This window comes from Phoenix dactylifera, unplaced genomic scaffold, assembly GCF_009389715.1.
Source record: "Phoenix dactylifera cultivar Barhee BC4 unplaced genomic scaffold, palm_55x_up_171113_PBpolish2nd_filt_p 000852F, whole genome shotgun sequence".
Taxonomy (NCBI): Eukaryota; Viridiplantae; Streptophyta; class Magnoliopsida; order Arecales; family Arecaceae; genus Phoenix; species Phoenix dactylifera.
In genome coordinates this window covers 12,535-84,623 of record NW_024068216.1, presented here as the reverse complement: position 1 = coordinate 84,623, position 72,089 = coordinate 12,535, and the positions used below count along the sequence as shown (strand labels likewise).

The following is a 72,089-nucleotide window of genomic DNA, read 5'->3' as shown; positions in this document are numbered from 1 at the left end:
GCATTTGATTTAATACATTGTGACATATGGAGTCTTTATTCTCAAGCATCCATTCAAGGTCATCACTATTTCTTAACTATAGTTGATGATTATAGCCGAGTAACCTGGGTATACCTTATGAAATTTAAATTTAAAGTTAGATACCTTCTGCAACCCTTCATTCACTTAGTTCAAACTCAATTCAATGCCAAAGTGAAACAAATTAGAACTGATAATGGCATGGAATTCCATATGCCCGAGTTCTATAGTTCCAAAGGGATTATACATCAAAGAACTTGTGTTTATACTCCACAACAAAATGAGATAGTGGAAGAAAACATCAGCATCTTCTTACTGTTGCTAGAGCCCTTCTTTTTCAAGCATCACTTCCGACTAAATTTTGGAGAGATGCTGTCTTAACAGCTACCTATCTAATTAACGAGATACCCACTCCTACACTTAAAAACAAGTCTCCCTATGAAGTCATTTTTTGTAAACCCCGGACCAGATGGACCGGCATGGACCAAAGCTGACGGTCCATCTGGAAATTTTGGAAGGAAGGAGGTGGAGGGCGGCAACTGTTGAGGCAGTTATAACCACCTAACAGCCGCGGTCCCTCACCCCTCTGAGGTTGATGGAGGGTTATAAAAACCCATGGAGTCCTGAGTACAGGACCCCATCGACTACACTCTCCCTACTCCTCACCTTCTTCCTTCTGTGCAAGGAGCCAGATAGCAGTGGCACCGGAGGAGGGGGGACTGATAGCTCGTCGTCGCACTGCGCCACCGGAGCAGACACAGCAGCTCGCCGGATATACTTCACGGCTTATCGGAGCTAGGTAAACCCTAACCCTTCTCCCCATTCATGATTTACATGTTAATAGCTTAGATCCAATCTAGCTAGAAGAGGATTAACAGAGAAAGATGGGTAGGGAGATGATGTAGAGGGGAAGATCTTATCATGGGCGGCATTCATCCGGCACTGGGTCTATTGACTGAAAACCATTGACGGCCCATGTTGAAGAACCTTCCCCTCCACTCAACGGTGACTTCCCCTTCCTATTAAAACCCTAGATCTAAAAAATCCAAAAAATGAACCTACCTCTCGATTCATGGGGATGGTTCTCGGCTTGTACAAATCCGGTTCCCATGGAGGGAACCAATTAGATTGTGGCTGGAGGGAATCAGAGAAGATGGACTGAAGGGCGATTTCCGATGGCCATGGACGTCGTCGGCTCGGGCCACCGTAGATGCCATCGGGCCAACCACGGGTGTCGGCCGTGCGTTTAGCGAGCATCACCGGCTTCGGCCGGTCTTGTCGCTCCCTGACGGGTGGCTGTGACCCATCTCCTCCACCAGAGGCGGAGGAGTAGAGCTGCCAGTCGGGCCGCGGCTGCCGCAGGTGGGACCTCGGCCGCCGTCGGTGCCGCCGGTTGGCTGCAGCGCCGTCGGCTTCGGGCCGGCCTCATCCCGAGCACCCTTCCGAGCTCATTCCCCAGTTTCGTGGGAGAAGAGGAGAAAATGGGAGGAGATCGGGATGGAACGAAGAAGGAAGAAAGAGAAGGTTCGGGAAGGGAGAAGAAGAAAGAAAAGAAAAAGAAGAAAAGAAAGGAAAAGAAAAGAAAAAAAAATGTTGTGGGCTAAAATGGGCTTGATTTCCGGAGTGGGCTTCAAATAAACTTGGCTTTAGAAGCCCTGGCCAGGCTGGGCCCTGATTCGAGGCCAGTGTTCTTAAAACCAAAACTAACTGGGCCTGAAAAGCTCAAATTTTAATATAGGGACTAAATTGAATATAGTTTGAGGCTAGGTTCCCTTTAAATTAATTAGAACTGATAAGGTTTAATTATAAATTAACTAATGGTGTTTTTGGGCCTGAATACAAATGGGCCCAGTAGTTGAATCAGGCCAAGGGTCTGACCCAGAACCTAATTAAACGTCGGGCCTGAATGCAAATGGGTCCAGACCTGAACCAAAGGGCAATTGGGTGGAATTGGCTCAGACCTGAACCAGAAGCTGGATCAGACCTGAATCAGAGGTTGAATCAGGTTTGAACCAGAAGTTGAATCAGACTTGAACCAGTAATTGGATCAAATCTGAGCCAGAAAATAGATTAGACCAGAACCAGAAATTGAATTGGGCCATGGGCCCGAACCAGAAATTGAATTAGGCTACAAACCTGAAAATAAAATTGAGTCCTATGGATGGGCTGTAAATGACTTTAAGATTATAAATAAATAGAAATTAAATGTGCAAGTGATATGTAATTTAATGATCTTGCTAGGTATTGGAGAATTGGCATTTGGTGAGCAAATTAAGGTAAGTAACCTGTCTTAATCTTATTATGGATCATGTATCACGTTTTATATGATGAAAAAGTATTATTTATAGAATGGAAATTGTGTATATGAATTGTGGAAAATGTAAGTAACCCGGATATAATCTTATGTTTTATCAAATACTTGTGACTATTTAATTATAAAATTGTATATGATTATTTATATTTTCATAAAATTAAGATCCAACATGTGTTAGCAAATGATTACATGATTTTGGATAAATAGCATCCATCATGATTATTTTATTATTTACACATGATTATGATGATGTAGAAAGATGCATGGAAAGAAAAATAAAGTTTTCAGTATGATCATGAATTTTATTCAGCATGATGCCATTATTCACTTTCCAATGTACCGATGAGAAAAGATTTATGAAAAGCATGATATGTTTTTAAGAACTCTCAGATCGCTATGCACGACCCCCGCCAATGGATAACAGTAACTAGGCATACGATCCCAGCCAGTGGGTAAAAGTAACTTGGCTTTACGACCCCCGCCAGTGGGTAATAGTAACTAGAAGAAGACCCTGTCAACGGGGAACAATAGTTGGCAAAGATTATGGCCCTCGCCAGCGGGTTACAGTAGCTCGGCATACGGTCCTCGCCAGCGGGTTATAGTAGCTTGGTTTAGACCCTGCCAACAGGGAACAATAGTTGGCAAAGATTATGGCCCTCGCCAGCGGGTTACAGTAGCTCGGCATACGACCCTCACCAGCGGGTTATAGTAGCTTGGTTTAGACCCTGCCAACGGGGAACAATAATTGGCAAAGATCATGGCCCTCGCCAGCGAGTTACAGTAGCTCGGCATACGGTCCTCGCCAGCGGGTTATAGTAGCTTGGTTTAGACCCTGCCAACGGAAAATAATAGTTGGCAAATATTATGGCCCTTGCCAGCGGGTTATAGTAGCTCGGCATACGGCCCTCGCCAGCAGGTTATAATAGCTTGGCTTAGACTCTGCCAATGGGGAATAATAGTTGGTAAAGATTATGGCCCTGTCACGGGTAATAATAGTGACCATAGCTACACTATCATCTGAAAGCACGAATTTCAAAGCATGAATAATGACGAGTACGGATTTCAAAGCATGGAATAATGACAAAAGTTTTATGATGCATAGCCATATTTATGAAGTTGCATAAATGGACATGCATAGTTTTATGACTGGTTTGTTATATGAAATGCTTACTTTGTAACAATTGTTAGTTTCTTAAATTAATGCACTAGTATGAGAAAATATTATGCTTGATCAGATAAGATTATGCACGGTTACTTACTGAGCTTTATAGCTCATACCCATTTATTTATGTTCTTACAGATGAATAGGAGATGCTAGGAACGAGGAGCGTGACATGCTTCAGGATTATGGGGATAAGAAAATGACACATTAAATGTTGCTATTTTTAGATGCTTTGTAATCAATCTTTTATTGACGAAACATTTGAAGTTTTAAAGTGGCTGCGTGTTATTGCGGGCAAAGGTTTGCAATAGCACGGCCGTGTCATGATCCGAATTCGGGGCGTGACATTTAGTGGTATCAGAGCCGAGGACGGCTCTTGTCCGATGGTGGAAAGGGTGTGAGGCCCAATAGTTTCACATCGGAAAGACTCGTTCCAGAGCCTGGGCATATAAGGCGGGTGTCTCCAAATCCTGCAGACGCGTTTTGGGTGAAAAACAAAACCAGGGAGGGGTGAAGGACGCTTGCGTAAAGCTCCGGAACCGGACAATATATGGTAGGGGAGCCCCGTGTTCCCCCTCATGTGGCCCCCACGTGGGCACTGGGTGCCTCACGTGCCCCGCGCAGGTGGGGGCGTGACATTTTTACTTCCATTCCTTCTTACACTCATCTAAGAGTATTTGGTTGTTTATGTTTTATTTTCACTCTCAAACACAATAGAACTAAGCTTGATCCTAGAGCTAGGAAATGTGTTTTTCTTGGGTATCCAGCGGGGGTTAAGGGATACAAAGTTTATGACCTAGAAATTCAGTCAAATATTATTTCCAAAGATGTAGTCTTCCATGAATCCACATTCCCTTTTCAGAGTTCTAGTACAAAAGAACTTGTACTTTCTCCAACTTCATTAGAACTAGTCCTACCTCCGGCTTTACCAGATATACACTTACCAGTCTATCAAACAAAAATGGACAATTCATATCATTCCCCAGCACTTAGTTCTGCATATTTAAATGTGTCAAATGAGTCACCTCCACAAAATGAACACCCTGGCAAGAACATTCCTCTCAGAAGATCAAGCAGAATTAGAGTTCCACCGAACTATTTGAAGGACTACAATTACAAATTAGTCACAAATACATCTACTGAACATCCAAGTTCATATTCCACCATCCACTCCTTACACAAGCATTTATCCTATAACTACCATTCATCATCCCACAAAGCCTATACACACACTCTCTCTAATCAAAGATCCTAAAACCTATACTGAAGCCACTACAAGAATATAGGGCATTAGCGACGTGTTTTTTGGCCTTTAGCGACGCTTTTAAGCATCGCTAAAAACCATCCCGACGCTTTCCTAAGCATCGGTAAAGCGTCGCCTATGCTACAGTGGAGAAAATATTTTCCGACGCTTCCAAAAGCATCGAAAATTAGTGACGCTTTACCGACGCTTTTTAGCATAAAACTTGTTCTAACGATGCTTTAAAGCGTCGTTAGAATTATTTTTTAAAAAAATAAAAAAAATTGAATTATTATCTGCGGCATAATAATTCCTCTCCTCCGCCGGCGGCGGCGGAGGCGGCGGCTTCCCTTCCGACTCCCCCGACGCCTTCGTCGCCAGCTCCTTCGAGCTCAAATTCTCTGCCCGATTCCCCTCCGCCGCCGCCTTCGCCACCGGATCCATGACCTCCGCCGACGAGCTCTCCCTTAACGGCCAGATTCGCCCCATGAAGCTCTGCTCCCACCTCCAGCGGCCCCAGATCCTCGCCCCCCTCCTCGATCTCAACAAAGAAGAAGACGACGACGACGAATCCGAGCGTCACCCGCCGGAAATGGCCGTGAGGGGGCGGGATCTGAAGCTCCGGAGCCGATCGATTCGCCGGAGGGCCAGATCTCATTCCCCGCATCGGAACGCGCCACTCCATTGGCAAATGGAGGTCGAAGAACGAGAGGATAGAGCGAAAGATGTAGAACCGGTTCCAGATCCGAAGCAGATCGAGGCGGAGGCGGCCACTCTATCCATCTCGGCTTCGTCCTCCCGGTCCTCCTCCACATCCTCCTCCTCCTCCTCCTCCTCCTCGGGAAGAACCTCCAAGAAGTGGATCTTCCTCAAAGATCTCCTCTATAGAAGCAAGAGCGAGGGAAGAGAGAGAGGAAACACCAAAGAGAAGTTCTGGCACTCGATCTCTTTCTCCCAATCCAAATCCAAGTCCAAACCTCCGCCGCTGATTCCTCCTCCCTCCGCCTCGGCCGCCGCTGCTGCCGACTCCTCTTCTTCCGCCAATCCTCCGCCTGCCGCCGCGATCTCGGGGGCGGAGAAGGCGAAATCGAAGGATCCATCGCCACCGGTTGGCTGGTCTTCAAAGAGAACGGTGGCGAAGCCGGTGAACTGGGTGGGGCGGCGGAGGGCGCCGGCGCCGTCTCCGCACGAGCGGCACTACACGGCAAACCGGGCGCAGGTGGAGGAGATGCGGCGGAAGACGTTCTTGCCTTACCACCAGGGCCTGCTCGGCTGCCTGGGCTTCACTTCCCGCAGCTATGGCGCCATTAACGGCATCACCTGTACCCTTCACCCTGTCTCTTCCAAGTAAGCCACAGATTCATGCCGCAGATTGGGGAGAAAGGGTTCTACGGAATTGTTGTTCTCCGCGAGAGAGAGAGAGAGAGAGAGAGAGAGAAGGAGTTGGGACTTGGGATCGGGAAGGAAGAAAAAAATAGAGGGGCGCCTGTTTTACGACCACGCTTTGTAAAGCATCGTGGAAAAAAAAAATTAGGTGACTGGGTTGTAAGGCTTCCGACGATGCTTTTGAGCGTCGTAGCATTCTGACGACGTTCAAAAGCGTCGTCTAATCTAATTTTTTCCGCCCCTACTATAACGCGTCGGCAACCTTGCACGGGGTGCCCAATTTTCTGACGCTTTTTTCTTACATCGGTGGGTAAGAGTCGGCGAAACCCCCCGTGGCGTGCCGTGCCCGGCCCGGCCCACCAATAGAGGGGCCTGGGGCCGGGCCGGGCTGGCCTTCCGTGCTGGACGGGCCGTGCCAGGCACGGCCCGTTTAGTCTTTAGGCCCGGGGGGCCTGGGCCGGGCCGGCCCAGCACGGCCCGTTGCCCACCTCTAGAGCCATGGCTTCTCAGCATTGGAAAGATGCAATGAGAGCTGAAATAAGAGCTCTGGAGAAAAATGGAACTTGGACTATTACCACTTTACCTCTGGGAAAGAAAGCTGTAGGTTACAAGTACATTTACAAAACTAAGCTCAATCCAGATGAAAAAATTGAAAGATATAAAGCAAAATTGGTAGCTAAAGGCTATACACAAAGAGAAGGTTTTGATTATCAAGAGACTTTTAGTCCGGTAGCAAAACTCACAACCATTAGAGTGTTCCTTGCCTTGGCGGCAATTCATAATTGGCATTTGTGCCAATTGGATGTCCACAATGCATTCCTTCATGAGGAGTTAGATGAAGAAATATATATGGAATTACCATCAGATTTTCAGATTAAGGGAGAGTCATCCAACAAGAAATTGGTTTGTAAACTACACAAATCCATCTATGGCCTCAAGCAAGCTTCTCAGTAATGGTACTCAAAATTCTCCTCTTTCCTTAGTGCTATTGGTTTTCAGCAATCAAAGTCTGATTATTCCTTATTCACAAGAAGTGATGAGCATGGATTCATTGCTCTTATAGTCTATGTGGATGATATCGTTATGGGAAGCAATAGTTTGATAGCAATTGAGTCAATCAAGGCATATTTACATACCCAATTCAAGATCAAAGACTTGAGTACTCTAAAATCTTTTTTGGGGCTAGAAATTGCAAGATCAACTGCTGGTATTCACTTATATCAAAGGAAGTATACTCTTGAAATCCTTGAAGATACTGGACTTCTCGGCAGCAAACCAGTCACAACTCCAATGAAAATCAATCATAAACTATCACATTCATCCGAAGATTTATTGGTTGATGTTGCAAGTTATAGAAGATTAGTTGGCAAACTCATTTATCTAACAATTACCAGACCAGACATAATGTATGCAGTAAATGTTCCTAGCCAATTTATGGATAAACCAACACAGATCCATCTACATGTAGCTCACAGGGTTCTGAAATACTTGAAGGGTTCTATAGGCCAAGGTATATAGTTTTCCTCCCATTCTCCTCTTCACCTTAAAGCCTATAGTGATTCAGATTGGGCAGCATGTCCAAAAACAAGAAGATCTATCTCAGGCTTTTGCATCTTCATTGGAGATTTATTGGTTAGCTGGAAAACCAAGAAATAAGCCATTGTTTCATGATCCTCAGCAGAAGCAGAGTACCAGTCTTTAGCTCGCACCAGTTGTGAGATCGTCTGGTTAATTGCACTGTTAAAATTTTTTAAGATAGATCATCCACAGTCGACATTTGTGTATTGTGATAATCAAGCGACACGTCACATCACCAAGAACCCAATCTTCAATGAGAGAACTAAACACATAGAACTGGATTGCCACTTTGTTAGGACAAAAGGTTCTAGCAGGAGTTCTTAATCCAATGCATATTGCTTCAAAGTTTCAATTGGCAGATATATTTACAAAAGCATTGCCTGCTGCCGCCTTTCATTTCCTATTATCCAAGATGGGCACATTAAACATCCATGCCCATCTTGAGGGGGAGTCTCAAAATAACAAAGTCACTGAGTTACAACCACTTCCAGCAAACCGGCAAGCAACGGCTCCACCAGTTCTTTCCAGCAGCACAACTGGTTCCCATGAAAGCTTCAACGGTCAAATTTAAACTCTCATAACATTTCACAATAGTCATAACATTTCATAACAGTGACTGTTGAAACGGGTTGAAACAGTGAACCGGTTGAAACAAACTCAGTGTTCTGGAAGCTCCTTCAATTTGAATTTTTAGATTAGTTACATTTAGTTATAATTTGCATTTCTTAAAAGCTATAATTACACTTTAATCAAGCTCGAATATGTATAAATACCTCCAATCTGTACAAAGATTAAACAAGAAAATTGGAAATGAATTCAGCCTTTTCCTTCTCCCCTGTTTTCAGTTTCCACTCTTCATTTTCTAACATACTTCCATAAATACTAAGCTTAACTACAGTATAACCCTGGTTAATTAATTTGAAATCGATAGGCTACTCATTCGTGACCTCTTCAATCTCTTAGAACTATTGATATTATTTGATTGCTGCTAGATGCGCATGCTCATAAACATAGCAAACTCGGGTTTTTTAAGCACATTTATAGACCACAAACCAGTGTCTCAGAAAATCTGGACATAGCTAATTTGAGTTTGCTATCTTAACCACTGTTGAAATTAGGGACCTCTTAACTTTGAAGTTAAAATCACAAAACAATGAAAGGAGAGTTGGAAAGCGATTGCTAAAGTTCAGCAAAAGAACAACTGAGAGAGTGCTGGAAATAGCTAAGCAGCCGATGTGCAGAAACACGTAATTGCACGACCTAAAGGCACATGAAGACGACAAATCATGGCCCTCAGATGACCATGAGAATTTTTGATTGGTTGATCGGTTGCCACTTCGTTGAGTGGATGTAATATAGAAATTTATGTTTACTCTAAGTCAAAGAGATGCGACTTTCGATTGAAAGGAGCATTCAAGTGCTGAAAGATTACAAGAAAAAGAGCATTTAGAAATTCTAGAAATTCTAGAAATTCTTCCTTGATGTCGACATTCCACTTTGATCTCCCATGTTGCTATGTCGATTCCATCCTTGGAAACAAATGTGTATTTACGAGAACGAATCTCCTATCCTTGGTGGAGGTGAAATATTAGCAGTCATCTTTTAGTCTAACTGAAAATTATAGTACAAGTTATTAGCCATAGTACCACTACAAGAAAATGGGGCTTTAGCGATGTTTTTTTAGGTGATTACCAACGCTTTTATGCATCGGTAAAATGCTTTCCGATGCTTTCCAACGCATCTGCAAAGCGTCGCCTATGTAAGAGTAGAAAAAATAATTTTCAATGCTTTTAAAAGCGTCGGGATGTAGCGACGCTTTACCGACGCTTTTGAGCGTCGATAATTACTAGCAATTTTAGCGACGCTTTTTAAAAGCGTCGCCAATTAACGACTACATAGCAATGCTTTAAATCATCGCTAATTGTGGAGATTTAGCGATGGTTTAAAGCGTCGTTAATTATAATTTACCGATGCTTTAACGCATTGCTAATTGGGACCTATTCGTGATTTTAACGACGCCTTAAAGCATCGTTAGGATTTTTTTAACAAAATTTTAAAAAAAATTTAGAACTCTATTTACAAAATCAAACACATACACAATAAACGTGATATACACATGTCACAATCAAACATATTTATCTAAATATTCATATTGTCAAATATATTTAACCTTTTTTTTTGGATCAATAATCAGATGCTTGTTTGTGATCAGTGATTAACTGATCAACAATTGAAAGATCAACGATTAGAAATTTAATGGGTTATTTGGTTTGCCTCACTTATTTGATCACAAAGGATGCAGCCATAACACTAGTCTTAAGTTGTTTCTTAAGGTCTTCCATGATTTAATCCATAATCTATTACCTTCTTTTCATACATTCTTTCATATAATTGTGGAGTGATTGATTAAAACCCCATTTGATTTTGATGAGCTCAAAGCATTTGAGTATATCTTGTGATTACTAATGAATTCAATTGAGTGTTTCAGTGAAAATCCTGTCCAAGTGTCTCTAGATTTGGTTCATAGTATTTTGGATAAGGTAAGAAGTCTGCTGAACCAAAGTCTGAGACTCGAGTCGACTCCCGAGTATCACGAGTCGACTCCAAGCGTATCAAGTTCACTGGCACGAGCTCGAGTCGACTCTAGATCAGTACGAGTCGACTCCGACTGAGAACAGACAGAAGGACAGAAAGCTTCAACTCAGAAACTGTCAACGAGTCGACTCCCGAAGTGCGCGAGTCGACTCCAATGTTCAACGAGTCGACTCCAGGGTAGTAAGAGTCGACTCCAAGAGAAACACAAAGAAAAGTCAGAGAGCAGTTTTCGGGTCTGAAATTCGAGTCGACTCCAGTGGAACGCGAGTCGACTCCGATGGTTGGCAGGTCGACTCCAAAGAAGGTAAGAGTCGACTCTCAGAGGAATACAAGGAAAAAGTCAGAGAACGATTTTCGGACTCTGAGATTCGAGTCGACTCCCGCAGTACGCGAGTCGACTCCGAGACTGAGCGACCATCAACAGACAGAAGACCATGTTACTGCCTCTGAGATTCGAGTCGACTCCGAGACAAGCTTCACGTCAAAAGGCAGAAGACCAACTTTCGGAAACTGAGAGCCGAGTCGACTCCAAGGAAGTTCGAGTCGACTCCAAAACTGGATGAGCCAAAAGACAGAGAATCGGAAGTTCGGGCTCTGAGATTCGAGTCGACTCCCAGGACAGTCGAGTCGACTCGAGTGGACAAAATTCAAAATTGGATCCACGGACTTCAGTGGATAAGCCGACTCCAAAATTGCCAGGTCAGCTCCAGAAGTTGGCGAGTCGACTCCAGGTCAAGACGAGTCGACTCCCAGTCAAGACGGCAACTTTAATTCAAATTTGGAACAGTTGCCGAGTCGACTCCGGAAAAGCGTGAGTCGACTCCTGCTACAGCCGAGTCGACTCCTGATTGCGCGAGTCGACTCCAACCCACCAACGGTCATATTGTCAGGCTGCGCAGAGTGTGCAGAACGGCCAGAAAAAGCAGAGTAACGGCTAGTTTCCGTGGGGGTTGGCTTAAATAGCCACAGAGGACTGTAGCAAGGCAGAGAACAGATATTCCACTCCAAGCATTCAAGTTTTCAAGCTCTCCAAGTGCTCTTAAACGAAAAAGGGAAGATCTGCATTTACTGCTCCAACAACTTCTTTCCAACAATCAAAGCTTCCTCCTCCTGCATTCAAGTCGACCACTCTTTCAAGAGGAGACCGGAGTTCCAGAAGCCATACCTCTTCACCAGCTTAAAAGCGTTTGAGGGCTTCTAACTCCTTTACGATTATATTGGTTTAAATCTGCTTTTTGAGAAGCTATTTTCTGTTTTCTTCTATCTCTTGTATTTACTTGATTCAATCGGGGGATTGAATCAAGGGGTTTAAGGTTGGTTGGTGAGCCAAGTTAAAACCAACGTGTGTAAGGGTTTGATTGTGAGCCCGGAAAAACAATCGGGGTTGGTTCTAGTCGGTGAGCCTGGAAAAACCGACCGAGTTCGTTGTGAGCTCGTAAAACAACAAGTTTGGTTGTGAGCTTGCAAAACAACCGGCTATAATCCAAGGGGGTTATAGTGAAATTCCCAAGTGAGACTTGGGGAGTGGACGTAGGAGCAAGGGTTAGCTCCGAACCACTATAAAACTTTGTGTTTGTAGTGCATTGTCTCTCATCTTCTTCCCCGCACATTACTCACAGCACTAGGCTTTAATTAAATAACTTGCTATAGTTTTTAATTAATCATCCACAAAGTTTTAATTAGCCAAATTATTTTAAAAACCCAATTCACCCCCCCTCTTGGGTTGTCTATCTGGGCAACAAGTGGTATCAGAGCCAAAAACTCTTCCACTCAAGAGTTAAAAGATCAAAATGACAACCCCATTTGGATCTTCTCACATTGAGGGTCAGTCCACCCAAAGACCCCCTTTCTTCAATGGATCTGACTACTCATACTGGAAGGCTAGGATGAGAATATTCATCCAAGCCCAAGACTATGAGATGTGGTCCATTGTAGTAAATGGGCCATACATCCCATCCATTTACGTAGATGGTGTTAAGGTACCTAAACTAGAAATGGACTGGGATGAACATGACATGAGGAAGGCACAATTAAACTCTAAAGCAATGAATGTCTTCTATTGTGCCTTAGACCGTAATGAATTCAATAGGATTTCAACTTGTAATTCAGCAAAAGAAATTTGGGACAGACTTGAAGTGACCCATGAGGGCACGAATCAAGTCAAGGAATCCAAAATAAACATCTTGGTTCATAAATATGAACTATTTAAAATGGATTCAAATGAAACAATCACATCCATGTTCACTAGGTTTACTGATATTGTCAATGGTCTAAAAAGCCTTGGCAAGAACTATACTAACAGTGAGCTTGTCAGGAAAATCCTTCGGTATCTACCGAGGTCGTGGGAAGCTAAAGTGACAGCAATCCAAGAAGCCAAGGACTTGAACAAGCTACCACTTGAGGAGCTTCTTGGATCCCTCATGACGCACGAGCTCACCATGAAACAACACAACGAGGAAGAGTCCTCCCATAAGAAAAAGGTAATAGCCCTTAAATCTACATCTTCTAACAAGGACTTGTCTTGCAGCAGCAGCAGTGAAGAAGAAGAAGATGAGGAAGATGGTGGTGAGGCTCTTCTTGTGCGCAAGTTCAAGAAATTCATCAACCACAAGAAGTCCTATCATCAAAGGAGAGGCTCCTCAAATTCCTACCGCAAAGACAAAGGTAAGGAAAGGGAAAATGAGGGGATTGGTTGTTATGAGTGCAAGAAGCCGGGTCACATAAGAGCGGAGTGCCCCTTACTGAAGAAGGGGAGTAAGTACAAGAAGAAAAAGGCACTTGTCACTACCCTATCGGACTCCGACTCATCATCCTCCTCATCAGATGATGAACAAGAAGAGAAGGCCAATTTCTGTTTCATGGCCAACGAAAACGAGGTAACTTCCGACACGCATCCTGATTTTTCTTTTGATGAACTTTATGATGCATTTAATGAATTAATGGTAGAATATAAGGCTATAAATCTTAAGAATAAAGAACTGAAAATAACTAATCAATCATACCTACATAAATACGATAAATTAGTTAAGGATAAGGATTTAATCACCAAAGAAAATATAGAACTTAAAACAAGCAACCAACTTTTAACTCAAAAGACCAACACCTTAACTAAAGAAAATGAAAAACTAACTAAGAAATTTTCAGAACTTAAAAAATATAAACAAACCTTAGATAAGGGATCTTACTAAAGAACTTAATGATCTAAAAGCCGAAAATCAGACACTAACTAAAGAACTTAACAAATACAAATCCTTAGTTGAAAGATTTACCTATAGTTCTGAAAAATTAAACATGATACTAAATAGTCAACGTGCAGTGTTTAATAAAGCCGGTTTAGGATATAAACCAAGGAATAAGCAAAAACTTCTTAGTAACTTCTTTGTTAAAGCTGGGAAAACAAAAACTAAAAAAATAACCTGCTTTTGTTGTGGTACAGTAGGCCATAAAGCAAATGTATGTAATTTTAGGAAAAGTAAAACTAAAAGAAAAATTAAAAGGGTATGGGTTCCAAAAGGAACCAACTTGACTAACCATGAAGGACCCAAGAAAACTTGGGTACCTAAGATGACATGATTTGCTTGTGTAGGAGTGTCTTGCAGCCAAGGTCAACAAAAATTGCTGGTATTTGGATAGTGGCTGCTCAAGGCACATGACGGGTGATAAAGACCAACTTTTCACCCTTGAAGCTAAGAAGGGAGGTGCTGTGACGTTTGGAGACAACAACCAAGGTCACATCATTGGTATTGGTAAAGTTCAAATCACCCCTTCTACTTTTATAGATAATGTTAGATATGTTGATGGTCTTAAGCATAACTTGTTAAGCATCAGTCAATTATGTGATAAAGGATAAGATGTTATGTTTAAACCATCACTATGTATTATAACAAATCCTAATGATAATAGCTTAGTTTTTAAAGGGATTAGACGTGGAAATGTATATGTTGTAGACCTAGAAAATCTTGCAAAACATAACCAATGTCTAGTTGTAAATGAAACTAAAGATAATGATGCTAGTTGGTTATGGCACCGTAAGTTAGGTCATGCAAGCATGGACACAATAACTAAATTAGTTAAAAGAGACTCCGTGATAGGTTTGCCAAAATTAAAATTTGAAAAGAACAAAATATGTGAAGCATGTCAATTTGGCAAACAATCTAGGAACTCTTTTAAATCCATAAAATGTGTCTCTACCTCTAGGCCTCTAGAATTATTACACATGGACCTATTTGGTCCAACTAGAACAACAAGCCTAGGTGGAAATAAATATGGTCTAGTCATAGTAGATGATTACTCTAGGTACACATGGGTCATGTTTCTAGCACATAAGGACCAAGCATTTTCAATATTTAAAAAGTTCCATAAGGAAGTAACAAATGCTAGAGAGTCTTCAGTCATAGCCATTAGAAGTGACCATGGTACCGAATTCGAAAATCAATTATTTGATGAATTTTGTAGTAAAAAGGGGATAACCCATAATTTTTCTGCACCTAGGACACCACAACAAAATGGAGTTGTGGAAAGGAAGAATAGAACTCTAGAGGAAATGGCTAGAACGATGTTATGTGAAAGTAACCTCCTTAAGTACTTTTGGGGAGAAGCCATTAATACTTCTTGCCATATATTAAATAGAGTTTTATTAAGACCCATTATAAAGAAAACACCTTATGAACTGTGGAAAAACAGAAAACCAAAAGTTAACTATTTTCATGTTTTTGGATGTAGGTGTTTTGTACATAATAATGGGAAAGATAATCTAGGAAAATTTGATCCTAAATCTGATGAAGGAATATTCCTAGGTGATTCTACAACTAGTAAAGCCTATAGAATCTTTAATAAAAGAACCCTAGTTATAGAAGAATCTATACATGTTGTTTTTGATGACTCTAGTGACATCTCATCTAGTAAGAAGGTTAATTTTGATGATGATATTGAAATACTTGAAGAAAAGATAGATGAGATGGGATTACAAGATGATAATCAAAAGTTGATTGAAGGAGAATCGTCAAACCAAGAGCCTATAGTGGATCATGGGCTAGCTAAAGCTTGGAGGTATGCTCACGGGCATCCTAAGGAACTAATTCTAGATGATCCATCACAACCGGTTAGGACTAGAGCATCCCTTAGGAATTTGAATAATCATCTAGCTTTTGTTTCACACTTTGAGCCCAAACATATAGAAGAAGCCGAAAATGATGTAAATTGGATAAATGCAATCCAAGAAGAACTAAATCAATTTACTAGAAACAAGGTTTGGGATCTAGTGGAGAGACCTTCTGAATATCCAATTATAGGTACTAAATGGATATATAAAAATAAGCTAGATGAAAATGGAATTGTTATAAGGAATAAGGCTAGACTAGTAGCAAAGGGTTATAATCAAGAAGAAGGCATAGATTTTGATGAAACCTTTGCTCCCGTAGCCAGACTTGAGGCAATTAGACTTCTATTAGCATATGCATGCTCTAAGGACTTCAAACTATATCAAATGGATGTAAAGAGTGCTTTTCTAAATGGGTTTATTAATGAGGAGGTGTATGTAGAACAACCTCCTGGTTTTGAAAATCATCAATACCCTAATCATGTGTATAAACTGAACAAAGCACTTTATGGACTAAAACAAGCACCTAGAGCATGGTATGAGAGACTTAGTAAATTCCTATTAGAACATGAATTTTCTAGGAAAATGTAGATACAACATTATTTCTGAAAAAGAAAAATAAGGATATGTTATTAGTACAGATTTATGTTGATGATATCATTTTCGGTGCTACTAACAATCGCCTCTGCGAGGAATTTGCTGATTTGATGCAGAGTGAGTTTGAGATGAGCATGATGGGAGAGCTGAACTACTTCCTCGGACTTCAAATCAAACAATCTGAAGGAGGCATCTTCATCAATCAAGCAAAATATATCAAGGAGATGCTCAAGAAGTTTGATATGGAGGGAAACAAGTCAATCAGCACCCCCATGAGCTCATCATGTAAGTTAGACCAAGATGAATCAGGTAAATCTGTAAATCAAAAACTTTATAGAGGTATGATAGGTTCTTTACTGTATCTTACTGCAAGTAGGCCTGATATTATGTTTAGTGTGTGCATGTGTGCTAGATATCAGGCTAATCCTAAAGAATCACACCTAGCTGCAGTTAAGAGAATCTTTAAATACTTAATTGGAACTAAGAACATAGGGCTGTGGTACTCTAAAGAATCTAGCCTAAACTTAATAGGGTACACAGATTCAGACTTCGCTGGATGTAAGCTTGATAGAAAAAGTACCAGCGGGTCCTGTCAATTTCTAGGAGAAAACCTAATCTCATGGTTTAGCAAGAAACAAAACTCGGTTGCATTATCCACTGCAGAAGCTGAATATGTTGCAGCCGGGAGTTGTTGTGCTCAAATCTTATGGATTAAACAACAATTAGAAGATTATGGCATTAAACAAGATAAAATCCCCATTAATTGTGATAACACAAGTGCCATAAATCTCACTAAAAATCCAATTCAACACTCAAGAACTAAATACATTGAGATAAGACATCACTTCATAAGAGATCATGTATTGAATGGTGATGTGTCACTCCAATTTGTGTGTACTGATAATCAATTAGCAGACATTTTTACAAAACCCCTAAGTGAAGAGAGGTTTAGTGTGCTTAGAAGGGGATTAGGAGTGATTGATCCATCCTAGTGGGGTTTTTCACTAGATTAATTGATTTTGATGATTAGAATGAGGTTAAAATAGAGTTTCTATGCAGTGATCATCAAATCAGTCCTTAATTAGGTGATTTTTCCCTCATTTGGCACGATTATGGCATGGTTTTTAGGTGCGTGCCAAGGTTAGAGACGACTCGAGTAAGTTTCAGAGCCGGCTCCTAAGGGGGAGTCGACTCGCGCATTTGCGGGAGTCGACTCGCAAAGTTGGCAGCTGAGGGGGAGTCGACTCGCACACTGTCGGGAGTCGACTCGCGCATATTCTGGAGTCGACTCGAGGTCGAGTCGACTCGCGACTCAGGGGAGTCGACTCGCAGTCGGGATCCGACTTTTTAACCCTAGGTTTGTCGTTTCGCAAACACTTTTCCTCAAGCCGCCACTGTTCACAAAGCCCTAGAGCCGACTCCTAGGTCATCCCCGATCGTCTCCAAGCCCTTTTCCCGTCGATTTTTCGCCGGACATTGAGTTTCCGTCCGTTCCTATGTCATTTCCGGTCCATCCCGAGCTTCCTCTGTCGGTCCTTCACCGTCCTCTAGGTATTTTTCTTCCCGTTTAGGTCAAGATGCCTCGTAAGACCGTCGTTAGGAAGAAGTCCCGTCCCGAGGCCGGTCCCGAGCGGCGCTCCAAGGCGCGGCACGATCCCGCGAGGCAACCACCTCCGGATCGTTCCCCGCCTAGGGTGGTTCTCGTTAGGCCGTTGGCCGGGAAGGCCGTCACCTCCGGGAGGTTTGTCGATTTCGACTATCTCTCCCGGGAGGGGTTCACCATAGGCGATAGGCTTAGAGCCCAGGGCCTAGAGTACTTCCTCACCTTGGACCTTCCCACCTATCCTGGCCTAGTTCAAGAGTTTTACAGTACCGTCCATCGGGGAGATGGAGGTATCGAGGGCACGGTAGTAGGTGTCCCGTTGCGTGTCACAGAGGACCTCATTGCCCATATCCTTCACCTTCCATTAGTAGGGGTGGCTCCCGCACACCCTGAGGATAGAGTTGCGGCCCTTACGGTCGTCTTAGGGCATCCACCTCAGTCCCCCCTAGATGAGGTATCTGCTAGCTCACTTCCTATTGAAGTGAGAATCCTTTTGAGCATTCTGTCCAGGTCCATCTTCCCTAAGACAGGGAGATTTGATTTTGTGAATGAGAGGGACTTAGCTATTATGTCTTATATCCTTCAGGACACCCCTGATCAACTTTCCAAAGCTCATTTATAGGTATATGTGTGAGCCCCTAGATAGACCTAGGCTCTCACTCCCATACGGGATGTTATTCACTCTTCTTTTTAGGCAGTACGAGATTCCCATTCCTGAGAGGGAACCCTCTCGTGCCTTGCGATGGACTGATCGCTTATGTACGGGGACTATGCACAGGATGGGGTTTCGGAAGAGAGAAGGGATCTGGGTTAGGAAGTCCACTCTCACTGCTCAGACCACCAGACCATCACCCAGTCCTGAGCCAGATTCAGACTACCCAGACCTTCCAGACCATCCAGACCTCCCATCCACTCCTCCTGCTCCTACCACCTCTGCCGGACCTTCCTCCTCAGTTCCACCATCTATGGAGGTCCGTATTGATACAGAGCAGCTCCGGGAGCTGCGGCAGGAGATCGTCCGAGATCTGAGGGATGAGCTGCTTCGGGAGCTCCGAGGTGCGGTGCCTGCCCCCACTCCTGCACCCGTATCTTCTCAGTTGGTCCCTTCCTTGACAGCCGTGACTGACATGACGGCTCATGTACGGGAAGAGATCTACAATGTCCGGAGTTTGGTCCAGGCCCAGTTCCACAGCATGAGTGAGGTCACGAGCTCCACTCGACAGATGCGAGAGGAGATAGGTCGTGACATGCACACCACCACCGAGGGGGCCGAGCGCTTGGCGAATGTACTCATCGACAAGCTGGACGCACTTCAGACATCGGTGACTGGGCTTCAGGCGTCGGTGACAGAGCTCTCCACTACACATAGCAGAGCCACCACGTCTATTATCACGCAGCTCGGACATGTGACAGATGCAGTCACCCTCCTCATGGAGCAGAGCCGATTGAGAGGAGGAGCACCATCCTCGAGAGGAGGTGCCACATCCTCCAGAGGAGGAGATGCATCCTCGAGAGGGGGAGCTTCATCCTCGAGGAGGACATAGATGTGTTTGAGTCTTGCTTTGCTTTACTTATTGTATTCTCACATGTATTCACATTCATATCAATACAATGAGTAGACATTTTATCTTCAATTATGTGCTTTGCTTTATGATTGATTGTGTGTGATTACCTCCTTTTTGGTATGATGACAAAAAGGGGGAGAAATATGTATAAAATGTGTAAAAGGGGAGAAATATGAAAAAATATGTAAAAGAAATCAATAGAAATAAATAAAAAGATAAACTCTTAAAAACACACTCAAATTTGTTCTAAGTGGATTCGGTACCTCGAGGCTCATTATCTCTCTTTTGGGGCTCCTAATGGAGTAATCTCCAGAATCTATTCAAGGGATATTCGGAGATTAGCTGAATCCTACTCAAGAACAAATTGACAGATTTTCCCTCTAAAAAGATAAAATTCAGTTCAAAAACTTCAAAGCATTAAAAGGAAATTCAGAGAATCAAAACATAGTTGAATGCATATGTTGAGGGGGAGAATCTGAATCTTAATCAAGCTAAATCATTAATGACATATAAGCCAAACAATTGATTGCATAATATGAAGGCTTATATAATTCCAAATGAAAGGGGGAGCTTTAACTCCGAAATTTAATGTTTCACTCCTTTCAAACTTGGATAAATTAAATTATCAGACATTTGAATTCATTTATGGATTTTACTTCATTGTTTTATGAGCAATTCATTTTACATATACTCAAAGTTTTGTCATTATCAAAAAGGGGGAGATTGTGGAGTGATTGATTAAAACCCCATTTGATTTTGATGAGCTCAAAGCATTTGAGTATATCTTGTGATTACTAATGAATTCAATTGAGTGTTTCAGTGAAAATCCTGTCCAAGTGTCTCTAGATTTGGTTCATAGTATTTTGGATAAGGTAAGAAGTCTGCTGAACCAAAGTCTGAGACTCGAGTCAACTCCCGAGTATCACGAGTCGACTCCAAGCGTATCAAGTTCACTGGCACGAGCTCGAGTCGACTCCAGATCAGTACGAGTCGACTCCGACTGAGAACAGACAGAAGGACAGAAAGCTTCAACTCAGAAACTGTCAACGAGTCGACTCCCGAAGTGCGCGAGTCGACTCCAATGTTCAACGAGTCGACTCCAGGGTAGTAAGAGTCGACTCCAAGAGAAACACAAAGAAAAATCAGAGAGCAGTTTTCGGGTCTGAGATTCGAGTCGACTCTAGTGGAACGCGAGTCGACTCCGATGGTTGGCAGGTCGACTCCAAAGAAGGTAAGAGTCGACTCTCAGAGGAACACAAGGAAAAAGTCAGAGAACGATTTTCGGACTCTGAGATTCGAGTCGACTCCCGCAGTACGCGAGTCGACTCCGAGACTGAGCGACCATCAACAGACAGAAGACCATGTTACTGCCTCTGAGATTCGAGTCGACTCCGAGACAAGCTTCACGTCAAAAGGCAGAAGACCAACTTTCGGAAACTGAGAGCCGAGTCGACTCCAAGGAAGTTCGAGTCGACTCCAAGACTGGATGAGCCAAAAGACAGAGAATCGGAAGTTCGGGCTCTGAGATTCGAGTCGACTCCCAGGACAGTCGAGTCGACTCGAGTGGACAAAATTCAAAATTGGATCCACGGACTTCAGTGGATAAGCCGACTCCAAAATTGTCAGGTCAGCTCCAGAAGTTGGCGAGTCGACTCCAGGTCAAGACGAGTCGACTCCCAGTCAAGACGGCAACTTTAATTCAAATTTGGAACAGTTGCCGAGTCGACTCCGGAAAAGCGTGAGTCGACTCCTGCTACAGCCGAGTCGACTCCTGATCGCGCGAGTCGACTCCAACCCACCAACGGTCATATTGTCAGGCTGCGCAGAGTGTGCAGAACGGCCAAAAAAAGCAGAGTAACGGCTAGTTTCCGTGGGGGTTGGCTTAAATAGCCACAGAGGACTGTAGCAAGGCAGAGAACAGATATTCCACTCCAAGCATTCAAGTTTTCAAGCTCTCCAAGTGCTCTTAAACGAAAAAGGGAAGATCTACATTTACTGCTCCAACAACTTCTTCCCAACAATCAAAGCTTCCTCCTCCTGCATTCAAGTCGACCACTCTTTCAAGAGGAGACCGGAGTTCCAGAAGCCATACCTCTTCACCAGCTTAAAAGCGTTTGAGGGCTTCTAACTCCTTTACGATTATATTGGTTTAAATCTGCTTTTTGAGAAGCTATTTTCTGTTTTCTTCTATCTCTTGTATTTACTTGATTCAATCGGGGGATTGAATCAAGGGGTTTAAGGTTGGTTGGTGAGCCAAGTTAAAACCAACGTGTGTAAGGGTTTGATTGTGAGCCCGGGAAAACAATCGGGGTTGGTTCTAGTCGGTGAGCCTGGGAAAACCGACCGAGTTCGTTGTGAGCTCGTAAAACAACAAGTTTGGTTGTGAGCTTGCAAAACAACCGGCTGTAATCCAAGGGGGTTATAGTGAATTCCCAAGTGAGACTTGGGGAGTGGACGTAGGAGCAAGGGTTAGCTCCGAACCACTATAAAACTTTGTGTTTGTAGTGCATTGTCTCTCATCTTCTTCCCCGCACATTACTCACAGCACTAGGCTTTAATTAAATAACTTGCTATAGTTTTTAATTAATCATCCACAAAGTTTTAATTAGCCAAATTATTTTAAAAACCCAATTCACCCCCCCCCCCCTCTTGGGTTGTCTATCTGGGCAACAATAATCAAGGCATGGTTTCAAATAATTATAGCATGATTTTCATTAAAGAAATTCATTGCAAAATTAAAAAAATACAACAAAAAAGTCTTAAAATAATAAAACAGTATAGTGGCAAAAAGACTATAAAATACAAAGACTACGATCTACGTGTGAATATAGAAATATAAAAGATACATGATAAAGATGCATAGAATCCCCATTCCGTCAAAAACTACCTTTCAATATTTTTGTAGCAAAATATATCTTTGCAAATAGTTATTTTCAGCAATAACTACGCTTTAACGGTAGTTTTCTTTAAGAGAGTATCTTCAAGTGTCAATTTCTACATTTTACCACATTATAGCCAGGTCATTCAAACAAGCAATCAACATATAAGTGATACCTCACCCATAGTTTTGTTCATTTGCTGATCGATGTGTTGTCTAAAAATGAACCGACTGCAAGAGCAACGTTTGCATAGTTAACAAATGCAAGAAGCATAATTACTGCAATCTTCTTTAAGTAGATATTTTTGGGCTCCTCTTTGTTTAATTAAATGTTTTTTATTTTCCTATATGTTTAATTACTTATTGAGAATGATGTTGTGGTGCCCCTTTGAAATTGTGGTCGTTTTGTATGAAATCTGTATGGATTCTGTGATGCATTGTGTTGGATCTTGTTTGCTAAGGATTTATTTTATAACTACATGCAAGAATGAGTTCATGTACAATAGAGTTGCACCATAATGGTCCTAATAAAGTTCTTACCTCACATGCATTATAGTGCGGGGCCATGTCAACCACTTCAACAACTATGACCCTGATGAGAGGAGCCTTATGGCCAAGTAGCTGGGTTGCAATAACTACACCTAGTTTTACAACCTAGTTCCTGAACAATCCTTTGAGCTTGGGTTAAAACCTTTGCAAAGTGATCAAGATATATTAGAGAAGGTCCAGGTCATCAAGAGACATGATACAACGTAGAGATGTATGGAAGATGTTATAAAAGCTGCTGAGGTTGCAGAGCAGGAAGTGCCCCTACTTCCATCATCTCAATCAAGCACACAAGAGGGTAATTTGCGTGGAGAGCTCACTTAAGATGAGACTGATCGTTTATGTGAGATAATTGAAACCATTATTGAGGAGGGGAGCCAAGGTATGATTTCATCACAAGCAGACCTTGAGGGTGGAACCTAGGCATCACCAGTAGACCCTAAGGGTGGAAACCAAGCATCACAAGCAGACCCTAAGGCTGGCAACTAGGAATCACAAGTGGATAGGGTTGAGAAGTCTGCTAAGAGACAAGTTGCTAGGCTCGCCCGTGAAGCTAGAAGAACTAAGCAAAGGATGGAGAAGAAACTTGCTAAGTCAAAGAAAGAAAGCACAAGGAAGGGAGCTTTTGAAAGAATTTTTGACAAGGGGAAGGCAATTATTGATTAGGAAGATGCCAGTAGTGCCAATGTCAGTGGAAGTAATATTGACTTTTTTGTTGTCCTCAATGACTTGAGGGAATTAGATGATGATATTGATGATGATCTGTTCAAGTAGAATGGGGATGGCTTGTGATAGAGGAGGAGATAAGGAGGCCATTTGAACAATCAAGATATAGTATTAAAGAGGATAATTTTGGAGACCATAGGATGCAGGACAAAGAGCTAGAGTTTGATAGCAGTTGTGATGAGCTTAGAAGCCTTGATTGATTGAGTTTGATGTAGAGGGTTCTAGTAGGTTAAGGTACCCTGAGTTCAATGAAAATGCTGACTTAAACAGTCACATAAACCTTGAACTTGGAATGAACTTCAGCACTCTAGTGCATTTAGGAAAGTCCTCAGGGCTTTGCTATTCACAAAGCCACCCCTCCCGGCCACCCCTGCCGCTTCCTTCGGGTCCGTCGAGCTCGAGCCCGTCGTCAATCCCCTTCCCGATAGCCGACCGGCCATCAATAACCGGAACTCCGATTCCGATCACGCCGTCATTGAAATTGAGAATCTTGATGAGGAGAGGTCCCCCTTGATGCCATCCAGATATCAGAGGCAATGCGCCGCAGCAGACTGCTGCTAGGACTGGGAGGAGGAGTCATTGTTCTTCCTCTTCTTCTCCTTCTCGCGTTCGTCAGATATTGAGCTGTTTGACACGACGAGGGGCATCCGGCTCGGCCTTGGAGACTTTTGTCTTCTCCAGCGTTCTTGGGGGCAGGGCGGGTATGATCTGATGACTGTCTATGCTTGTTATCTGGCGATCATTTCGGGGCTCCGGTGCACCCTCATCGTGCTATCCATGTGCCGGCATGTGCTGCCGGACCTTCCGATCTCGATCACCCTTGGCATGACTGATTGAGCCGTTTATGGCCGGGTCGTCGACCGGCTTGGTGATGTTCCGACTGTCCCCCACCCTTTTTTGACTGTTGTTTTAGTTTTGATGGTATTCACAAAATGAAAGATGAATGTTATTGTTTTGAGCAACTGATGTTTCATGCAATTGCAAGTTCTTCTTTGCCATTTCTTTTAATTTTCGTTATATATTGCTTTGGCTTGTGAGGGGTTTTTCTTGGTCTCAAAATCTTGAAATGCTATACTTTCAATTTGTAAAGCAGAATATGGCTAGCTTGTTACCCTTGAAGCAAGGATTTTTTGAAATAAAGATAATGTGGTGATCAAAACAATAAATTGGTGCCATGTTATCCATGAGTCTATCTGATAAATCACAAATCAAATCAAAATCTAAAGATGGACTGATTGTGCATGTTTGCATGACATCACTTGTTAGGATACTTGACTAAGTTTCTCAGATGAGGCTAGCGCATTTGTGCATATGATGATGACAAAATTGTTGGTGAGTCATGCTCTTCTTGGCCGCTTTTGGTTTCCTTTGATTCGACAATGTGGTGATTTGCAATACTAAAATGCAGAAGAAAGGTGTCATCAATAATTCACTTTTCGCAAAGAAAGTCACTTTGCAAAAGTTTGTTCTTTTCTTTGCAAGAGTTTGTTCTTTCATACATAATTACCACTCTGTAGCTATTTCATTATTCTGAAAAGAGAAAGTCTTGAAAGAGTGGCAAGTGTGTCCGAGATATGGTTTGGAGAAGCCTCTTGTGGATGTCTCACTTTGAAGCTGGCAGTTCAGTCATAGCATTAGCAGCCATGACTTGAGATTACACAAAACAAAACATCACATAATAGGTTCTACACTTTATTGTTGTATTAAATTACCTCTGCATTAACATCACAAAACATAATTGGCAAAGTATATCATTTTGGTTTTAGAGCTTGTTTGGGCTTCCTAATGCTAGATTCACAATTGCATTATTAGCTAAAAAGTCTTGGTGATTGTGTGTGTTTGTTTTTGGGGTTATACTTCTTGGCTTTGTTATGCTTTTTGCATGTTGCCTATGCTCCTAGTCTTAAAAATTTTGTTTAGGGTTCTATACATAAACACGCTGTATTGGTAGCGGGCCCCGTACTACTACCAGCCTATCACTGTGTCGATACGATATGGTATGGGGCCGGTTCCGCACACCGAGTATCAGTACTCCACCGGTTCATGATACGCCCTCCGTATCATGTATCGGTACCGAATTGGTATGATATAGCATGTTCCGTACCGTTCGTTTCAGTACGTTATAGCAAACTTTTGTTCTATATCTTACCTCAATTGCTTATAAATCATTGACCAATTTGGTGATGATTTGATTCTTTTACTGTTGTTGTGAAGTGATAGGTAAATGCAAGTGATATTGATATTGCATGGCATGACATGATTCCCTTCTCTTGTGCTTTTTTTTTCTTAACCTAATTCTTTTTCTCCTTGTTGGGTATATCTAACTTTGTTAAGTGAGAGAGGTGCTAGAAAACTCTAAATGAGGATGCATTATGTAAGAGTCTGGTAATGCTAGATTATCATTGATGGAGGAGAAGGTAATCAGTGGCATGACATGATTCCCTTCTCTTATGCTTTTTTTTTTTTCCTTAACCTGATTCTTTTTCTCCTTGTTGGGTATATCTATCTTTGTTAAGGAAGAGAGGTGCTAGAAAACTCTAAATGAGGATGCATTATATGAGAGACTGGTAGTGCTAGATTATCATTGATGGAGAAGGTAATCAGTGGCGTTCTATTTTTATTTTCTATTTTCATATGTATTAGTTTCAGACTTGGTTAAATTCTTTGGCTTGTGAATGATATTATTTTTAGGTATCACAGTTCAATTACAAGTCCTCTTAAGTATAAAATAGTGTGCAACTAAATCAATATTTTTATAGTAGGAATTTTCTGAATTAATAAATCGCATGCCAGTGTAATAAATGCAGAATAAAACCAAAGCATGCGAAGCGTAGCACTTGCCCTTAAAGGTTTCAGCACTCAAAGCACAGGAATATCAAGTTATAAACAGTAGGCTGACCCCACTAATTTGGAATGGAAGTAACCATATAATTAATTTTAGGTGCTTGAAGTTGCAATTTAATGAGGACTCATGCTATGTGCATTACTTTTTCTTTTCAGTAGGTAATGGTACAACTCATGAAAGGTTAGCTTGGGTCATTAGCAGGGCCCAATGTCCTTGGTAATTCATCAGCTAATTCGAAGAGTGCTGCAAAGCAATTGCTTGTAAAAGGAACATTTGATGGATGTTTGTGAACCATCAATCAGAATTATTTCAGTAAATCTAATAAATTCACGCCTTTTTGTTTATTTATACTTAAAGAGGGATATAATTTGTCAAAGGGGAGTATGCATAACCAAAAAGGAGCATTCATATAATGATGACTTGTGTCCACATACCAACATTCATTTTTCAGTTCCTTTTCAGCTGAGTCTCTGTACATTGAGGGATAGAGATGGATTCAACTCCTAGACAAACAACTGTACCCAATCTCATCCAACACAGATGTTCACAATTGTCATATTCCTTTTTCACTTGAAATTCTTTTTGCTTATAGTCCTTTGTAGTAATCCTTCTTATGTCAGTGTAGATAAAAAGCCCTTTTCCATCCTGTCCGACCCTTTGTTCTTGTTGCATTTCTCTTTATCATATTATCTTGGTGGAGTTTTTAATCATCTTCTAGATCTTAAGCAGTTAGGGCATTGCGCTATGTTCTTAACAGGTTGGAGCCAGTGCCATATGTCTGGCCTTGTCACACTACTCATACTTCCTTTTTTGGCACCATATATGCTTTTCTTCTCTCTCATTTTCTTTTCTTTTCTCTCTTTTTTCACCTACTTGACCCTAGGGGGTGTTATCTTGAGTTTAAATACAAATAATTTCCAAGACTTGTTCTTACATAATTTTGACTCCTTTCTTGCTCAGTTAGCAGTGCTTTCCTTCAACTGTTCATTATACAGTAGTATAATACTTGTTTTAATCTATCTTCTTTTATGTGAGTCTATGAGGTTAGTTTCGTTTTGTGCTGAAGACTGGACTAGATGGTTAATGATTTCAATTAGAAGCATAATAGGATCATGAGATCTTGGTTTTGATTCAAATGATGATTGTCTTTTTCCTAGGGATCTTATATGCCAAGTTGATTAGTCATCTAATGATTAACTTATTATGGTGATTGTCTTCTACCAAACATTCAGTTCATGGGAATAGTTTCTGTATTGATGGCCAGCTGGTATGGTAGCTGGCCAGTGTGGTACAGCATGATTTTGGGTAGATATGCTCAATTTTTGAATCCATGTCTTTTAAAGATTTTCCAATAGGTCTACATACAGCATCTCTAGTGCCATAAGACTTTCCTTATCATTGTTGTTGGGTCGTATAGTCTCAAACATGCCTCTTTTGCGTGTCCTAAGAAGTTTACTTGGGGTCGTAGAGGTTTTTTGTCTTTGCTTGGTGTATGTACATGGAAGCTAGATGTCTGTCTGGGGTCTCTATTCTTGAGTTACTTGCATCCCTCTTGCACGAAGGCCGAGAAGCAAAAATGTCATCTCATGCCAAATTGCTGAAGCAAGGTACATGCCATGAGCCAGGCATCTTTTTGAGAATTTTGGCTTCATTTCCTTTTCTTACTGACACGGCATAAACTATTGCAGCACTTGTCCCATGTGTTTTAATAACCAACATGTTATTCAAACCACAAACAATATGGTGTTTCAGGAGCAGGCCATGCACATGAAGACTGAATACCACTTTCTGTCATTGTCTATAAGTATTTACTTGCATCATACTCTTTGGTTTGCTAGTTCTTTCATAAAAAGCCTGATAATATGTAATGCTTTTCTTTCTTGTCAAACTGTTTCTATGATCTATTATTGTTTCTATGCATATTTATTGCATTGTACATGTGGCCTTTCTTGCATTCCTTTCGCTGTGATTACTTCCATAATGCTTGCAACCCTGTCATCTTATGTAAATGTGTTGGGTGTGGATCGATATGCTACTTGTTTCTTCTCCAACTCTGTTCATGTAGTAGCAAAATGATAAGATTGAAGACCTAGGAAATTTTTTAGCATCTAGCTATTAGATTCAAAAGCACAAAAGTGACTCAACAAGGGTTCATATATATCTCACTTGTGAAGGTTTAGAGGGGGAATGTATTATCACATGCATGCGTGTGTATATGTTTGCATTATCTTAAGCTTTACCAGATGGTGAATTATAGCCTCAAGGTTCAGCCTAGAACACCTCACCCATTGCAGTAACTTACAGCATCCTACTTCCTACGCCATCCAGAATTTTATTTTTGAACTTCGTATTATCAAACTTTGTATCATTTATTGTTTTTCCATTTTTCAAACCATGTATCTTTTTTCCTTCCACATATCATGTTTTAATAACTACCACATGACTTAAAGGATGTAGACTTCATGATGGTGTACGCTTTTCACAAATAATTCTGACGTGGTTTGCTAGATATGGTATATGGAAATACTTTCAACTAAGATTCTTCCTAGGTACTTCCATATCTAAAATTATGTTGGGAGCATTACCTCACTTTTTCTGAATCTGAATTTGCTTTCGCCTCATTCAGGCTACTAAGTTGTAGACATGGTCAGGAAGAGGCTGAAATTTGTGAATTTTCTCTCCGGCTGAAGGTTCTACTTATTACATATGGCACTAGACCTGAGCTTATGGGTAGAAATGCAGGTTGGGGTACTATGAGCTCAGATCTCTTAATTTTTATCAAATTGGGTCATGAGAATGCATTTAATTTGTTGCCACTACGCCACCGGCCACTCATTTGGTCTGTATAAATACTGGCTTTTTCATTAATCTCATTCTTCAGGAACTGATAATTCTGTCAGATGCCATTAGTTGTATTCCTTGTGGTCTCTGCTCAAGCTCAATGAATCAAAGTATGGCGTGCATGATGAATGAAAATCATGAATCAAATGGCTCCATATTTTCATCTTTACTTTTGATCTTTTTATTAGCTGACTAATGTTTGATTGTGTTTCTAAGGCAGCACTGACAATATCTCTTTGAACTATTATTCTGGGGTCTTGTTTCATGATTCAGCTGTCCCTGCCCATTATAGAGCGAGTACTCCTGGTTACATGTTCGCCGATATGGTTTTCGTATGACATGATTTTTCTCTCTCTCTCTGGTATTTTACATTGTAGTTTAACATGCATTGTTTCAATGGTCAGAATTTTCGCACTTTTTTTAATAAATAAATTAGTTGGACAACTTGGTTTGGGAACAATGGCCTTCTTTTTTTATCTTATTTCAATGTCCTATAACTGGAAATTTTGTTATCATGGTCAGACAAACTAATTCCAAGTACATCTTCCTGCTGTTCATTATGCTAGGCTTACAAAGGAAAGGAAACAACACCGAGCAAGACTAAAAAGCCCAGCAACTACCATGATTTCGCTTATGGGCCTCCAACACCGAGCGACTCTTTAAGAGTAGGCGTAATAAGCCCTGAAGTGGTCACTTCACGAGCTTAGATTTTTTTCCAGTGCAAAATAAATAAGCCCCGGATTTAGGCCAGACTCAAACCTCTTGTTGCCGTCGGCCATATCCACCAAGTCAACGGACGCCAAGGCCAAGTCAAGCTTCTGCCGGATCTCCTCCTCGTGTCGGCGACTGCAACGCCGATGGCTCTCTGGACGTTAATGCGGGAGCTCCTATCGCTGTCGAACCTCGTCGGCCCCCTCGCCGAGAAGGTCGTCGGCGCAGGCGTCGACGGCCTCTGCTGGGCGTTCTCCTCTCTCTCCCGCCTTCTCGACGTCGAGGCCGACCTCGACAAGCTCCGCCGCACCGTCCGCCGTATCCACGCCCTTCTCAAGGACGCCGAGGAGACCCGCTTCATCGAGGACAGCCACGTCCGCCTCTGGCTCTCCGAGCTCAAAGACATCGCCTTCGACGCCGAGGACCTCCTCGACGAGATCGAGACCTGGGTCAACGTCTCCAAGCTGCAAGCTTCTCAGAAGAGAAAGCTGCCTTGGCACTCCTTCTCCATCAACCCAGTTTGGCTCCTGAGATGGAAGATTTCACGAAAGGTCGCCGAGATCTGGAAGAAGTACTCAGCAATTACCGAGGACTGGAAGAATCTCCATCTCAGGAAGGGCGAGTACAGGAGAAAAGCCCAGGTTGGGGAAGAGCGCCTCCCTCCGGTGGCGGGCTCTCTCCAAGGTGAGCCGTTAATCGTTGGCATCGATGATAAGAAAAGGGAGATTGTTCAGTTGTTGATCTCGGGTGGGGGAGATGACGTTGCCGTTGTTTCAGTAGTCGGAGCCGGAGGAATCGGGAAGACGACGCTTGCTAGGCTTGCCTTTGATGATCAAGAAGTGGTAAATTTCTTCCCTTTGAAGTTTTGGGTTGGTGTTTCTCAAGGATTCGATGTGAAGAAGACTACAAAAGAGATTATTGAGGTAATGACTGAAGAAAGATGTGAACCTTTGAACTTGGAGCTGCTGCAGCGCAGGCTTCAGCAGCTGGTGAGTGGGAGGAAGTTCTTATTGGTGCTAGATGGTGTTTGGAATGAGGAGCAATATTATTGGGAGATGTTGCGAGCTCCTTTAATGGCTGGAGGAAATGGAAGCAGGGTTTTGGTAACTACTAGGAGCGAATTGGTCTCAAGGAACATGCGCACATTGCCTCCAATCCATTTGAATGGTCTTGAGGAGGAGCACTGCTGGTCGTTGTTCCGGGACCTAGCATTCGAGCGAGGAGCTTGGGATCGGCACCGGAACTTGGTGGAGATCGGTAGGAAGATAGTGAAGAAGTGTCAGGGATCACCTCTAGCAGTCAGGTCGATCAGCGGCCTCTTGTACAATAAGACAGATGAAGAGGAGTGGAGAAGTGTATTAAGTGATCTGCCAGATCCAGATGATGATGCCTACAAGATCCTACTGACTTTGAAGGTGAGTTATGATCATTTGCCATTACATCTGAAGCAGTGTTTTGCTTTCTGTTCTATATTTCCCAATGGTTATGTATTTGATCGAGATGAATTAGTCAAGTTGTGGATCGCAGTTGGTCTTGTTAAGCCTAAGGGAACGAGGTCATTGGAGAATATCGGCGGTAAGTACTTTGACCATCTCTTATGGAGGTCATTTTTCCATATATCTAGCAGCAGCAACCAACAATCAAAACTGAAATACAAAATGCCAGGCTTAATTCATGAGCTAGCACAATCTGTTTCTGAACATGAATGTTTGAGATGTGAGAATAACGCAGTACATGGTGAATCAGAGAATTCTCGATATGTGGTGTCATGCCTTCAGAATATGGATCCTTTCACATTTCAGAAGATCTATGAGAACCAAGGCTTAAGAGCATTTATATTGCATCCTGAAAATGGTGTGCCCACAAAACAGGTTCCGAATCATCTGTTTCGAAATTTGAAGCATTTACGTGCTTTAGATTTGAGACAGAATGAATTAGTTGCATTACCAGATGCTATTGGAAATCTAATTCATCTGCGGTTCCTCAACCTTTATGGCACACAAATAGAGAGGTTGCCAGAATCTGTCAGTAACCTTTACAATCTGCAGGTACTAGAACTTGGTGAGTGCAACAAGCTTCTAGAACTACCCAAAGGCATGAGCAACTTGGTTAATCTTCGGCATCTGGGTTTGCATCTGAACTGGGATAAGCATAGAAATAGATGGATTGATTTGATTTCCATGCCACCAGGGATTGGCCAATTAACTTCTCTGCGAACATTGTCAAGGTTCAGTGTATCTGGACAGAGTGGATGTGGTTTGGGGCAGTTAAAAGACTTGGATCTCCGAGGAGAACTATGCATCTCAAAACTGGAAAATGTTGTCAATGTGGATGATGCTGCAGATGCAAATTTGAGGAACAAAAAATACATTGACTTTCTGATGCTCAGATGGAGTGAAAGCACCTGCTCTAACTCGCTGGCTGAAAGTGGAGAACAAGTAATCAAAACCCTCCATCCACACACCAATATCAGAACTTTATGGATAGATAACTACAATGGAACATCATTTCCAGATTGGCTCCAGGATCAGTCATTTTCAAATTTAGACACATTGAGGCTCTCCAACTGCAGAAGATGTGGAGTCCTCCCTCTAGTAGGAAAGCTGCCACAGCTCAAAAATCTCGACTTAGAAGGGCTGCCTGAAGTGCAATACATGGGCCGTGTGGTTCCCGGTAATGGCAATACTATGGGTTTTCCCTTGCTTGAGATGTTGTTTATAGCAAACATGCGTAGCTTGGAGAGTTGGTATGAAGTAATACAGGGTGAAATGGCTTGCCTCAAAAAACTTGTCATCTCAGATTGCCCCAAGATAAAAGAACTTTCCCACCTACCACGTTCTCTTGAATATTTTGAGATGAGAAACTGCCAGAAACTGTTGTCTCTTCCAGTGCTTCCACTGCTTCAGGAGTTGGTGATAAAAGGAGGCACTGGGGAAATAATCAGGTGGATTCATCAGCTCACCTCTCTGTCCTCGCTGACTGTCTCTCAATTGTCTCGTCTTAAATCTCTACCCAGAGGCTATCTTCATAACTTGAAAGTTCTTAGAGAACTGAAGATTGAAGGATGTGATAAGCTTAAGTCAGTGGCCTTGCAAGATCTTGCTTCTCTTGAACTTTTAGAGATATCATCATGCCAAAAACTATCATCCTTTGGTGATGGGGGACTGCCTGCAACGCTAAAAGAATTTCGACTTCATTTTTGTGACAATCTCAAATCCCTGCCAACCCGAATGCATCTGTTACCCTCTCTTAATCATATGGAAATTTGCAATGTTCCAATGCTCACATCATTACCGACAGAAGGATTACCTTACTCCCTGAAATATCTAGCTATCAGTGGATGCACATTTTTGCAACGTTGTTGCGGAAGAAATGGAGCTGATTGGCCTAAAATACAGCATATTCCTTTAAGAGATATTGGTGATAGTTCTTCGAGTTGAATTATCTGAGCGGTTAGTTCTGCACTCATTCCAAAATAGGATGTTGGTTTGTAAGTATAAATGATAACTTGAGAAGAAAATCTATTATTTCCAATTTTTGTTTACTTTCCGTTCTTTTAGTTCAAATATATTGTCGTGAATTTTGTTACGTATCTTACCAGTTTATGTAAGCTGTCATGTGGTTATCTTGCTGCCTCCTTACTGCTATGCTAGGATGAAGGCATGTTGCATCTGTTACGCAAACCATGCATTCACCCTGGCTGAATTAAACATTTGGGAAGCCATTCTAGACAATTATTAGTCTCAGCTTCTTCGATCAACATATGCCTATCCTCCAGAACTTTACTTAGCACTGGATCTCTTGCAACCTATGACCAAAGGAATGCTACTAGAAGAACTTACCTTACAAGTCTTCTTCTCTCTTTCAGCCCAAACTATGTCATTAAATAAATCCTCCTCTATCTATTGCAAGTCCACGTCTCCTTTCCCTTCAAACTCCGATTCATACTTCTCATATAGAAATCTTTGAACGGTAGAATAACATCTATTTTGCATCATTTCTAATTGATTTCTTAGTTCGGACTGAAGAAAAAATGTCACTCGAGTATTATCAAACTGACTGCAATCTTTTTTATCCATAAAAGTCCTAGCAGATCGCTTTCTACTTCTAATAGATAATAATGTTGGCGGCATGTGAAGATGAGGATGATGGGAACCCAGGATGCCGCCTCCTTTATTAGAAGAAAGAAGGCACTAGGGTTTCTATGGATGGAGCCCAACAATTCCGATTTGTCTCTCCATCTAAGAGAGTGTAATCCATTCACTATGATCTAATTCACCTACCCCAATTTATTTCAAACCTAATTCACTATAGTCTCCATCTAATTCCATCTCTAGTTGACCAATTGTAGATCAACCATGCAAGACCTGAATGGATTAACTCGAGTTTATCTCATCTAGCCCTTTCACTAATCCGATCCAATTTTCTTCAAACTACCTATCGATCCCATCTATCGGCTTCCCAACTAACGATCTTATGCTCCAATTAGACTTTCTCCATGTCACGCCCCGGACCCGGATCCGTGACACGGCCGTGCTATTGCCGACTATCGCCTACAGTAGCACGCAGCCTCATACAGGGGTAACAGGTAGCCAAAAGGATTCAAACTTATATATATATATATTAAAAGTTTTGCAGTACAACCTTCAAGTTTGAAACCAAAAATACAGAACTTCTAGGCTATTCATATGTACAGAAGTATATAAGCTTCTCCAAAAATACGAAGCTCTGTAACAAAATAAAAACATGTCTGATGGCGATCACTGGTGAGGATCTGAAAGAAAACGAAACATAAACAGATGTGAGCTACACGGCTCAGTAAGTAATCCTGCATAATCCTACCGGATCAACCAATAGACTAAACATGTAAATCAGGGTTTTGAGAAGCTGACATGCATGTTTATCTAATAATCATCCTGGCATAATAAGTATGCAATTTAAACAAAGCAGTAGTGCAAATCACAAAATTTTCATAAAATATGCATATGAAACCGTGCCCCGACATGCCGTGGTCCATTCTCTCGGATGCTACTGCGAAGTCAGACTCGACCACTGGCGGGGCCAGCTCAGTTACTATTCAGCCACTGGCGGGGCAGCTCAGTTACTATTCAGCCACTGGCGGGGCAGGCCCAATTCCAATTCAGCCACTGGCGGGGCAGGCTCAGTTACTATTCAGCCACTGGCGGGGCAGCTCAGTTACTATTCAGCCACTGGCGGCTCAGTCATTCTCAGTAGCATCTTTGAGCCCATTATAGTGCCTCTGGGGCTAGCTAAGACTTTATAAACTTACATGCATGATTAAAATATCAATATCATCAGGTTGCATACATAGCCATAGCTTCTGGGATCATGCAAGTTACTTATGCATTGTAACATATCATGCATGAAACATATGTACTTAAAATAAATGCTTAGGAAAACATTAATAACATGACATGATCTATAATAGGATTAGAACAGGTTACTTACAGTGATTCGCCTTTCTCCTAGGTCTCCTGCGTCCTGGTGACGTGTCCTAAGTCACCTACAATCATGTCATAATAACAATATATTATTTTCTTTTCTATCTGAAATTTAGCCCAAGCCTAATTCCTCTGTATTGGGGTCTTGGCTGGGCTCATAAGTCTTAATTGGCCTTCCGATTGGCCACTAAGCTTAATTCCCAGCTTAATTGGGTTTAATTTCGGGTTTAGGGTCACTGTGACCCGTTTGGGCCTGAGTCAGGGTCAATCCGGGATCAATTTGGCCCCCAAATTAATTACATTGGCTTAAATTGGGCTTTAATTTTGGTTTAATTTATAGTCTGGCTTGTCCAGACTTAGCCCAATTTGATTGGGCTCGGGTTTAGTCAAATTTGGCTAAACCCTTTCCCTTTTTTTTTTTTTCTTTTTCTTTTTCTTTTTCTTTTTCTTTTTCTTTGGGCTTAACGGGTTGCGGGTTCGGATTCGGATCCGACCCGCGAACCCGTTATCGGGTTCTTTCTCCCCCCTTCCAGAGGCTTCCGCCTCTTCACCTTCTTTGTCTCTACCGAAGCCCATGCTTCCGGCCCTCTTCTCCGGCTCCCCTTCTTCTCCTCCGGCCAGATCTGTGGCCTTCTTCTTCTCCGCCGGCCGGATCTACCGCCTCCTCCTCCTTCCGACCTTCACCGAACCCTCCCCGGCCAGATCTACCAGCCCGGAGTGGTGTTTCCCCTTCGGGGCGGCGACGGTGGGAGGCCGGCCCTTTCCCTCTCCTTCGAAGTGGTGCCGGAGGAGACGAGAAGAGCCGGGAGGTGGGATCGAGGCCGATCTCCTTCGGGAGAACTTCTCCGGCTCCGACCACGGCGAGGTAAGGCCGTGGTCCGCGGTAAGTATCCCCCTCTTCTTCTTCTTTTTTTTTTTTTTTTTTTCTTTTCCTTGTTCTTCTTCCTCTTCCGTTTTCTTCTCTTTTTTTTTTTTTTTTCTTTTTTTTTTTGTGGGAGTCTCGCCACCACCTCTCGGCCGGCGGAGAGGTGGGGCTCGGCTGAGGCTGGCGGCCTTGAGGCCGCGTTGGTCGCCGGCACGGCAGACCCGGCGGCCCTTGGCTGCCCCTCAGCCCTAGGGCAGCCACGGCCGGGGCCTGTCACCCGCAGGCCGAGTCCGGCTGGGCTCGGCCCGGGTGGCGTGGGCTCGGCTTGGGCCGTTCTCAGGCCGGCCCGCGGCCTGTTGGTCCGGCCCGCAGCCTGTGGGTCCGGCCCACGGCCCTCCTCCTGTTCTTCTCTCCCGTGCTGGTCTCCTTCCTCTCTGTGCCAGTCTCCTCCCCTCTGTTTCATCAGTGAAACAGAGGGGAGAATACCCTACAGAGGGGTATCTCCACTCCCTAAAACTTTATTATTTAACCTAAGGGCCACTTACCTGGATTTTTGCTGGTTACCGTTGGGCCGTTCCTCCCCCTCGTAGTCCCTCCTTCCTCTTGGAGCTTCAGGGCTCTTCCGCCTTAGGCTCCAGGGCTTCGGCTCTCTCTCTTTCAGTGTTCTTGGGGGCCTCCGACTTAGGGTTGCCGGCAGGGACTTAAATAGTGGTTTAGAAGATGAGACCCCCCTCTCTGAGAGGTCCCATCCGCTCCATGCCTCCCCTCTCCGGGAATGGCCGCCGCCCCCTCTGTCTCCGGTGCGCCGGCATCGACTGCCAGCAGGGGTGGGGGTCACCCTTCCCTGTCGGTCTTATCCCTTCGTTTTTTTTTTTTTTTTTTTTTTATAATAATCATTATACTGGCTACAGTAAAATTTGGGCCCAACCCTTAACTGGGCCTATTTTTCTATTGGGCCTAGTAGGTTGTGGGCCCGGACATTACATTCTTCCCCCCTTAAATAAATTTCGTCCTCGAAATCAAACATACCTTGGTTCTCGAAGAGCTGAGGGTAGCGTTGTCGCATCTCTTCCTCCAATTCCCAGGTAGCTTCCCTTTCAGTGTGGTTGGTCCACTGGACTTTAACGTAGGGAATGGTGCGCCTTCGGAGGATTTGCTCTTTTCTGTCTATGATGCACAGGGGAGCCTCCTCATAGGTTAAATCTTTATTTAATTGCAGAGGTTCATGTGGTACCACATGGCTGGGATCCGGGACGTACCTCCGTAACAAGGAGACGTGAAAGACGTTGTGTACGCCTGATAGCTCTGAAGGTAGGGCCAATTTGTAGGCAACTTTGCCTATTCTAGCAAGAACCTCAAATGGGCCAATGTAGCGAGGACTTAATTTGCCGTGTCTTCCGAATCGGGTAATACCCTTTGATGGTGAAATTTTTAGGAAGACAAAGTTCCCCTCCAAAAATTCCGAGGCCCTTCTTCCTCTGTCAGCCCATCTTTTCTGTCTATCCTGGGCAGCCTGAAGCCTTTGCTTAATTAGTAGTACCTTGTCTCTGGTGTGCTGGACCAGTTCGGGTCCTAGCATTTTCCGCTCCCCGACGTCATCCCAGTGTAAGGGGGATCGGCATCTTCTCCCATAGAGAGCTTCGTATGGGGCCATCTGGATACTGGAATGGTAGCTATTGTTATAAGCAAATTCCACCAGTGGTATGTGACTATCCCAGTTTCCACCTAGGTCCACAGTGCAAGCCCTCAGCATGTCTTCCAGAGTTTGGATTGTCCGCTCTGACTGGCCGTCAGTCTGGGGGTGGTATGCTGTACTGAGCCTCAGTCCGGTACCCATGGCCTTCTGAAAGCTTTCCCAGAATCTGGACACGAATCGGGGGTCACGATCAGAAATGATGCTCACTGGTACTCCGTGCAGGCGTACAATCTCATCGATGTATAATTGGGTCAGCTTGTCTAAAGGAGTACCAATTCTGAATGGCAGAAAATGAGCTGATTTTGTAAGGCGATCAACAATCACCCACACTGCATCATTCTTTCTCACCGTTTTGGGGAGTCCTGTAACAAAGTCCATCGTGATGTGCTCCCACTTCCATTCAGGAATTTCTATTGGTTCCAGCAACCCTGCTGGCCTCTGGTGCTCTGCTTTTACTAGCTGACAGGTCAAGCATCGGGCCACAAACTCAGCTATTTCTCTCTTCATCCCCTTCCACCAGTAATGTTCCCGAAGGTCCCGGTACATTTTAGTACTGCCTGGATGAATAGAGAAACGGGATTGGTGGGCTTCTTCCATGATTTCCCTTTTTAGGTCAACATTTGCCGGTACACACAGTCGGTGGCCAAACCTTAGAGTGCCATCTGGGTGCATTTGGAGTTCGGGTCGCAACCCTTTCTCCACTTCATCCTTGAGCTGACAAATGTGCTCATCAGACTGCTGGGCAACCTTTATTCTATCAATCAAGGTTGGTTGTATACTCAAGGCGGCCAGCAAAATTTTTGTAGTTTGGGTAACCACCTCAACCTGCATTTCATCGAGATCCTTCTGAATCTGTGGTTGAGTGGTGAGTAAAGCGGCGGAGCTTATAACTGACTTTCTGCTTAGGGCATCCGCCACCACGTTGGCCTTTCCTGGGTGGTATTTAATACTCAGGTCATAATCCTTCAAGAGTTCCAACCACCTTCTTTGCCTCATATTCAATTCCTTCTGGGTGAATATATACTTCAGGCTCTTGTGGTCGGTGTACACATCACAGTGTTCGCCATACAAATAATGTCTCCAAAGTTTCAAGGCGAACACTACTGCGGCCAACTCTAGGTCATGTGTCGGGTAATTCTGTTCATAGGGTTTCAGCTGTCTCGAGGCATAGGCTACCACCTTGCCATCTTGCATCAGCACACAGCCTAGCCCGTTCTTGGAAGCATCACTGTAGATGGTAAATTCTCCAGTTAAGGACGGTAATGTCAAAATTGGGGCAGAAACTAACCTTTGTTTAAGCTCCTGGAAGCTCCTCTCACACTTGCCGTCCCAGATAAACTTGGCCCGTTTCTTAGTCAACTGGGTCAAAGGGGTAGCTATTTTGGAGAACCCTTCCACAAATCGCCGGTAATACCCGGCTAATCCCAAAAAGCTTCTTATTTCCTTGGCGTTGGTGGGACGAGGCCAATCCACCACCGCTTCTATCTTCTTGGGGTCCACTGACACTCCTTCCTTGGAGATTATATGGCCGAGGAACGCCACACTGTCCAGCCAGAACTCACATTTGTTCAGCTTGGCGTACAGTCTCTTCTCTCGAAGGATTTGTAGCACTACCCCCAGATGGTCTTCATGTTCCTTCCGACTCTTTGAGTATATCAAAATGTCATCGATAAAAACTATCACGAACTGATCCAAATATTGTTTAAAGACTCTGTTCATCAAGTCCATAAATGCAGCCGGGGCATTGGTCAGTCCAAAAGGCATAACCAGAAATTCATAATGCCCATACCTGGTTCGAAATGCAGTTTTTGGCACATCCTCAGATTTGATCTTCAGCTGATGGTAGCCTGACCTCAAATCTATCTTGGAGAAGACCTGGGCGCCTTGCAGCTGATCAAACAGGTCATCGATCCGTGGTAGGGGATATTTGTTCTTTATGGTTATCTTGTTCAATTCCCGGTAATCGATGCATAGTCGCATACTCCCGTCTTTCTTTTTCACAAATAGGACAGGAGCTCCCCATGGCGACGCACTGGGCTGGATGAACTTTTTATCCAGGAGTTCTTGTAGTTGTACCTTCAATTCCCTTAACTCAGCAGGGGCCATCCGGTAAGGAGCCTTGGAGACTGGCCCCTCTCCTGGTGCGAGGTCGATTGTGAATTCGATCTCTCGGTCTGGGGGTAATCCTGGTAATTCCTCCGGGAAGACATCCGGATATTTTCTGACTACTGGAATATCTTCCAGTTTGGTCTCTTTCTGGGTATCCATTACACAGGCCAGATAGGCCATACACCCTTTTCTCACAGCCTTTCCAGCTTTCAAGGCAGAAATAAAGTGTAGTGTAGGAGCATCTTGAAGGGGTATATCGCCCTGAAAGAAAAATTCTTGCTCCCCAGGTATCCGAAATACCACCCTCTTGTGGTAACAATCAATGTGGGCGTGATACTGTGACATCCAGTCCATGCCCAAGATAATATCAAAGTCTTGCATGTCAAGCTGTAAAAGATTTGTCTCTAATTCTTTTTCCCCTATCTGAATTATGCAATCTTTATATTTAATGTCAACAATTGCGGTTTTCTGAAGGGGTGTAGCAACATGCCATGGTTCCACTAATTTCTCAGATGTGCTATGTAATTGTCTGGAAAAGCTAACCGACACGAAAGAATGCGTAGAACCAGAATCAAATAGAATGAGGGCAGGAATCAAGTTGACCAGAAGTGTACCTGTCACCACTTGATCGCTAGCACTGGCATCCTGTCGAGTCAGTGCGAAAACCCGAGGGTTACCCCTCGATCTCTGGTCCTCTGGTGCAGTATGTCGGGGCTCGTCCTTCTTTCGGCTAGGGCAGTTGCGGGCGATGTGTCCTGTCTGCCCGCAAGAATAACAAGCTCCGGTCTTCTTCATGCAGGTACCCCTGTGGTTTCCGCCACAGGTGGGGCAGCCTCTACTCTGTCTCTTCTTGGGCACAGCCCCCTTGCTGCCTCCAGCCCCACTACTCGGTGCTCCTGATGACCGGGTCCTCTTCAGGTCCTCCCTCTCTCTCCCGGACCGTATCAGGTCAGCCTCAACCTTCAAGGCTCGGTCCAGTACATCTTTGTAGCTTGAGAATAAATGGGAGGATATTCGGGACCGAATCCCGTACCTCAATCCCTGCTCAAACCGGTTCACCTTACTTCTCTCATCCTCCATGAACTGGGGGCAAAATCGTCCCAGTTCGTTAAATTTATTGGCGTACTCCAGAACGGACATCTGGTCAGTCTGGGTTAGTGTCAAAAACTCATTCTGCTTCGCCAGGTGCACTGAGTCCGGAAAGTATTGATTGTAAAACATCCCCTTAAAGTCCCTCCAGGTGAGTCTGTCAACGGCATAAGCCGTCTCCATGGCCGTCCACCAGTATTCGGCGTTTCCTGTCAGCATAGAGGTCGCCAGCCGGACTGTCACCTCATCAGGAAAGTGGAGGGCTCGGAACATCTTTTCTATCTCCCGGATCCATGTTTCAGCCGCCATAGGGTCAGACCCACCCTCAAAGGTCGGGGGGTTCAGTCGGCGGAACCTCTCATAGCAGGAGTCTGCTGATGGCATAGCGGCCAACTGCATCATCTGCTGCTGTTGCAGCACTTGCGCCATAAGCTGATACACTCCGGCTAGGCCTGCCTGACCTGCTGCAGACCGTGGAGTATCCGGGGAAACTGACCGCTCGCTGGGCTCCGGGGAGGGTGGTCTCCGGTCGTCATCCATATCTTCCTAATGATCACCTAGCAGTCAAAATTTTTTTAAAGTGAGGTTATGATAACTAGCATATTATAACATTTTCTATAACGGTGACATTCTTAACTACCCTTTTCCTTAGGCATTTTATGGTTATTCTATTGTTTAACCTAAGGCTCTGATACCACTAGATGTCACGCCCCGGACCCGGATCCGTGACACGGCCGTGCTATTGCCGACTATCGCCTACAGTAGCACGCAGCCTCATACAGGGGTAACAGGTAGCCAAAAGGATTCAAACTTATATATATATATATTAAAAGTTTTGCAGTACAACCTTCAAGTTTGAAACCAAAAATACAGAACTTCTAGGCTATTCATATGTACAGAAGTATATAAGCTTCTCCAAAAATACGAAGCTCTGTAACAAAATAAAAACATGTCTGATGGCGATCACTGGTGAGGATCTGAAAGAAAACGAAACATAAACAGATGTGAGCTACACGGCTCAGTAAGTAATCCTGCATAATCCTACCGGATCAACCAATAGACTAAACATGTAAATCAGGGTTTTGAGAAGCTGACATGCATGTTTATCTAATAATCATCCTGGCATAATAAGTATGCAATTTAAACAAAGCAGTAGTGCAAATCACAAAATTTTCATAAAATATGCATATGAAACCGTGCCCCGGCATGCCGTGGTCCATTCTCTCGGATGCTACTGCGAAGTCAGACTCGACCACTGGCGGGGCCAGCTCAGTTACTATTCAGCCACTGGCGGGGCAGCTCAGTTACTATTCAGCCACTGGCGGGGCAGGCCCAATTCCAATTCAGCCACTGGCGGGGCAGGCTCAGTTACTATTCAGCCACTGGCGGGGCAGCTCAGTTACTATTCAGCCACTGGCGGCTCAGTCATTCTCAGTAGCATCTTTGAGCCCATTATAGTGCCTCTGGGGCTAGCTAAGACTTTATAAACTTACATGCATGATTAAAATATCAATATCATCAGGTTGCATACATAGCCATAGCTTCTGGGATCATGCAAGTTACTTATGCATTGTAACATATCATGCATGAAACATATGTACTTAAAATAAATGCTTAGGAAAACATTAATAACATGACATGATCTATAATAGGATTAGAACAGGTTACTTACAGTGATTCGCCTTTCTCCTAGGTCTCCTGCGTCCTGGTGACGTGTCCTAAGTCACCTACAATCATGTCATAATAACAATATATTATTTCCTTTTCTATCTGAAATTTAGCCCAAGCCTAATTCCTCTGTATTGGGGTCTTGGCTGGGCTCATAAGTCTTAATTGGCCTTCCGATTGGCCACTAAGCTTAATTCCCAGCTTAATTGGGTTTAATTTCGGGTTTAGGGTCACTGTGACCCGTTTGGGCCTGAGTCAGGGTCAATCCGGGATCAATTTGGCCCCCAAATTAATTACATTGGCTTAAATTGGGCTTTAATTTTGGTTTAATTTATAGTCTGGCTTGTCCAGACTTAGCCCAATTTGATTGGGCTCGGGTTTAGTCAAATTTGGCTAAACCCTTTCCCTTTTTTTTTTTTTTTCTTTTTCTTTTTCTTTTTCTTTTTCTTTTTCTTTGGGCTTAACGGGTTGCGGGTTCGGATTCGGATCCGACCCGCGAACCCGTTATCGAGTTCTTTCTCCCCCCTTCCAGAGGCTTCCGCCTCTTCACCTTCTTTGTCTCTACCGAAGCCCATGCTTCCGGCCCTCTTCTCCGGCTCCCCTTCTTCTCCTCCGGCCAGATCTGTGGCCTTCTTCTTCTCCGCCGGCCGGATCTACCGCCTCCTCCTCCTTCCGACCTTCACCGAACCCTCCCCGGCCAGATCTACCAGCCCGGAGTGGTGTTTCCCCTTCGGGGCGGCGACGGTGGGAGGCCGGCCCTTTCCCTCTCCTTCGAAGTGGTGCCGGAGGAGAGGAGAAGAGCCGGGAGGTGGGATCGAGGCCGATCTCCTTCGGGAGAACTTCTCCGGCTCCGACCACGGCGAGGTAAGGCCGTGGTCCGCGGTAAGTATCCCCCTCTTCTTCTTCTTTTTTTTTTTTTTTTTTTCTTTTCCTTGTTCTTCTTCCTCTTCCGTTTTCTTCTCTTTTTTTTTTTTTTTCTTTTTTTTTTTTGTGGGAGTCTCGCCACCACCTCTCGGCCGGCGGAGAGGTGGGGCTCGGCTGAGGCTGGCGGCCTTGAGGCCGCGTTGGTCGCCGGCACGGCAGACCCGGCGGCCCTTGGCTGCCCCTCAGCCCTAGGGCAGCCACGGCCGGGGCCTGTCACCCGCAGGCCGAGTCCGGCTGGGCTCGGCCCGGGTGGCGTGGGCTCGGCTTGGGCCGTTCTCAGGCCGGCCCGCGGCCTGTTGGTCCGGCCCGCAGCCTGTGGGTCCGGCCCACGGCCCTCCTCCTGTTCTTCTCTCCCGTGCCGGTCTCCTTCCTCTCTGTGCCAGTCTCCTCCCCTCTGTTTCATCAGTGAAACAGAGGGGAGAATACCCTACAGAGGGGTATCTCCACTCCCTAAAACTTTATTATTTAACCTAAGGGCCACTTACCTGGATTTTTGCTGGTTACCGTTGGGCCGTTCCTCCCCCTCGTAGTCCCTCCTTCCTCTTGGAGCTTCAGGGCTCTTCCGCCTTAGGCTCCAGGGCTTCGGCTCTCTCTCTTTCAGTGTTCTTGGGGGCCTCCGACTTAGGGTTGCCGGCAGGGACTTAAATAGTGGTTTAGAAGATGAGACCCCCCTCTCTGAGAGGTCCCATCCGCTCCATGCCTCCCCTCTCCGGGAATGGCCGCCGCCCCCTCTGTCTCCGGTGCGCCGGCATCGACTGCCAGCAGGGGTGGGGGTCACCCTTCCCTGTCGGTCTTATCCCTTCGTTTTTTTTTTTTTTTTAATAATAATCATTATACTGGCTACAGTAAAATTTGGGCCCAACCCTTAACTGGGCCTATTTTTCTATTGGGCCTAGTAGGTTGTGGGCCCGGACATTACACTCCACATGCAATTCGATTGGACCTAATATGGTTTACTTTTGAGCCTAAATTTGATGATTTTTTAAACTAGCTCCAACAAGATCAATGTGAGCTCAAAGTTACAACACAGTGTCTTCCTCTTAATATTCTTGCTAAAATTTTATATTTTGGACATTTCTACTCCTACTAACAAAAATTAATCCAAAAAATTCTAAAGATCCATCCAATATCTTTAAAAAAATAGAAGAAATGGTGAGAATATTAGATAGATCTAATAATTTTGAATTCTGACTCTCTCCTAAAATTTAAAAAAAAGCACTCCTAGCCATCAGATGTAGGAAAGAGTATCCCATCCATTGGACCAAGTTTTGATCCATGGCTCTCTCTTTAAACTAGTCCTAAAATACTACTTGATAAGTATTATCGGAACCCTTTTTCTAATTCAAAAAAGAAATAAAACTCCACTATTAAGTCATCCCTTCTGTAGCTATGAATACCTCCTTGGAGGAGAGAATTGGAAACCTTTATTATCCCTCTTTCATTTGATCTCTTAGCTTTTGCTTAGGTTCCTCTTAGCTTTGGTTCTCCTCCTCTTCTTTTTCCTTCTTCTACCCCCATTCTCTTGAATCTAGGTTTTCCAAATTCAAGGAACAATTCCAGTTTAGGATCCAAGAAAGCTTAGAGCAAAGAAGGGTCTATGCTAGGGGAGATCTCCAGGGGATCTCCTCTAGAATGAAGAGAGCGAGTTGGATCATGCCGATGATGACCCACTATTGTAGAAGCTCCCTTTTTCATTCTTCTTTTGATTTCTTTAGTTTGATTTTCTGATCTCAATGAATAGAATTAACTATTAATTGACTTGATATAAAGACTTTTTGACCTAATTGCTTAGGGAGTTCTTCAACTATCCAAGCCCTAACTGTAGTATTCTGGACTGTGCAAAAGGGGCTTAACTTTTGGTTTCTAACCCTAAGGACCATGCACCTACTCAGTAAGCACATGATGTCTCAGGCCCTTTTCAAAAATACAAGCCTAGACTTTTGTGTGTAGGATTAGATGGGGTGCCTCACTTTAGAGCCTTTCCTGATAATGCCTATTCTCAAGAAGGAAGGATTATGATACATTAATTGTGCAAATTCGCTTTCTTCTCTCCCCCTTCTGTGCACACCTTTATCTCTCTCACTCACTCTCTCTCCTCTACCAACCTTCTCTCTCTCACAATCTCCCTCTTCTCTCCTTTGATCTCCTCTCTCACCTCCAATCTCTCTATTCTCTCTCTCTCTGCCTGTCTCCTCTCTCTCTTTATATCTCTCGATCTTTCTTCTCTCTCTCTCTCAATTTCACTTTACTTGTCGAATATGAACTCTATATGAAGATCCAATTAGTTCATCTTCGATTGGTTAGCCATTCAAATGGTAGATTATTCTTAGAGTTAATGTTTTAAGTAGGACTTTGTGAATTATACAACAGTTTATCGGTTGTTGTATGTAGAAAACTAGTTTTTGACTGATGCTATACACTTGTTCTTTCATAGAAAGAGAGGTGAAGAAACAAGAAAAGAAAGGAGAATTCGCTCCTAATGCATGCACTCTCAATGTGAGTCAAGAAAATAAAAATAGTAAATCCCTCCCTACCACTCAAATAAATAGAAGAAAAAGGAGTCGCTCCCAATATTTTGCATCATATATACATTAAAACTTAATATCATGTTTGATGCATATGGCTTGATGCAAAGATAGGGTAACCCAAGAAAATTTTAATGGGAACAAAACAGTAATAAGGAAGAATACATAAGATATTCATGTGGATCAATTTGCTCTCATAAGAAAGAAATTCCATTAATTTTAATAAAATCAACTCTCATATGCTTTCTCTTCGCTTATCAATTTTTGAAATTCTAAAAATAAATATAGTTAACATCAAATTTATGTGACTGAAAGATTAAATTTATTTGCAAATAGTGGAAAGATGGAATCGTTTCACATATGACATGAAGCCTTCCCATGGCCTGCTTCTCTCCCAAAACATGTTAGACTTTTATATTTTACAAGAAACATGGACAGGTTTCATGGACTGCTCTCAATATAGATATAATCCTGAAAATATGAACAGGGCCACAGGTGAAGATTTTGCCTAGAGTCCAATTATAGGACTCCAATTATACACGGAGTTTAGTCATGAATCCACTAAATGTAGCAGAGATGGTAGACAAATAAAAAGATTTTTTTAAGCCAAAGAGATGTCTCCTTCACAATTTTGGAGGAAAATAAGCTTCCTCTTAGTTGATTCCATCCCATCCTTTTTTTGAAATCCAAACTAGGTACATAGCTTTTTACACCATCTCTCGACAATTTAGCCAGAGTCCATGAGTAGATGCCATATGGACAAGATTGGAAAAAGTAAAGTCAGATGAAATCGTATGATTCTTGCCGAGCTGGGGTATGGCCATAATAAATTCCATTTAAATGGGGAGTTATAAGTTAAAGAGGCAGAATTTGGCTATAATAGTGACGAGCCAATCGAGTGACCAAAATTTGGAGATGATAATGCAAGATGTATGGAATGGGGCGATAGACCCCAGCAAATAAATTGTTCTCAAAGCTATTTCTAAGCGCAGAAGACAGATAACAACAATAACATAATTATGATATTTTAATATAAATAAATATAATCGTACCCTACCATGAATTGTCCTCGCCGCCGTCCCATCCTCCTCCGCCAGTCCCACACCGTTTCCCTCGGCGTCATCGTCGCCGCCTGGCTTACCAAGCTCCCCAAGTGGACCACCTGGTCCCTCCTCCTCGCCCTCGCCGTGCTCTCTTACCGCGGTCCCCTCCGCATCCTCGTCGACCTCGCCTCTTACCGCGACGACGACCTCCCCGCCTTCATCTACGAGGCCCGCCCCGCTGTCGCCTCCTCCCGGCCACCCCTGCCGCTTCCTTCGGGTCCGTCGAGCTCCAGCCCGTCGTCAATCCCCTCCCGATAGCCGACCGGCCATCAATAACCGGAACTCCGATTCCGATCACGCCGTCATTGAAATTGAGGATCCTGATGAGGAGAGGTCCCCCTTGATGCCATCCAGATATCAGAGGCAATGCGCCGCACCAGACTGCTGCTAGGACTGGGAGGAGGAGTCATTGTTCTTCCTCTTCTTCTCCTTCTGGCGTTCGTCAGATATTGAGCTGTTTGACACGACGAGGGGCATCCGGCTCGGCCTTGGAGACTTTTGTCTTCTCCAGCGTTCTTGTGGGCAGGGCGGGTATGATCTGATGACTGTCCATGCTTGTTATCTGGCGATCATTTCGGGGCTTCGGTGCACCCTCATCGTGCTGTCCATGGGCCTTGGCATGACATTCTATTTCTTGACTCGGGTGCTGATTGAGCCGTTTGTGGTCGGCTCGTCGACCGGCTTGGTGATGTTCCGACTGTCCCCCAACCTTTTTTGACTGTTGTTTTACTTTTGATGGTATCCACAAAGTGAAAGATGAATGTTATTGTTTTGAGCAACTGATGTTTCATAGAATTGCAAGTTCTTCTTTTCTCATGCTCTGTAGGTGCTGATTTCTTTTTTGTGGTGCTATTTCACATGTCTCAAATAAGCTCATGCCTGTCTGCTCTGTTTGTGCCAAAGATTTCTTCACAGCTGGGAAGTTCAGTTCCGAAAGGCAATGATAGTGCTGGGGGTTGCATTGCTTGAGGAGAAAGGGTTGTGTGGTGCCATTTTTTTAATTTTCGTTATACATTGCTTTGGCTTATGAGGGGTTTGTAAAGCAGAATATGGCTAGCTTGTTACCCTTGAAGCAAGGATTTTTCGAAATAAAGATGATGTGGTGATCAAAACAATAAATGGGTGCCATGTTATCCACGAGTCTATCTGATAAATCACAAATCAAATCAAAATCTAAAGATGGACTGATTGTGCATGTTTGCATGACATCACTTGTTAGGATACTTGACTAAGTTTCTCAGATGAGGCTAGCGCATTTGTGCATATGATGATGACAAAATTGTTGGTGAGTCATGCTCTTCTTGCCCGCTTGGGATTTCCTTTGATTCGACAATGTGGTGATTTGCAATACTAAACTGCAGAAGAAAGGTCTCATCAATAATTCACTTTTCACAAAGAAAGTCACTTTGCAAAAGTTTGTTCTTCTATATGTAATTACCACTCTGGAGCTATTTCATTATTCTGAAAAGAGAAAGTCTTGAAAGAGTGCAAGTGTGTCCGAGGTATGGTTTGGAGAAGCCTCTTGTGGATGTCTCACTTTGAAGCTAGCAGTTCAATCGTAGCATTAGCAGCCATGACTTGAGATTACACAAAACAAAACATCACATAATAGGTTCTACACTTTATTGTTGTGTTAAATTACCTTTGCATTAACATCACAAAACATAATTGGCAAAGTATATCATTTTGGTTTTAGAGCTTCTTTGGGCTTCCTAATGCTAGATTCACAATTGCATTATTAGCTAAAGGTCTTGGTGATTGTGTATGTTTGTTTTTGGGGTCATACATCTTGGCTTTGTTATGCTTTTTGCATGTTGCCCATGCTCCTAGTCTTGAAAATTTTGCTTAGGGTTCTATATAAGGTACACTGTCTCAGTACCGGGTTCCGTACCACTGCCAACCTATCACTGTGTTGATACGGTATGATATAAGGCCGGTTCGGCGTATCAAGTACCGAACTGGTATGATATGGCACGTCCCGTACCGCTCGATTCGGTACGGTATAGCAAACCTTGGTTCTATATCTTGGCTCAGTTGCTAATAAAGCATTGACCAATTTGGTGACGATTTGATTCTTTTATTAGTTGTTGTGAATTTGTGATAGGTACATGCAAGTGATTTGATATTGCATGGCATGACATGATTCCCTTCTCTTATGCTTTTTTCTTTTTTCTTCTTAACCTGACTCTTTTTCTCCTTGTTGGGTATATCTATCTTTGTTAAGGGAGAGAGGTGCTAGAAAACTCTCAATGACGATGCATTATATAAGAGACTGGTAATGCTAGATTATCATTGATGGAGGAGAAGGTAATCAGTGGTGTTCTATTTTTATTTTCTATTTTCATATGAATTAGTTTCAGACTTGGTTAAATTCTTTGGCTTGTGAATGATATAATTTTAAGTACCACAGTTCAATTAGAAGTCCTTTCAAGTATAAAATAGTGTACAACTAAATAAATATTTTTATAGTAGGAATTTTCTGAATTAATAAATTGCATGCTAGTGTAATAAATGCAGAATAAAACCAAAGCATGTGAAGCATAGCACTTGCCCTGAAAGGTTTCAGCACTCAAAACACAGGAATATCCAGATTATAAATGGTAAGCTGACCCCACTAATTTGGAATGGAAGTTACCATATAATTAATTTTAGGTGCTTGAAGTTGCAATTTAATGAGGAGTCATGCTATGTGCCTTACTTTTTCTTTTCAGTAGGTAATGGTGCAACTCATGAAAGGTTGGCTTGGGTCATTAGCAGGGCCCAATGTCCTAGGTAATTCATCAGCTAATTCGAATAGTGCTGCAAATCATTGCTTGTAAAAGGAACATTTGATGGATGTTTGTGAACCATCAATCAGAATTATTTCCGTAAATATAGTAAAGTCACTCCTTTTGATTTATTTATACTTAAAGAGGGATATAATTTGTCTAGGGGAGTATGCATACCCACAAAGGAGCATTCATATAATGATGAGTTGTGTCCACATTACCAACATTCATTTTTCAGATCCTTTTCAGCTGAGTCTCTATACATTGAGGTATAGAGATGGATCCAACTCCTAGACAAACAACTGTACCCCATCTCATCCAACACAGATGTTCACAATTGTCATATGACTCATATTCCTTTTTCGCTTGAAATTCTTTTTGCTTATAGTCCTTTCTAGTAATCCTTCTTAAGTTAGTGTAGATAAAAAGCCCTGTTCCATCCCATCCGACCCTTTGTTCTTGTTGCATTCCTCTTTATCATATTATCTTGGTGGAGCTTTTAATCATCTTCTAGATCTTAAGCAGTTAGGGCATGGTGCTATGTTCTTAACAGGCTGCAGCCAGTGCCATATGTTTGGCCTTTTCACACTACTCGCACTTCCTTCTTGGGCTCCATATATGCTTTTCTTCTCTCTTAATTTGTTTTCTTTTCTTTCTCTTTTTTCACCTACTTGACCCTAGGGCCTAGGGGGTGTTATTTTGAATTTAAATACAAATAATTTCCAAGACTTGTTCTTACATAATTTTGACTCCTTTCTTGCTCAGTTATCAGTGCTTTCCTCCAACTGTTCATTATGCAGTAGTATAATACTTTTTTTAATCTGTCTTCTTTTATGTGAGTCTAGTTTCCTTTTGTGCTGAAGACTGGACTAGATGGTTAATGATTTCAATTAGAAAAATAATAGGATCATGAGATCTTGGTTTTGATTCAAATGATGATTGTCTTTTTCCTAGAGATCTTATATGCCAAGTTGACTAGTCGTCTAATGATTAACTTAGTATGGTGATTGTCTTCTACCAAGCATTCAGTTTATGAGAATAGTTACTGCATTGATGGCCAGCTGGCATGGGAGCTGGCCTGTGTGGTAGAGTACAGCATGATTTTGGGTTGATATGCTCAATTTTTTAATCCTTGTCTTCTATAGATTTTCCAATAGGTCTACATACAGCATCTCTGGTTCCATAGGACTCTCTGTATCATTGTTATTGGGTCATATAGTCTCAAACATGCCTCTTTTGCATGTCCTAAGAAGTTTACCTGGGGTCGTAGAGGTTTTTGGCTCTGCTTGGTGTATATACATAGAAGCTAGATGTATGTCTGGGGTCTCTATTCTTGTTACCGAGGAATAGCCATACACCATGTTGACTCAGTTCTGGTTTTCTTAATGATAGTTCGACATAAAGGAATATAAACTTCTAGGGAATTGCTAACATAAAGCCTTCGTTAGATGGAGGAACCTTCTTCTTATCTTTAGCCATTAACATATGTAGAAATTTTATCTTTTGTGTGGTGTGCATCTAGATAGTTTCCTTATGATCACCTCGTCCACATCTCTTCCTTGTAGTCAGGTTTGCTTTGCTATCTTCCTGGTACCATGATGGTAGCCATCTTTGTGCCCATGATGGGTCAATTTGACTGATCATGGCTCTTGAGTTACTTGCATCCCTCTTGCATGAAGGCCAAGAAGCAAAAAATTCTTCTCATGCCAAATTGCTGAAGCAAGGTACATGCCATGAGGCAGGCATCTTGTTTAGAATTTTGGCTTCATTGCCTTTTCTTGCTGACACGGCGTAAACTATTGCAGCACTTGTCCATGTATTTTAATAACCAACCTGTTATTCAAACCACAAACAATATGATGTTCCACGAGAAGGCCATGCACATGAAGATTGAATACCACTTTCTATCATTGTCTATAAATATTTACTTGCATCATACTCTTTGGCTTGCTAGTTCTTTCATAAAAAGCCTGATAATATGTAATGCTTTTCTTTCCTGTCAAGCTGTTTCTATGATCTATTGTTGTTTCTATGCCTATATGTTGCATTGTACATGCGGCCTTTCTTGCATTCCTTTTGCTGTGGTTACTTAATGCTTGCAACCCTGTCATCTTATGTAAATGTGTTGGGTGTAGATTGATATACTAGTTCCTTCTCCAACTCTGTTCAGGAAGTAGCAAAATGATAAGATTGAAGATCTAGGAAATTTTTTAGCATCTAGCTATTAGATTCAAAAGCACAAAAGTGACTCAACAAGGGTTCATATTATCTCACTTGTGAAGGTTTAGAGGGGGATGCATTACCGCATGCATGCATGTATATATGTTTGCATTATCTGAAGCTTTACCAGATGGTGAATTATAGCCTAAAGGTTCAGCCTAGAACACCTCACCCATTGTAGTAACTTACAGCTTCCTACTTCCTACGCCATCCAGAATTTTATTTTTGAACTTTGTATTATCAAACTTTGTATCATTTATTGTTTTTCCATTTTTCAAACCATGTATCTTTTTTCCTTCCACATATCATGTTTTAGAAACTATCATATGACTTGAAGGATGTAGACTTCATGATGGTATATGCTTTTCACAAATAACTCTGACGACGTTTGGTAGATGTGGTATATGGAAATACTTTCAACAATAGATTCTTCCTAGGTACTTCCATATCTAAAATTATGTTGGGAGCATTACCTCACTTCTTCTGAATCTGAATTTGCTTTCACACTAGCTCAAAATTCATTCAGGCTACTAAGTTGTAGACATGGTCGGGCAGAGGCTGAAATTTGGGAATTTGCTCTTGTTGGAATATTTCAAAATTCCGAGTCTGTCCTTCTCTCTCTTTTGTCTTTTTGTCTAGTGTACTTTCTTTAGTCCCACATTGGAAAGGAACAAAACTCAAAAGATCTTTATATAGTATTCAACATTTTAACTTGGTGAAGCAAAGAAAGAAAGTAGCCCACGCGCGCATGAGCCCAATGGAGGTCCAAGCCAAAATTGGCGAATCCGATCCGGAAACGTTTAACCGGGCGCGTTGCGATTATCACGCGCAGGGACCCTTTGCCGTTTTATTTTTTGAATTGTTTTGAATAAAACGTCGCGTCTTTAAAACAGCTCTTTGGTTATCTCTTGATAAAATGTCGCGTCTTTAAAAACACCTCTTTCATAAAACGACGTGTCTTTTAAATACGCCTCTTCATTTCTTTTTAAACCCTATCAGATCCGATAGAGTAATCTAATCTAACCTATCCTCTCTCTGTTTCCGAAAGCCTCTCTGTTTCTTGTTCCCGAGAAGAGTCTCCCTGTTTTCTTCTCTGTTGTCATTCCAAGAGCGCGGTTCTGGGCTGTTCGACCGTCACTTCATCTGCGAGTGTACGCTTGGAGTGATCCAGTTGTTGTATCCTGGAGGATAGGCCGCCATTACCTGCTACACCGAGATTCAATCTTCGAGGGGCGCGATCTATTCTTAAGGACAGTGAAATCATGCCTCAACTGATAAGTTCTTCCTTCTTTCATCTATTATTTTTCTTACAGCTCTCAGGCTGAAGGTTCTACTGATTACGTATGGCACTGGACCTGAGCTGATGGGTAGAAATGCAGGTTGGGGTACTATGAATTCAGGTCTCTTAATTTTTATCAAATCAGGGCATGGGAATGCATTTAATTTGTTGCCACCGGCCTGCCATTTGGTCTGTATAAATACTGGGTTTTCCATTAATCTCATTCTTCGGGAACTGATAATTATGTCGGATGCCATTACTTGTATTCCTTGTGGTCTCTGGTCAAGCTCCATGAATGAAAGTAAACGTGTACAACGAATAAAAATCATGAATCAGATGACTCAATATTTTCATGTTTACTTTCGATTTTTTTATTATCTGACTAATGTTTGATTCTGTTTCTAAGGCAGCACTGACAATTATGGGGTCTTGTTTCTTGATTCAGCATATTGCGTTCCAAGTACATCTTCCTGCTGTTCATTATGCTAGCTTTACAAAAGGAAAGAAAACAACAGAACTGCAGCTATTGTGATCTCCTTAACTTCTTATGCAATAATAAGCCCATCAACTGGCATGATTTCGAGTTGAGTCCAAAATGTGGGCCTCCAATACCGAGCGTAATAAGCCCAGAAGTTGTCACTTCACGCCCCAAAGCTTAGATTTTTTCCAGTGCAAGATAAATATGCCCCGGATTTAGGCCAGACTCAGGCCTCTTGTAGCCGTCGGCCATCACCACCAAGTCAACGGACGCCAAGGGAAGTCAAGCTTCTGCTGGATCTCCTGCTCCTGTCGGCGACTGCGACGCCGATGGCTCTCTGGATGTTAATGCGGGAGCTCGTATCGCTGTCGAACCTCGTCGGCCCCCTCGCCGAGAAGGTCGTCGACGCCTGCGCCGACGGCCTCTCCTGGGCCTTCTCCTCTCTCTCCCGCCTTCTCGACGTCGAGGCCGACCTCGACAAGCTCCGCCGCACCGTCCGCCGTATCCACGCCCTCCTCAAGGACGCCGAGGAGACCCGCTTCGTCGAGGACAGCCAGGTCCGCCTCTGGCTCTTCGAGCTCAAAGACATCGCCTTCGACGCCGAGGACCTCCTCGATGAGATCCGGACCCGGGTCCACGTCTCCAAGCTGCAAGCTTCTCGAAAGAGAAAGCAGCCTTGGCGCTCGTTCTCCGTCAACCCAGTTTGGCTCCTGAGCTGGAAGATTTCACGAAAGGTCGCCGAGATCTCGGAGAAGTACAGAGCCATTGCCGAGGACCGGGAGAATCTCCATCTCAGGGAGGGCGAGTCCAGGAGGAAAGCCCAGGTTAGGGAAGAGCGCCTCCCTCCGGAGGCGGGCTCTCTCCAAGGTGAGCCCTTAATCGTCGGCATCGATGATAAGAAAAGGGAGATTGTTCGGTTGTTGATCTCGGGTGGGGGCGATGACGTTGCCGTGGTTTCAGTAGTTGCAGCCGGAGGAATCGGGAAGACGACGCTTGCTAGGCTTGCCTTTGATGACCAAGAAGTGGTAAATTTCTTCCCTTTGAAGTTTTGGGTTGGTGTTTCTCAAGGATTCGATGTGAAGAAGACTACAAAAGAGATTATTGAGGTAATGACTGAAGAAAGATGTGAACCTTTGAACTTGGAGCTGCTGCAGCGCAGGCTTCAGCAGCTGGTGAGTGGGAGGAAGTTCTTATTGGTGCTAGATGGTGTTTGGAATGAGGAGCAATATTATTGGGAGGTGTTACGAGCTCCTTTAATGGCTGGAGGAAATGGAAGCAGGGTTTTGGTAACTACTAGGAGCGAATTGGTCTCAAGGAACATGCGCACATTGCCTCCAATCCATTTGAATGGTCTTGAGGAGGAGCACTGCTGGTCGTTGTTCCGGGACCTAGCATTCGAGCGAGGAGCTTGGGATCGGCACCGGAACTTGGCGGAGATCGGTAGGAAGATAGTGAAGAAGTGTCAGGGATCACCTCTAGCAGTCAGGTCGATCGGCGGCCTCTTGTACAATAAGACAGATGAAGAGGAGTGGAAAAGTGTATTAAGTGATCTGCCAGATCCAGATGATGATGCCTACAAGATCCTATTGACTTTGAAGGTGAGTTATGATCATTTGCCATTACATCTGAAGCAGTCTTTTGCTTTCTGTTCTATATTTCCCAATGGTTATGAGTTTGATCGAGATGAATTAGTCAAGTTGTGGATCACAGTTGGTCTTGTTAAGCCTCGGGGAATGAGGTCATTGGAGAATATTGGTGGTAAGTACTTTGACTATCTCTTATGGAGGTCATTTTTCCATATATCTAGCAGCAGCAACCAACAATCAAAACTGAAATACAAAATGCCCGGCTTAATTCATGAGCTAGCACAATCTGTTTCTGAACATGAATGTTTGAGATTTGAGAATAATGCAGTACATGGTGAATCAGGGAATTCTCGCTATGTGGTGTCATGCCTTCAGAATATGGATCCTATAGCATTTCACAAGATTTATGAGAACCAAAGCTTAAGAGCATTTATATTGCTTCCTGAAAATGGTGTGCCCACAAAGCAGGTTCCATATGATCTGTTTCTAAATTTGAAGCATTTACGTGCTTTAGATTTGAGACAGAATGAATTAGTTGTATTACCAGATGCTATTGGAAATCTAATTCATCTGCGGTTCCTGAACCTCTATGGCACACAGATAGAGAGGTTGCCAGAATCTGTCAGTAACCTTTACAATCTGCAGGTACTAGAACTTGGTGAGTGCAACAAGCTTCTAGAATTACCCAAAGGCATGAGCAACTTGGTTAATCTTCGGCATCTGGGTTTGCATTTGAACTGGGATAAGCATAGAAATAGATGGATTGATTTGATTTCCATGCCACCAGGGATTGGCCAATTAACTTCTCTACGAACATTGTCAAGGTTCAGTGTATCTGGAGAGAGTGGATGTGGTTTAGGGCAGTTAAAAGACTTAAATCTCCGAGGAGAACTATGTATCTCAAAACTGGAAAATGTAGTCGATGTGAAGGATGCCAAAGATGCAAATTTGAAGAACAAAAAATACATTGACTTTCTGATGCTGAAATGGAGTGAAAGCACCTGCTCTAACTCGCTGGCTGGAAGTGAAGAAGTAATCGAAAACCTCCATCCAAACACCAATATCAGAACTTTATGGATAGATAACTACAATGGAACATCATTTCCAAATTGGCTTCAGGATCAGTCATTTTCAAATTTAGACACATTGAGACTCTCCAACTGCAGAAGATGTGGTGTCCTCCCTCTAGTGGGAAAGCTGCCACAACTCAGAAATCTCTACTTAGAAGGGTTGCCTGAAGTGCAACACATGGGCCGTGTGGTTCCCGGTAATGGCAATACTATGGGTTTTCCCTTGCTTGAGATGTTGTTTATATCAAACATGCATAAATTGGAGAGTTGGCATGAAGTAATACAGGGTGAAATGGCTTGCCTCAAAAAACTTGTCATCTCAGATTGCCCCAATATAAAAGAACTTTCCCACCTACCATGTTCTCTTGAATATTTTGAGATGGGAAACTGCCAAAAACTGTTGTCTCTTCCTATGCTTCCACAGCTTCACGAGTTGGTGATCAAAGGAGGCACTGGGGAAATAATCAGGTGGATCCGTCAGCTCCCCTCTCTGTCCTCGCTGACTGTTTCTCAATTGTCTCGTGTTAAATCTGTACCCAGAGGTTATCTTCATAACTTGAAAATTCTTAGAGAACTGAAGATTGAAGGATGTGATAAGCTTGAGTCACTGGCCTTGCAAGATCTTGCTTCTCTTGAATTTTTAGAGGTATCATCATGCCGAAAACTATCATCCTTTGCTGAGGGGGGACTGCCTGCAACACTAAAAGAATTTCGACTTCGTTTTTGTGACGATCTCAAATCCCTGCCAACCCGAATGCATTTGTTACCCTCTCTTAATCATATGGAAATTCGCAATGTTCCAATGCTCACATCATTACCGACAGAAGGATTATCTTACTCTCTGAAATATCTAGCTATCAGTGGATGCGCATTGCTGCAACAACGTTGCGAAAGAAATGGTGCTGATTGGCCTAAAATACAGCATATTCCTTTAAGAGAAATTGGTGATAGGTCTTCGAGTTGAACTATCTGAGCGGTCAGTTCTGCACTCACATTCAAAATAGGATGTTGGTTTGGAAGTATAAGTGATAAGTTGAGACGAAAATCTATTATTTCCATTTTTTTTTTGATATATTTTTGTTTCCTTTCCATTCTTTTAGTTCAAATGCATTGTCGTGAATTTTGTTACGTAAGGTTTATGTATCTTATCAGTTTATGTAAGCTGTCATGAGATTGTCTTGCTGACTCCTTACTGCTATGCTAGAATGAAGGCGCAAATCAAGCTTTCACCCTGGCTGAATTAAACATTTGGGAAGCCATTCTAGACAAAGTCATGATCTTCTTGCAATGGAGATAAATGCGATGCTATAATATTTTCTTTCCATTATAATTATTCAAGAGAGAAGTTATTTCACATTTGTATTCATTAACAAATTTTAGTCACTGCTGATTGATAACGATCACTTGATGTCTAGTTGTTTAATTAATATGAACTTCAGTCCATTACAAATTGATGTCATTTGCTGCTTCAATAAAAGTTCTAAATTACAAAGTATTTTTGCCAATTTCATGTGTCTAGACAGAACCTGTGATATAGAAAGTTTATTTAAATTTTTTGCAATGTTTTATGCTTACATAGTTGAATGCTTAGAGTTGATCCTATCCAAACCATATATATGGCTTTTGAGAAGATACTGGCACTGAGTATCTCAGAATTTTGCTATGGGCGACCAAAATTTGCTGCACTACCTCTGATTCCTGAAAGGGAGTTTGATGCTCTTTATCCTTTTTGTGTGATCCAGTAGGAGGCAAATGCTCCAACACCACTGTAAGGGCTACTGCAAAAATTCATTTGGTAAGAAGAAAGTGCCTGTACGGTCCCTTCTCTTAACAGGTTTTGTTGTTTCCTGACTCTTATTTGGTATTTTAGAGAAGTAGAAGTATACAGAACCTTAATTCCCAGGGTGGAAAGCAATTTACCCTATTTCCATGCTTCCTCTTCTCTATCCATATTGTGTTCTATTTCGTAAACTATTATCAACCACCATTGAGTAAAATTACAGCTCTAGGCAGGTTAAGACTTGAACACACTACCTGAGCCTTCTCCGTAAGGATCATACCCTTGCTGGGACTTGATGTTGAGTTTGAAAATTAGTCTTGTTGCTCAGTGGGTCTGGTAGAAAATGAACTGATTATAAAGGGAGGAGCCAGTTAGGTCTTAACCATGCTCCGCTGGTCTGGCCCATCAAGACATGGACTGAACAGGTCCAGGTCTGGTACAAGTAAATGCATGCAAAACAAGTGACCTGGGAGAGGGTCACAATCAATATGCCAAGTGTTTCAAAGGTAGACTGCAGTTGGTAAATTGAGCTAAACTTTTAAACTCTAGTTGTAACTTCTCCCTGGCATTTGTTCAAAAATTTGGTTGTTTATGATTGAATCTGGAGGTTGTTAAGAGTGCTTGCAATGGAATTTAGAATCTTTATTCATGATATTTTCAGATAAAAAAGCGTGCATTTAGATAATAGAGAATTGCAATTTCTTATATTGGTGATTATGGAGTTGATTTTCATGTTCCTAGAAGAGGCTAGGGCTATGAAAGTACACAACCATTTGAAAATTGTTAGTCTCAGCTTCTTCGATCAACATATGCCTATCCTCCTTCGGAACATTACTTAGCTCTGAATCTCTAGCAACCTAGAGATTCAACCTAAGACCAAAGGAATGCTCTACTAGAAGAACTTATTTTACAAATCTTCTTCTCTCTTTTAGCCAAAACTATGTGATTGAATAAATTTTTCTCTATCTGTTGCGGATCGACGTCTTCTTTTCCTTCAAACTCCGATTAATACTTTTTATATAGAAAACTTTGATTAATGAGAAAACAATATCCATTATGCATCATATCTAATTGATTCGTTAGTTCGGACTGAAGAAGTAATGCCACTCGATTATTATCAAACTGACTACAATCTTTTTTTTATTCATAAGGATCCTACCATAACACTTTCTACTTCTAATAGATAATGAGGTTGGCAGTGTGTGAAGATGAGGATGATGGAAACCCTAGGGTGCCTCCTCTTTTATTAGAAGAAAGAAAGCACTAGGGTTTCTATGGATGGAGCCCAAGAGTTCTAATCGTTCTCTGCTTCTAAGAGAGTGTAATCCATTCACTATGATCTAATTCACCTACCCCAATTTATTTCAAACCTAATTCACTATAGTCTCTAATTCCATCTCTAGTGACCAATTGTAGGCCAACCATGCAAAACCTTAATGGACTAACTTGAGTTGATCTCATCTAACCTTTTCACTAATACGATCCAATTTTCTTCAAATTACCTATGAATCCTATCTACCGGCAGCCCAAATAATGATCTTAGGGTCCAATTAAACTTCCTCAAGCCTAATTCGCTTGGACCTAACATGGTTTTCTTTTGAGCCTAAATTTGATGATTTTTGAAACTAGCTCCAACATGATCAATTTGAGCTCAAAGTGAAAACATAGTCTCTTCTTCTTAATATTCTGGCTAAAGTTTTATATTTTGGACATTTCTACTCCTACTAACAAAAATCAATCCAAAAAAGTCTAAAAATCCATCCAAAATCATTAAAAAAATAAAAAATAGTGAGAATATCATATAGATCTAATAATTTTGAATTCTAACTAACTCTCTCTCCTAAAAAGAAAAAAAAAAGGCACTCCTACCAAGTGATGTAGGAAAGAGTATCCCATCTTTTGAACCAAGCTTTGATCCATGGCTCTTTCTTTAAACCAATCCTAGAATACCACTTGGTAAGTATTATCGTAACCCTTTTTCTAGTTCAAAAAAGAAATAAAACTCTATTGTTAAGCCTCTTTCATTTGATCTCTTAGCTTTCTCTTAGGTTTCCCTTCTATGGCTATGAGTACCTCTTTGAGGAGAGAATTGGGAACCTTTATTATCCCTCTTTCATTTGATCTCTTAGCTTTCTCTTAGGTTTCTCTTAGCTTTGATTCTCCTCCTCTTCTTTTTCCTTCTTCTACCCCCATTCTCTTGAATCTAGGTTTTCCACATTCAAGGAACAATTCCATTCTGAGATCCAAGAAAGCTTATGTGAGGGCTGATAAGTGCTAAATAATGCATAAATTAATATCTTATTCATAGCACTTATCTTTATTTTAATTCATATATTCTGTAAATTCAATTAAAAAATGTGTCACCTTCATCATTGCATTTTAATAAATTATTAAAGGTAATTCAAGTTTGATTTGATTATTTATTGATTAAGTTTAATGCATGCAGGTCAAGTCAAGCTCAATTAGGTAAAGCTTAAACGGACACTACATCATTTCACGATTTTATATTTTCAGAGTCGACTCCAAGAACTCTTCTCTAAAACCCAGTGCTTCCCATTAATTCTTGACTCTTCATACGTTCACCTAAATTTCTCCTCACTCATTCCAACTCTTTTTCCACATGATCCGATTTTAATAAAATCTCTTCAATTATTTGTTTCTTATATCTCAAAGTATATCATCTAGTTGCACGGATCTCAAAGCCTCAACCCATCCTTATTCCATCTCTAAACACAACCCCCAACTCCTCTCCGTTAACAAAACAACTTAACTTCTCTTCTCCCGTATCCAAACAAAATCCCATGAACCCAGCAACCGTATTCATCCTCATCTCCCGTTCGCATATGCTGTGATTCTCCCCTATTTCACGTACATCCCGTTCGTGAGTTCCTCCCAGAACAGCCGAGATCCTCTCCGCTTCATTCCTTCCACAATCAAAGCAACCCGCTCTCATCTCTGCTTTAGATCCCATCTTCTCCGTGATTCCCTGCTTCCGGATTCCTCTCAGCCGTGAGCGCCATTCCATGTTTCCCACGTCTTCCACATCATCCTCATTCGCTTCCTCATCTATGAATCAACTTCCCTGTTCCAGTTGCAACTTTATCCCAAACAAACACAGCTTCATCTCGTTATCCCTCCGCATCACGTTCGTGATCCCACATCCAACCAGATCCCTGACTTCAGCTTTCTCTAGAATCACTCTCACCGTTCCAAGGATCTCCTGTATCCATCAACAAAAAAACCATGCATCTGTTCCCTGTTATCAGCCGATATCCAAACATCCCATGACCACATCAAATCCCCTATTTCATGCGGATGAAAACCAGAACCTTCTTTCGGATCTCCCAGCTCCCGTATCCCATCGAACAAACCAAACTTCTCTGCATCAACGTTCCAACGTCCCATGCTCCTCTCCGAATCCCCTGTTTCTCGTACATCCCGTTCATAATCCCATATATTCCACGGATAAGCTCTCAACAACGTCCACAAACAGAATCCCTGTTTCAAGATCGCAATTCATCCTCATCCCTTCTCAGCCGTGGGCAACATTCTAGCTTCCACGTCTCCGCGTTCATCCTCATCTTCCCAGCACTTTCCAATCTTTCCGTGATCCATTCTCATCTTCCTCTCTCCCACTGCATCCAGCTCACGGTTCATCACTTCTTCCGGTTTCCTTCCATTCCGTGTTCATCTTCCACGTCACCTCCTCCCAGATTTCGTTTGCATCACCCAAAGATCTCTTCCCATTCCGAGAGCATCAAAGTATCTTGTTTCAGCCGATTCCTAGACTTCATCCTCCCGAGTCCCGAGCTTCACGGCAACCAAATGCATCATCCCCTGTTTTAGAACAGAGCCCGGATTTTCCTAGCAAATCCAAGCATCCGCAGGCCATTTCACACGCGATTCGTTTCCACCTCTCCATGATCTCCTTCTTCCAGATTTTCCCCATCCATGGATAAGCTTCAACCATCCACGGATTCGAAATCATTTGGATCACTTCCTCCCAGCGATTCTATCCTTCCACGAAATCCCAGCAACCTTCCGCGTCCATTCCGTGGTTCATGCTCATCTCCTCCTAACCTCCTTCAACGGATCAGAACTGCAACAGTTTGCAGATCAAGCCCCCAGCTCATGCCTTATCCACCCGTTTGGAAGAGCCACAAGGAAGAGAGAGAGAGAGATAGGCCGCCTATATAAGGGAGGACTTCTGTGTTGGGAACCCGCCCATGCCGCTGATATTTCAAAAATTAAATCAGATGGCAGCGGAAGAGGCATGTGCGGGATCGACGTTCATCGCATGAACGTTGTTTCGAGACCTTTCGTAATTAGGTAAGAATTAAAACTTTTTAAACTATTAGGAAGATCAGATCTTCACCTTGCGCGGGTAGATGATCACCGCAAATCTGAATTCGTGGTTTTGGAAAAGGGTTCGCTTGAAGCCGTTCAACCGTCCGGCCTCTACGGGTATCCACACGAAGCAGAGGACTGATCAAAGCTTTCCTGTCTTCCCGGGGTGCTAGCTCCCTTGCAAAGACTTCTTTTGATGGCTGATCTCCTCTCTTTCAATCAACTCTTGATTGCACTTGAGGGGAGGAAGAAGAAGGATGAAGAAGAGGAAGAAGATCAAAGCCCTTCGCAGCCTTCTTCTTTTCTCATGCGTTGAAGCCAAGAGGAAGGAGAAGGGATGCCGCCAAGCTTCAACTTGCTTGCACCTTGCTTGCGGCCCAACCAAGGGAGGAGAGGGGCTGGTGGCGGCAGCAAGAGGAGGAAGAGAGCATTACCTAGGGCGCCGGCCCTAGGTCCCTTTTATAAGCATCAAGGGCTCCTACAAGTTAGGAGCCCTTGACTACTTACTTTCTTTGGAGCGCCGGCCCCCTTCTCTCTTCTTGTCGCCCTAACCAATTGGAGAGGGGCTGATGCCCCTCTTACTTGGTTAACCTAATCCTCTTCCAAAGAGGATTAGGTGCCTCTCTCATGGTTTAATCCTAATCTAATTAGGATTAGCCAAAATTGGGTTCAATCTATGCTAGTCCTAATCCAATTAGGACTTGAATGAACCATGACTTGATTGAACTCTTCAATCCTAATCCAATTAGGAGTCATGTTGATTCATTAGATTAATAATAATTAGGACTTAAGGAATCCTAATCCAACTAGGATTTATTTAATTTTAGTCCTAATCCAATTAGGACTCTATTTGAATCCAAAGTCCTAATTCGATTAGGACTCTAGGAATCCTACTCCAAGTAGGAATCCAATTTTGATTCAAAACTTCTAATCTCATTAGGATTGCAGTAATCCTATTCTAAGTAGGAATCCCAGTCCTACTCCAACTAGGATTCGCAGTCCTATATCCAATTAGGACTCTAGGAATCCTACCCGAAGTAGGATTTGTGTTTAAGTCCAATTAATTAATTCCCTTTGTTCCTTCTTCAACTTCTTATCAATCAAATTGATTACTTGTGATTCCTAATCACGATTTCAACCATCGGATCGGTCAATACTTCTAGTATGTGTGACCCCATAGGTTCTATTCTGACTGGTAGTGAGATATATTGTGATCTCTATCATTATATCATTGAAAACTCCTTTCAATGGGTTGGAACGATTTCAACTCAACTCATTAGGGTTTATTGATCATCAAGATAATCCCTATGAGTCCCACCATCCACCAGTGACACCTAGCAGCATGTAGTGGCTATCCAGCAGAATGGAATGATGAACCTCTAGGTGCAGTTAACGTGTGATACAATCCTACTATCGTGGATCCCCACAGGATGGAGGTCATGGACAACTCGTCAAACCCCATCGTCTGTCATATGTCAAGATTTATTCGACTTGAGTTCGATAGTGAAAAACTCTTTTTCCACTTTATATTACTGCCCTGGCCAAGGTCTTAGAACTCGGTCTAACAAATCACATAGGATCACTCCTCTTCTATCAAGGTCGATAGATTCCTTATAGGTGCATACCCTACTCCTACAGTGAACCTACTGCAGCCAATCTACACTGCATGGACCCATATGGCTAGAGACCATGTATGTGTGCAGTCAAACTACAATAACCTCACTGTGAGTAGCCGAAGCACCGCAGGTCAAAGGACCAGTCACACTACTGCAACATCAAGCAAGTCACTGACGAGTGGATAGACATCCAAGTGACTTCTTGTCTTGGTCACGCTCAGTACCCTTGTTCTCTAACAAGCACCTGCACTATCACTTCAGTGTCCCTACACTGTGGACTCAAGTCTCGTCCATCCAGAAGAAAAGTGATTTGTGCACTGATCGGATCGATCACCATCCTCGTGATGATCCATTGATCAGGAGCATTTAGAAATTAATCACCAATGATACATGGCTCAAATTCTCAACTCTTGAGAATATGTATCATCATCTTATTAATTCCTTGGACGATTCATAGACACATAAACAATATGAATGAAAAGATGCCTTTTATTTATTCAATAATAAATAGTCAAGTACAAAATTATGTCCCTAGAATTAACAATGTGTCAGCCAGATTGGCTTCTAGGGCATACATCTAACAATCTCCCACTTGCACTAAAGCCAATCAGTCATATATCTAAGCCCCATCTTCTCAAGGTGGGCTTCAGTCTTTTGCTGACTTAGCTGCTTAGTGAACGGGTCTGCCACGTTTTCCGCGGAGTCTACTCTCTGCACCTCTACATATTTCTTCTCAACATAGTCGCGTATGAGATGGAAGCGCCGCTCTATATGCTTAGACTTCTGATGAGACCTTGGCTCCTTAGCAAGGGCTATGGCGCCATTATTATCGCAGTAGAGTGTTATGGCATCTGATGTCATCACGTCCAACTCTGCAATAAATTTCTTGAACCAGAAGCCTTCCTTAGCAGCTTCAGAGGCGGCAATGTATTCAGCTTCCATAGTAGAATCAGCAATGATCGGTTGTTTAGAACTCTTCCAATTTACCGTACCACCATTGCACAAGAACACATATCCAGATGTTGACTTCCTGTCATCGACATCAGTCATGAAGTCTGAATCTGTGTACCCTTCTACTTTTAATTCTGATGATCCTCCAAAAACCAAGAATAAATCTTTAGTTCTTCTCAAGTACTTAAGAATATTCTTCACAGCTGTCCAGTGTTCTTTGCCTGGATTCGACTGATATCTGCTTGTGACACTCACAGCAAGGGCTATATCAGGTCGTGTACATAGCATGGCATACATGAGGCTTCCTATTGCCGATGCATAGGGAATCTTGCTCATGCGTTGAATCTCTTCAGATGTGTTGGGGCACATTTTCTTGGAGAGATGAATTCCATGCCTAAGGGGTAAGAGACCCCTCTTGGAGTTTTCTATGCTGAACCTCTTCAGCACCTCCTCTATGTACATTTTCTGTGAAAGGCCAAGCATCCTTTTAGATCTATCTCTATAGACCTTTATTCCCAAAATATAGGATGCTTCCCCAAGGTCTTTCATGGAGAATTCTTTTGACAACCAGACCTTGACCGAGGTTAGCATGGGAATATCATTCCCAATTAGGAGAATGTCATCTACGTACAGTACGAGAAAAACGACAGCACTCCCACTAACCTTTTTGTAAACACACGGTTCCTCTTCGTTTTTGATGAAATCAAACGTTTTGATTGCGTCATCGAAACGAGTGTTCCAACTCCGAGATGCTTGCTTTAGTCCATAGATGGACCTTTGCAGCTTGCAGACCTTGTGATCTCCATCACTGGAAGTGAAACCCAAAGGCTATTCCATATAGATATCTTCATTAAGATATCCATTCAGGAAAGCAGTTTTCACATCCATCTGCCAGATTTCATAATCATGAAATGCTGCAATGGCAAGCAATGTTCGGATGGATTTTAGCATGGCTACAGGTGAAAAGGTCTCCTGATAGTCAATGCCTTCGCGCTGACTATACCCTTTCGCCACAAGCCTTGCCTTACAGGTCTCTACCTCTCCATCCGAACCTATATTTCTTTTGTAGATCCATTTGCATCCAATAGGTACAATACCTTCTGGTGGGTCTACTAAGGTCCAGACTTGGTTGGAATGCATGGAGTCTAACTCTGACTTCATAGCTTCCAGCCATTTCTCGGAATCGATATCAGATATCGCCTCGTTGTAGGTTTTGGGATCCTGTATGTGATCCCTATCTTCCACTAGGAACATTTCCTCGGTATCCTCTTCTAGTATACCTAAGTATCTATCGGGAGGATGGGAGACCCTACTAGATCTACGAGGTGGTCGAGGGACATCGTGTACTGGCTCTTTATGAATGGGTTCTATAGGATCCATGACTCGTTGCTTTTCAGAGACTTTCTCTTCAAGCTCAATTTTTCTCCCACTGCCTCTATCAAGGATAAACTGATTTTCCAAGAAGATGGCATGACGGCTCACAAACACATTGTGATCGTCTGAGATGTAAAAATTGTATCCTAATGACTCTTTAGGATATCCTATAAAACGAGCACTTATGGTCCTAGCCTCTAACTTGTCCGCCTGTAGTCTCTTGACGTGGGCCGGACATCCCCAAATCTTGAGATGACCAAGACTTGGTTTCTTACCATGCCATATCTCATACGGTGTGGTAGGAACGGATTTAGAGGAAACTCTATTCAATAAATAAATCGCTGTGAGTAAGGCATCTCCCCAAAGGAACATAGGTAAATCAGTGAAGCTCATCATGAACCTGACGATATCCAATAGGGTCCGATTCCTCCTCTCTGACACCCCGTTGAGTTGAGGTGTACCCGGAGGTGTCCATTGTGAGACTATGCCATTTTCCTTGAGATAGTCCCGGAATTCCCCACTAAGGTATTCTCCTCCTCGATCTGATCGAAGAGCCTTAAGAGGTTTTTCAGTTTGTTTTTCTACTTCATTCTCGAACTCTTTGAACTTTTCAAAAGATTCAGACTTGTGTCTCATAAGATACACATACTCATACCGTGAATAATCATCGGTAAAGGTAATGAAGTAAGAATAACGTCCCCTGGCTAGCACATCGAATGGGCCACATACATCTGTATGTACTAGGGTAAGTATTTCAGTGGTCCTCTCCCCGTGTCCTATAAAGGGCAGTCTAGCCATTTTTCCTTGAAGACAGGACTCGCAAACTGGATATGACTCGGAAGTCAATGAGCCTAAAAGCCCATCTTTATCCATTTTGTTCATTCTGTCTTCTCCAATATGGCCAAGCCTGAGGTGCCACAAATATCTTTGGTTTATCTCATCTCTGGATCTTTTGGATCCTTTGGCACTCACTTCTTGCTCGGTAACATTCACAGATACATCCATATGTAAATGATAGAGACTGTCAATCATAAAACCACGTGCGACTATTTTATTTCTTAAATAAATGGAACAGCAGTCTTTGTCAAATGTAAAAACATGACCTTCCTGTGCTAGACATGAAACAGAAATCAAATTTCTGCTAGCAACAGGTACATAATAGCAGTCTCTAAGTATTAAACTAAATCCAGACGGTAGTCGCAGATGGTAGGTGCCCACAGCCACAGCAGCAACTTTTGCCCCGTTGCCAACCCGAAGGGTTACCGCACCTTCCGCCAGCCTTCTACTTTCCTTTAGACCCTGCATGGTAGTGCACAAATGAGCACTAGAACCAGAATCTATAACCCAACTAGAAGTAGAAGAAACCGTTAGATTAGTTTCAATAATGAGCAAGTCTATACCTTCTGAAGGTGTGTCACCTTTCTTGTTCTTCAGGCTCTCGAGGTATGAAGGACAATTTCTCTTCCAGTGGCCTTCGACATTGCAGTGGAAACATTTTCCTTTGTCGTTAGCCTTTTTCTTTTGAACTTCCTTCTTTGGCTTCTTGTCTTTCTTCTGCTTCTTAGCAGGCTTCTTTTTCTTCCAAGTAGACTTTCTCTTGGAACCAGAAGTCAACTCAGCAGCAAGGACATTGCCCCTTGAACCTTTCAAGGCTCCCTCAGCAGTTACCAACATGTTGATTAGTTCAGTCTTAGTGCATTCAATCTTATTCATGTGGTAGTTTACTATGAACTGACCAAATGAATCAGGAAGTGACTGTAGGATCAAATCCACTTGTAATTCCTTGTGCATGTCCATATCGAGCTTCTCAAGCTCCTCTAAGTCCTTGATCATGGTCAGACCGTGATCATGGACAGACTGCCCCTCGCGCATCTTCGCTTTGAAGAGCCTCTTGGACACTTCAAAACGAGCTGTGCGACTCTGCTCACCATACAACTCTTGCAGGTGTGCCAGTATGTCCCTAGCAGTCTTTATATTTTCATGCTGGCATTGGAGTTCATTAGACATGGATGCCATCATATAGCATTTTACTCTAATGTCATCATCCAACCACTTTTTATGCATCTCACGCTGAACGTCAGTAGGACGTGCTGGTAGTGTGGGGATATCTGAATCGAGTATGTAGCCTATTTTCTCACAGTCCAAAACAATTTTGAGATTTCTAAGCCAGTCTTTGTAATTGGTTCCGGTCAGTCGGTTGGTCTCAAGAATACGGGTCAAAGGGTTTGAAGCCGACATTGTATCTGCAGAGAGTAAAGATTCTAGTTAGACTTTTGTACTTGATCCTAATCTGTTCCAAGGTCTTTTAGAACAAATGTAACTCCCACTATTTTCTCGAATCCCTCACACTCCCCTGGTAGGAAAACGGAAATCCCACACGACTAGGGTTTCTAGTGGGTACTGCGGTCCCACCGATTTACATGCCACCTCACCTAACAGTTATTGGTGACACATAGATGAATGAGTGTACAACTCTTATACAATGCTTCTCAAGCATGGTGCAGTGTAACTTGGTCTCTAAGCCATGAAGACCTCACCTAACAGTTATTGGTCCCATTTCTTAGTTAAGTCAGACCCACCGTATAACCGTAGGAATAAAGTCGTCATTGGGTCCTCACCTAATAGTTATTGGTGCCCAACCCCACCTTTACCCTACAACATCTCATGTCTATAGAGAGGTCCAGCCCCCCGATGCAATTTGACCACTGTGTCCAGCCGAGACAAATCAACATCAGAAAGGCCTTAGCAGCTCTACTACAGTGGAAGACCTATTGACTTAATATTGGTTAATCAGGTCTTAGTGTTTGCAACTTGAGCCCTTCATAAGAGGTAATCGAACAATTGGCCAGGTAAGCAGGTGGGAGGCTCCCCTTACTCAGAGAGTAAGGTCCTAATTAAGTAACCACCTTTCATGCTTTCCTAGACACCAATTAGATCAATTAATCTAATATGACTTGCTCATGTCGGTTCACTCTCGACTTGATTGAGGAGGTTTTGATTTAGGTCTCAATTGGGTTTGCTACATCACATGTAAACCTATCTACCCGACTCGCATTCACATCACATGCAAACGGTACATCACAGGCAGTTATAATCGCAGCATCAAATAAAGTTAAACTTTAAATAGGTGATGATCATGGATTCTAATTAGGTCGTATTACAAGCACATGCACATCAATCGATCAAGTGGTCTTCAACTCTTGAATTGGTTCCAAGCCTCCTTGATTCGATCCTTGATCAACTCTTGATCCCATCGCCATCAACCGCTTAGATCACCTTTCATCTCATGCCTTTGCTTCAACTTGATCGTTGATGTACATCACATCACAGAAATACAACCAGATGTAAAATAAAAATAAAAATAAATTACATCTCCTTTTAGGAGGCACGCAGGCCTCTCAAAACATCAAATAAGATGCATGCAAGCATCTGAAAAATTACATGACATCGCAGATCACATCGCAGGTCATTACATTTGATACCAAAAGGGTTTGAATCCTATAATCATCACCGTATGCAACAATTATAATTTTCAGATCTGAAAACTAACTGATTATATCATGACATAGGTCGCTGATCATGCTAATCATGATTCTAAACTTTGTAATCCCATTAACAATGCAATTAGAATCATCTTTTTATCACATAAAAATCAGCATGCAAAAATCAGCACCCCTGAAAAATCTGCATGCAGAATTTTTCAGCATGCATGATCATTCAATTTTCAGATCTAATAAGCCTTTAGATATTTAATTCTTACCTTAATCTACGAAGCCTAGGCTCTGATACCACTGTTGGGAACCCGCCCATGCCGCTGATATTTCAAAAATTAAATCAGATGGCAGCGGAAGAGGCATGTGCGGGATCGACGTTCATCGCATGAACGTTGTTTCGAGACCTTTCGTAATTAGGTAAGAATTAAAACTTTTTAAACTATTAGGAAGATCAGATCTTCACCTTGCGCGGGTAGATGATCACCGCAAATCTGAATTCGTGGTTTTGGAAGAGGGTTCGCTTGAAGCCGTTCAACCGTCCGGCCTCTACGGGTATCCACACGAAGCAGAGGACCGATCAAAGCTTTCCTGTCTTCCCGGGGTGCTAGCTCCCTTGCAAAGACTTCTTTTGATGGCTGATCTCCTCTCTTTTAATCAACTCTTGATTGCATTTGAGGGGAGGAAGAAGAAGGATGAAGAAGAGGAAGAAGATCAAAGCCCTTCGCAGCCTTCTTCTTTTCTCATGCGTTGAAGCCAAGAGGAAGGAGAAGGGATGCCGCCAAGCTTCAACTTGCTTGCACCTTGCTTGCAGCCCAACCAAGGGAGGAGAGGGGCTGGTGGCGGCAGCAAGAGGAGGAAGAGAGCATTACCTAGGGCGCCGGCCCTAGGTCCCTTTTATAAGCATCAAGGGCTCCTACAAGTTAGGAGCCCTTGACTACTTACTTTCTTTGGAGCACCGGCCCCCTTCTCTCTTCTTGTCGCCCTAACCAATTGGAGAGGGGCTGATGCCCCTCTTACTTGGTTAACCTAATCCTCTTCCAAAGAGGATTAGGTGCCTCTCTCATGGTTTAATCCTAATCTAATTAGGATTAGCCAAAATTGGGTTCAATCTATGCTAGTCCTAATCCAATTAGGACTTGAATGAACCATGACTTGATTGAACTCTTCAATCCTAATCCAATTAGGAGTCATGTTGATTCATTAGATTAATAATTAATTAGGACTTAAGGAATCCTAATCCAATTAGGATTTATTTAATTTTAGTTCTAATCCAATTAGGACTCTATTTGAATCCAAAGTCCTAATCCGATTAGGACTCTAGGAATCCTACTCCAAGTAGGAATCCAATTTTGATTCAAAACTCCTAATCTCATTAGGATTGCAGTAATCCTATTCTAAGTAGGAATCCCAGTCCTACTCCAACTAGGATTCCCAGTCCTATATCCAATTAGGACTCTAGGAATCCTACCCGAAGTAGGATTTGTGTTTAAGTCCAATTAATTAATTCCCTTTGTTCCTTCTTCAACTTCTTATCAATCAAATTGATTACTTGTGATTCCTAATCACGATTTCAACCATCGGATCGGTCAATACTTCTAGTATGTGTGACCCCATAGGTTCTATTCTGACTGGTAGTGAGATATATTGTGATCTCTATCATTATATCATTGAAAACTCCTTTCAATGGGTTGGAACGATTCCAACTCAACTCATTAGGGTTTATCGATCATCAAGATAATCCCTATGAGTCCCACCATCCACCAGTGACACTTAGCAGCATGTAGTGGCTACCCAGCAGAATGGAATGATGAACCTCTAGGTGCAGTTAACGTGTGATACAATCCTACTATCGTGGATCCCCACAGGACGGAGGTCATGGACAACTCGTCAAACCCCATCGTCTGTCATATGTCAAGATTTATTCGACTTGAGTTCGATAGTGAAAAACTCTTTTTCCACTTTATATTACTGCCCTGGCCAAG

General features: G+C 42.7%; 4 protein-coding genes across 4 annotated transcripts; all 4 read left to right on the top strand.

Moving 5' to 3' along the window:
- The first annotated feature begins 5,176 nt into the window (after positions 1 to 5,176).
- Positions 5,177 to 6,085, top strand: LOC120107408 (extracellular glycosidase CRH11-like). Its single transcript, XM_039120674.1, has one exon. It carries the CDS (start codon positions 5,177 to 5,179, stop codon positions 6,083 to 6,085), a length of 909 nt encoding a protein of 302 aa, XP_038976602.1.
- Positions 6,086 to 29,849: 23,764 nt separating this feature from the next.
- On the top strand, positions 29,850 to 33,143 carry LOC120107407 (putative disease resistance protein RGA3). The gene has a single exon (XM_039120673.1). The coding sequence runs from the start codon at positions 29,850 to 29,852 to the stop codon at positions 33,141 to 33,143; it is 3,294 nt and encodes a 1,097-aa protein (XP_038976601.1).
- A 13,956-nt stretch (positions 33,144 to 47,099) lies between these two features.
- On the top strand, positions 47,100 to 48,113 carry LOC103699359 (presenilin-like protein At1g08700). Its single transcript, XM_008781386.1, has 3 exons — positions 47,100 to 47,361; positions 47,591 to 47,761; positions 47,971 to 48,113. Exons 1-3 carry the CDS (start codon positions 47,100 to 47,102, stop codon positions 48,111 to 48,113), a joined length of 576 nt encoding a protein of 191 aa, XP_008779608.1.
- Positions 48,114 to 54,218: 6,105 nt separating this feature from the next.
- On the top strand, positions 54,219 to 57,509 carry LOC120107409 (putative disease resistance protein RGA1). The gene has a single exon (XM_039120675.1). The coding sequence runs from the start codon at positions 54,219 to 54,221 to the stop codon at positions 57,507 to 57,509; it is 3,291 nt and encodes a 1,096-aa protein (XP_038976603.1).
- Positions 57,510 to 72,089: the final 14,580 nt, after the last annotated feature.

Bases quoted from the DNA above. Each gene is read 5' to 3' on its own strand.
- LOC120107409 (XM_039120675.1), top strand. From the start codon at position 54,219: ATGGCTCTCTGGATGTTAATGCGGGAGCTCGTATCGCTGTCGAACCTC.
- LOC120107408 (XM_039120674.1), top strand. From the start codon at position 5,177: ATGACCTCCGCCGACGAGCTCTCCCTTAACGGCCAGATTCGCCCCATG.
- LOC103699359 (XM_008781386.1), top strand. From the start codon at position 47,100: ATGAATTGTCCTCGCCGCCGTCCCATCCTCCTCCGCCAGTCCCACACC. The intron at 47,362-47,590 runs GTCCGTCGAGCT...GGCGTTCGTCAG, and splicing joins ACCCCTGCCGCTTCCTTCGG to ATATTGAGCTGTTTGACACG. The intron at 47,762-47,970 runs GCATGACATTCT...CATGCTCTGTAG, and splicing joins CGTGCTGTCCATGGGCCTTG to GTGCTGATTTCTTTTTTGTG.
- LOC120107407 (XM_039120673.1), top strand. From the start codon at position 29,850: ATGGCTCTCTGGACGTTAATGCGGGAGCTCCTATCGCTGTCGAACCTC.